Here is a 71,191-nt window from a genome sequence, read left to right on the forward strand (position 1 = left end):
GTCACACACAGGTAGCTTCTATTTGTCCGTGCTAGAAGGCGTTACACGGTAGTGTGTGAGGAGCATACACCGCTGTACGGTGTGTGTATATAAAATTGTCAAGCTCTGTGTATTTGTATACGGACTGACACACGCTGTCTCTGTCTACTTTTGACTGTAATCAAACAGCAGAAATACGAAACTGTTTGAAAATCGGACACGACTCTAAGGTGTAGGTCTGGAAAAACTGAAAAATTCCTCGGCTTTTTTTTCCAGAGTCACACACAGATAGTTTCTATTTGTCCGTGCTAGAAGGCGGTACACGGTAGTGTGTGAGGAGCGTACACCGCTGTATGGTGTGTGTATGTAAAATTGTCAAGCTCTGTGTATTTGTATACGGACAGACACACGCTGTCTCTGTCTACTTTTGACTGTAATCAAACAGCAGATATACAAAACTGTTTGAAAAACGGACACGACTCTAAGGTCTAGGTCTGGAAAAACGGACAAACTCCTTGGCTTTTTCTTCCAGAGTCACACCCAGATAACTTCTATTTGTCCGTGATACCAGCCGGTACACGGTAGTGTGTGAGGAGCGTACACCGCTAGACGGTGTATGTAAAATTGTCAAGCTGTGTATTTGTATACGGACTGACACACGCTGTCTGTCTACTTTTGACTGTAATCAAACAGCAGATATACAAAACTGTTTGAAAAACGGACACGACTCTAAGGTCTAGGTCTGGAAAAACGGACAAACTCCTCGGCTTTTTCTTCCAGAGTCACACCCAGATAGCTTCTATTTGTCCATGATACCAGCCGGTATACGGTAGTGTGTGAGGAGTGTACACCGCTAGACGGTGTGTGAAAAAATGAACGCTCAGTAACTCACCAGGACAAAATAATAAAATTTGGAGTGCTTTGAAAAAGCAGTTTGCACAGTGTGCAGTGCACACAGCAATGCAGCTAGCCTTACAATGCAGCCTAATCACCACCACTGCTGCACAAAAGCAAAAATCCTCCCCTTTCACTGCACACTAACTGTACACTGAAAAGTGCTATCAGCAGAAGCATTTTTTTTTAATTCTTCCCTGCCTAACGCTCTCCCTGTTCAGAATCAGCAGCAGCACCTCTCCCTAGTGTAAAATCTGCAGAAGATGGCAGTCGGCGTTCACAGCCTTTTATACCCACTGTGACGCCACACAAAGCCAGCCAATCACTTCAATGCCCTTCTCTAAGATGGAGCTGGCCGCTGCCTATGTCATCGCGTTGCCCACAGTGTGCATCCTCCATCATTGGCTGAAAAAGGGAGCTGGAAGTATCATTTGAAACGCGACTTTGGCGCTCTGGTCGCCGACATCGTGGCCAACCTCACACTATGGTCGGGTTTTGTTTCATGAAACCCGACTTCAGAGAAAGTCGGCGACTTATGAATTTGACCGACCCGTTTCGCTCAACTCTATTTTTAGCTCTTAGCTTCTTGGAGAAGGCAAAGTGCGCATCCGAATAAATTTTATTTTCTGTGTTTAAAAACGTGAATTTTTTCCTCCACTTTCTGTCGTCAGTATTACATTGTTTTTCTTACTTTATGTTTTGTATTACGGAGCTATAAGGTCATTTTTCTGACTCGTGTATGTTTCTTAGTTCGATCTTATTTATACTGAAGGTGATTTTCAGATACTTTATGAAGCGCTGCATGTTTTTTCTCGCATCCCCATTATGTCATTTATAAACTTATGATTGAGGTTTAAAATTTTTCGTGCTTTCTTTCAGTAAATTTACACATGTGCTGATTTTTGCCTATTTTCTATCTTTTGCGCTCAGTTATTTTTCTCTCATCGCCTCCTTTGCTTTTGAAGGATCTCTGTATGTTAGGGCTGGCAGAACAAACCAAATAATAAGGTAGTAATAAGGTGCGTTCGCAGCCCGGGGTCCACCGTGCAGAGATGTTACCTGCTGCCCGTTAATGGCGGACGCTATATGGCGGTATAATAGAACATACGCGGGTTAACATCACCCAGTGGATACAGAGGCGGACTCTGTTGCTTCACGGAACCACAATAACGCAGAATATAAATGCCGTAGCCTGTTAAGCTCACAGAGCTCGGCAGTGAGCGCTAGTGAACAGTCACAGAACTCTGCCCCAAAGACACAGGGTTAGAACAGGGTTGGAGTCCCTCTAGACCCATTAAAGGGAACCTGTCACCCCCACCAGGCGTTTTTAAGTAAAAGAGCCACCTTGTGCAGCCCTAATGCTGCATTCTGTCAAGGTGGCTTTTATTTGGTGTACGTTCCACCGCAGAAATAAGCGTTTTTAAAATTTGTCCGACATACCTGTAATTTGTCTGGGGGGGCGGTTCTTTCCCCCTCGGACACAGACGCCTCACATCAGTCATTTCCTTCTTCACTCTTGGCGCCGCCTCCTCAAAGTTCATTTCTTTTCCTGGTGCCTGCACTATATCTTTTCTTGGGCATGCGCAGTTAGCGCTGCCCGTTGTCTGTCATCACATCTTGCTTATCGCGCCTGCATGGTCTGCGGGGCAGGATCTCGGGCTGTGCGTCCACGCAGGCGCGATAAGCAAGACATGATGTGAGGTCAGACAACGGGCAGCGCTAACTGCACATGCCGAAGAAAAAATATTACAGCGCAGGCGCCAGGAAAAGAAATGAACGCTGAGGAGGCGACGCCAACAGTGAAGGAGGAAATGACTGATGGATGTGAGGCGTCTGTGTCCGAGGGGGAAAGACCTGCCCACCGGACAAACTTCAGGTATGATGGACAAATTTTAAAGGGGCTTATTTCTGCAGTGAAAGGGACACCAAATAAGAGCCACCTGGACAGAATGCAGCATTAGTGCTGTACAAGGTGGCTCTTTCACTTAAAAACGCCGGGGGGGGTGACAGGTTCCCTGTAAGCGCGGCATCGCACCTGCAAACACCACTAATAGCCGCTGACTACTGTGGAGTGCAGACCAAGTGCACAGTGGCGTACAGGCAAAGCCACTGTTGGCGCTGATGCTAGGCCCTGACTCTGCCTCATACCTGCACTAACAGCCTAGGCACTAACTGGCAAGGCCGATCACCACATGTGTACCAAGGGTAGGGGTTTCATAATGAGTCATTCACCAGAGACAGTCATACGTGCACGCACCACACAGACCGCAGGGGACAAGGCTTGAGATTCCCCATGCAGTGATTGGAACTCGCTAAACCATATTCCCAGCAAGGAATGCTGTCTGCAGTATTTCCTGGCTGTGCTGTGTAATGGCGTCACAGGTTTCCCGCCCTCACACAGCTCAGCCCTCACTGTGGAACGTGTGGTCAAAATGGCGCCGTCGCCTTCTCATCGCTCCTTTTATACCCACTGTGGACAGAGCGTCACCGCATAGATCTTCAGCGGCACCTCGTGGTGGGAGGATGAAAGGGAAGATAATATGTCACCGTGTACTACAGGACCTTCCATGACGTCAGGCCCATGTGACCAGACTAATAGGTGGCTGCCATAGCGCGTCCCGGATATGGCGGGAGAGTCCCGGTTTGGACTGCCTGTCCCGCTGCCCTGAGCGGGACTCTTTTTTCCCGCACTGCACTGAGCCACCGACCCCCCTGCAGCACCCCCCACAGCCTGTGATGACTAGGTAGGTTGTTGCTTCTGTCTGCACAGGACCTGTGATGAGGTCACAGGAGGGGAGGAGTCAGGAGTCACATGATCAGCGGCTCGGGGCTGCAGGACTCTGCTCAGCTGTGCTGGTTGTCATGATACTGGTGAGGGGGAGTTTATGTGTGGGGTCAGGAGGGGTTTACAGGGCAGATGTAGCAGACAAGTGTGTGTACGGGGGTGTACGGAGCGGAGTCGCGTGTGTGCGAGGTGTACGGAGCGGAGCCGTGTATACGAGGTGTACGGAGCGGAGCCGCGTGTGTACGGGGTGTACGGAGCGGAGTCGCGTGTGTGCGAGGTGTACGGAGCGGAGTCGCGTGTGTACGGGGTGTACGGAGCGGAGCCATGTGTGTACGGGGTGTACGGAGCGGAGTCGCGTGTGTACGGGGTGTACGGAGCGGAGTCGCGTGTGTGCGAGGTGTACGGAGCGGAGTCGCGTGTGTACGGGGTGTACGGAGCGGAGCCATGTGTGTACGGGGTGTACGGAGCGGAGTCGCGTGTGTACGGGGTGTACGGAGCGGAGTCGCGTGTGTGCGAGGTGTACGGAGCGGAGCCATGTGTGTACGGGGTGTACGGAGCGGAGCCGCGTGTGTACGAGGTGTACGGAGCGGAGCCGCGTGTGTGCGGGGTGTACGGAGCGGAGCCATGTGTGTACGAGGTGTACGGAGCGGAGCCGCGTGTGTACGGGGTGTACGGAGCGGAGTCGCGCGTGTGCGAGGTGTACGGAGCGGAGCCGCGCGTGTATGAGGTGTACGGAGCGGAGCCATGTGTGTACGGGGTGTACGGAGCGGAGCCGCGTGTGTGCGAGGTGTACGGAGCGGAGCCGTGTGTGTGCGAGGTGTGCGGAGCCGTGTGTGTGCGAGGTGTACGGAGCGGAGCCGCGCGTGTATGAGGTGTACGGAGCGGAGCCATGTGTGTACGGGGTGTACGGAGCGGAGCCGCGTGTGTACGAGGTGTACGGAGCGGAGCCGCGTGTGTGCGAGGTGTACGGAGCGGAGCCGCGTGTGTGCGAGGTGTACGGAGCGGAGCCGCGTGTGTGCGAGGTGTACGGAGCGGAGCCGTGTGTGTGCGAGGTGTACGGAGCGGAGCCGTGTGTGTGCGAGGTGTACGGAGCGGAGCCGTGTATACGAGGTGTACGGAGCGGAGCCGTGTGTGTATGAGGTGTACGGAGCGGAGCCGTGTGTGTACGAGGTGTACGGAGCGGAGCCGTGTGTGTACGAGGTGTACGGAGCGGAGCCGTGTGTGTACGAGGTGTACGGAGCGGAGCCGCGTGTGTGCGAGGTGTACGGAGCGGAGTCGCGTGTGTGCGAGGTGTACGGAGCGGAGCCGCGTGTGTGCGAGGTGTACGGAGCGGAGCCGCGTGTGTGCGAGGTGTACGGAGCGGTGCCGCGTGTGTGCGAGGTGTACGGAGCGGTGCCGCGTGTGTGCGAGGTGTACGGAGCGGAGTCGCGTGTGTGCGAGGTGTACGGAGCGGAGCCGCGTGTGTGCGAGGTGTACGGAGCGGAGCCGCGTGTGTGCGAGGTGTACGGAGCGGAGCCGCGTGTGTGCGAGGTGTACGGAGCGGAGCCGCGTGTGTGCGAGGTGTACGGAGCGGAGCCGCGTGTGTGCGAGGTGTACGGAGCGGAGCCGCGTGTGTACGAGGTGTACGGAGCGGAGCCGCGTGTGTACGAGGTGTACGGAGCGGAGTCGCGTGTGTGCGAGGTGTACGGAGCGGAGCCGCGTGTGTCCGAGGTGTACGGAGCGGAGCCGCGTGTGTGCGTGGTGTACGGAGCGGAGTCGCGTGTGTGCGAGGTGTACGGAGCGGAGTCGCGTGTGTGCGAGGTGTACGGAGCGGAGTCGCGTGTGTGCGAGGTGTACGGAGCGGAGTCGCGTGTGTGCGAAGCGGAGCCGTGTGTGTACGAGGTGTACGGAGCGGAGCCGTGTGTGTACGAGGTGTACGGAGCGGAGCCGCGTGTGTGCGAGGTGTACGGAGCGGAGCCGCGTGTGTACGAGGTGTACGGAGCGGAGCCGCGTGTGTACGAGGTGTGCGGAGCGGAGCCGCGTGTGTACGAGGTGTGCGGAGCGGAGCCGCGTGTGTACGGGGTGTACGGAGCGGAGCCGCGTGTGTACGGGGTGTACGGAGCGGAGCCGCGTGTGTGTACAGGGTGTACGGAGCGGAGCCGCGTGTGTGTACAGGGTGTACGGAGCGGAGCCGCGTGTGTGTGCGAGGTGTACGGAGCGGAGCCGCGTATGTGCGAGGTGAGCGGAGCCGCGTGTGTGTGAGGTGTACGGAGCGGAGCCTCGTGTGTGCGAGGTGTACGGAGCGGAGCCGCGTGTGTCCGAGGTGTACGGAGCGGAGCCGCGTGTGTACGGAGCGGAGTCGCTGTGTATGGAGCGGAGCCGCGTGTGTACGGAGCGGAGCCATGTGTGTGTACGGGGTGTACGGAGCGAAGTCGTGTGTGTACGAGGTGTATGGAGCGGAGCCATGTGTGTGTACGGGGTGTACGGAGCGGAGCCGCGTGTACGAGGTGTATGGAGCATAATGGTGTGTGTGTACGAGGTGTATGGAGCATAATGGTGTGTGTGTACGAGGTGTATGGAGCGGAGCCGCGTGTACGAGGTGTATGGAGCATAGTGGTGTGTGTGTACGAGGTGTACGGAGCATAGTGGTGTGTGTGTACGAGGTGTATGAAGCATAGTGGTGTATGTGTACGAGGTGTACGGAGCGGAGCCGCGTGTGTACGAGGTGTACGGAGCGGAGCCGCGTGTGTACGGGGTGTACGGAGCGGAGCCGCGTGTGTACGAGGTGTACGGAGCGGAGCTGCGTGTGTACGAGGTGTACGGAGCGGAGCCGCGTGTGTACAGGGTGTACGGAGCGGAGCCGCGTTGTGTGTACAGGGTGTACGGAACGGAGCCGCGTGTGTGTACGAGGCGTACGGAGCGGAGCCGCGTGTGTGCGAGGTGTACGGAGCGGAGCCGCGTGTGTGCGAGGTGAGCGGAGCCGCGTGTGTCCGAGGTGTACGGAGCGGAGCCGCGTGTGTCCGAGGTGTACGGAGCGGAGCCGCGTGTGTACGGAGCGGAGTCGCTGTGTACGGAGCGGAGCCGCGTGTGTACGGAGCGGAGCCATGTGTGTGTACGGGGTGTACGGAGCGGAGCCATGTGTGTGTACAGAGCGGAGCCGTGTGTGTACGGGGTGTACGGAGCGAAGTCGTGTGTGTACGAGGTGTATGGAGCGGAACCATGTGTGTGTACGGGGTGTACGGAGCGGAGCCGCGTGTACGAGGTGTATGGAGCATAATGGTGTGTGTGTACGAGGTGTACGGAGCGGAGCCGCGTGTACGAGGTGTATGGAGCATAATGGTGTGTGTGTATGAGGTGTACGGAGCGGAGCCGCGTGTACGAGGTGTATGGAGCATAGTGGTGTGTGTGTACGAGGTGTATGAAGCATAGTGGTGTGTGTGTACGAGGTGTACGGAGCGGAGCCGTGTGTGTACGAGGTGTGCGGAGCCGCGGGTGTACGGAGCGGAGCCGCGTGTGTACGAGGTGTACGGAGCGGAGCCGCGTGTGTACGAGGTGTACGGAGCGGAGCCGCGTGTGTACAGGGTGTACGGAGCGGAGCCGCGTTGTGTGTACAGGGTGTACGGAACGGAGCCGCGTGTGTGTACGAGGCGTACGGAGCGGAGCCGCGTGTGTACAAGGTGTATAGAGCGGAGCCGCGTGTGTACAGGGTGTACGGAGCGGAGCCGCGTGTGTACAGGGTGTACGGAGCGGAGCCGCGTGTGTACGAGGTGTACGGAGCGGAGCCGCGTGTGTACGAGGTGTACGGAGCGGAGCCGCGTGTGTACGGAGCGGAGTCGCTGTGTACGGAGCGGAGCCGCGTGTGTACGGAGCGGAGCCATGTGTGTGTACAGAGCGGAGCCGTGTGTGTACGGGGTGTACGGAGCGAAGTCGTGTGTGTACGAGGTGTATGGAGCGGAACCATGTGTGTGTACGGGGTGTACGGAGCGGAGCCGCGTGTACGAGGTGTATGGAGCATAATGGTGTGTGTGTACGAGGTGTACGGAGCGGAGCCGCGTGTACGAGGTGTATGGAGCATAATGGTGTGTGTGTATGAGGTGTACGGAGCGGAGCCGCGTGTACGAGGTGTATGGAGCATAGTGGTGTGTGTGTACGAGGTGTATGAAGCATAGTGGTGTGTGTGTACGAGGTGTACGGAGCGGAGCCGTGTGTGTACGAGGTGTGCGGAGCCGCGGGTGTACGGAGCGGAGCCGCGTGTGTACGAGGTGTACGGAGCGGAGCCGCGTGTGTACGAGGTGTACGGAGCGGAGCCGCGTGTGTACAGGGTGTACGGAGCGGAGCCGCGTTGTGTGTACAGGGTGTACGGAACGGAGCCGCGTGTGTGTACGAGGCGTACGGAGCGGAGCCGCGTGTGTACAAGGTGTATAGAGCGGAGCCGCGTGTGTACAGGGTGTACGGAGCGGAGCCGCGTGTGTACGAGGTGTACGGAGCGGAGCCGCGTGTGTACAGGGTGTACGGAGCGGAGCCGCGTGTGTGTACGGAACGGAGCCGCGTGTGTGTACGAGGCGTACGGAGCGGAGCCGCATGTGTACGAGGTGTATAGAGCATAATAGTGTGTGTGTACGAGGTGTACGGAGCAGAGCCGCGTGTACAAGGTGTATGGAGCATAGTGGTGTGTGTGTACGAGGTGTACGGAGCAGAGCCGCGTGTACGAGGTGTATGGAGCATAGTGGTGTGTGTGTACGAGGTTTACGGAGCGGAGCCGCGTGTACGAGGTGTATGAAGCATAATGGTGTGTGTGTACGAGGTGTATGGAGCAGAGCCATGTGTACGAGGTGTATGGAGCATAGTGGTGTGTGTGTAAGAGGTGTACGGAGCGGAGCCGCGTGTACGAGGTGTATGGAGCATAGTGGTGTGTGTACGAGGTGTACGGAGCGGAGCCGTGTGTACGAGGTGTATGAAGCATAGTGGTGTGTGTGTACGAGGTGTACGGAGCGGAGCCGCATGTACGAGGTGTATGGAGCATAGTGGTGTGTGTGTACGAGGTGTACGGAGCGGAGCCATGTGTACGAGGTGTATGGAGCATAGTGGTGTGTGTGTACGAGGTGTATGGAGCGGAGCCATGTGTGTGTGCGAGGTTTACAGAGCGGAGCCATGTGTGTACGGAGCGGAGCCGTGTGTACGAGGTGTATGGAGCATAGTGGTGTGTGTGTACGAGGTGTATGGAGCGGAGCCATGTGTGTGTACGAGGTATACAGAGCGGAGTCATGTGTGTACGAGGTGTATGGAGCATAGTGGTGTGTGTGTACGAGGTGTACGGAGCGGAGCCACGTGTGTACGAGGTGTATGGAGCATAGTGGTGTGTGTGTACGAGGTGTACGGAGCGGAGCCACGTGTGTACGAGGTGTGTGGAGCATAGTGGTGTGTGTACGGGGTGTACAGAGCGTAGCCGTGTGTACGAGGTGTATGGAGCATAGTGGTGTGTGTGTACGAGGTGTACGGAGCGGAGCCGTGTGTGTACGAGGTGTACGGAGCGGAGCTGTGTGTTTTACGGAGCGGAGCCCCGTATACGAGGTGTATGGAGCACAGTGGTGTTTGTGTACGAGGTGTACGGAGCGGAGCCGCGTGTACGAGGTGTATGGAGCATAGTGGTGTGTGTGTACGAGGTGTATGGAGCGGAGCCATGTGTGTGTACGAGGTATACAGAGCGGAGCCATGTGTGTACGAGGTGTATGGAGCATAGTGGTGGGTGTGTACGAGGTGTACGGAGCGGAGCCACGTGTGTACGAGGTGTATGGAGCATAGTGGTGTGTGTGTACGAGGTGTACGGAGCAGAGCCACGTGTGTACGGGGTGTACGGAGCGGAGCCGTGTGTACGAGGTGTATGAAGCATAGTGGTGTGTGTGTACGAGGTGTATGGAGCGGAGCCATGTGTGTGTACGAGGTATACAGAGCGGAGCCATGTGTGTATGGAGCGGAACCATGTGTACGAGGTGTATGGAGCATAGTGGTGTGTGTGTACGAGGTGTATGGAGCGGAGCCATGTGTGTGTACGAGGTATACAGAGCGGAGCCATGTGTGTACGGAGCGGAGCCGTGTGTATGAGGTGTATGGAGCATAGTGGTGTGTGTGTACGAGGTGTATGGAGCGGAGCCATGTGTGTACGACGTATACAGAGCAGAGCCATGTGTGTACGGAGCGGAGCCGTGTGTACGAGGTGTATGGAGCATAGTGGTGTGTGTACGAGGTGTATGGAGCATAGTGGTGTGTGTGTACGAGGTGTATGGAGCGGAGCCATGTGTGTACGAGGTATACAGAGCGGAGCCATGTGTGTACGGAGCGGAGCCGTGTGTACGAGGTGTATGGAGCATAGTGATGTGTGTGTGTACGAGGTGTATGGAGCGGAGCCATGTGTGTACGAGGTATACAGAGCGGAGCCGTGTGTGTACGAGGTGTACGGAGCGGAGCCACGTGTGTTCGAGGTGTACAGAGCGGAGCTACGTGTGTATGGAGCGCAACCATGTGTGTGTACGAGGTGTATGGAGCGGAGCCACGTGTGTATGAGGTGTACAGAGCGGAGCTACGTGTGTATGGAGCGCAACCATGTGTGTGTACGGAGCGGAGCCGCGTGTGTATGGAGCGCAACCATGTGTGTGTACGGTGCGGAGCCACGTGTGTGTACGAGGTATATGGAGCGGAGACGCGTGTGTACGAGGTGTATTGAGCGGAACCACGTGTGTATGAGGTGTACAGAGCGGTGTATGTGTGTGAGGTGTATGGTAGTGACGGACCCTCCTCTGGACCCTCAGAGCAAACCTTAGGAATCTCTGGTAAGAAACATGGACTGGAATGTGATAGTACACGTTATTTAAATCTAGGGTACACATCACCATATGTTTATCTAAGGAATCATAGATTTGATGGATTCCATCTTGAATTTCTTGTACCTTATCCATTGGTTTAAGGGCTTAAGATTTATTATTGTCCTGCTCTCTCCTGAGGGTTTCTTTGCTGAGAAGAGGTTGGAATAATGGCCCTTACACTTTTCCTGTTCGGGTACCAGGACTATCGCTCCGATTTTTAGCAAGTCCTGGATATCTGTCCACATGGGGGAAGTTGCTGGCTGAAGGCAGGAGTTCGTTATTATGAATCTTTCGGGGGGGGAGATGGGTGAACTCTTATCTTGTAGCCACGGGAGACTATCTCTAAGATTCAAAGATTTTTTTAAGTTCTCCTGTCAGCCCCCCAGAAAACGCCCTAGTCATCCCCCAACTCTCATGGCGTCACTTTCTATCTGAGCCTGATCCAAAAATGGAGTTCTTACCCCTGCCTCCCTTGGGGTAACGCCATCTGCCATTTTTCCCTTTCCCCTTATAGCCTGACTTCTGGCTTGGTTGGGGCCTACAAAAGGGCTGATGTTTGTTTTCTCTTCAGGGAACCCCTTCTTTTCGTCCGATGCCTTTTTTAGAATATAATCCAGAGCAGGCCCAAACACTTTAATACCCGAGAAGGGAATGGAACAAAGTTTATTTTTGGACTGAGTGTCCCCCGACCAAGCCCTTCGAGTAGCATTGGACAAAGACCCATTCCTGGCTGCGAATCATACGGATTCTGCAGACACGTCAGCCATGAAGTCAGTCGCCAGTTTCAGGGGGAAAGGGATTTTAGGATGGTGTCCATGGAAGTCTTAGGGCCCCGTTACATATAGCGATGCACCAGCGATCCCGACCACGATATGACCCGGTCAGTATCGCTGGTGCATCGCTAAATGGTCAGTAGTGAGCTGCCACACAGGCAGATCTCAGCAGCGACGCAGCAACGCAACAGTGGTCGTTACCTGTCAGAAGCAGCGATGATGACCTCCGCCCGCGTCGCTCGGGGCCAGCAGGAAGCCCAGCAGGACGCGGCTAACGAGAAACGGCCCAGGACGTTCTCGCGCGATCAGCGATAACCAGCGGAGGAGCCAGCGGAGGTAAGTATCACATGTAGCGGTATCGCTAGCAATATCGCTGCTGCGTCACAAAATCAGTGATGCTTTAGCGATATCGCTAGCGATATCGCTATGTGTAAAGCCCCCTTTAGATCTCAAATGTTCCTCTAGGTCATCGACCCTTAAGTGCATGGACCGAGGTTGCTGCGATGATAGCTCAGATTACGGCTGCCAAGGTTTCTCAGATTCTTTTAAGGAGACCATCCGCCTTCCAGTCAATGGGTTCTTTCAAGCTGGAGGAAACTTCAAATGGGATCGAAATTCTCTTCACCACATCTTGGGGATATCTTCCCAGGCTTTGACGTCTTCTGGCTCAAAGGGAAGGCGGAGCTTAAAGTCTCTCGGAATGACCAATTTTTTCTCTGCATCTTCCCACTCCTCCATGATCATAGAACAAATGTGACTGTTGACAGAGAACACTCTACTTCTCTGGGATCGTAACCCTCCAAACATCTCATCCTATACTAAGAGGGGTTTTAGGGCTTCTACCACCTGCATGGTATCTTGTACCTCACAAAGGAGTTTGTCCGTGTCCTCGGAGGAAAGGAGGTACGCCTTTCCTCCCTCTGGTGGGTCAGTAAAGACTTCCCTTTCCTCCTGGTCAGATTCCTCCGACATCTCATCAGAGGACACTTCCGATTCCTGTGGTCTCTTACGGGACCCTCCCTGGGATTTGGATTGTGAGGTATGAGAGTATACAATCCCAGAAATTGATGCCTGGACCTCCTCTCTTAGGCTATGTGCACACGACTGGAATTCCTGCGGATTTTATGCGTTTTTGCCACTTTTACTCGTGGCGAAAACGCTGCAAGAACACATAAAATAAGTAACCTATTGAATTCACAATTTTTTATTTTTTACTTTATATCTTATAAAAATTGTGATATTCTCACCTTCCGGCGTTACCAGAGGCAGAAATACAGGCAATATATACTGTACGGCAACAACCATCGACTTAGTTATAGTTTTACTGTAACAACCAAATATTGCAACGAGTCAAGTGTCACTGAGCAAAGTGCATCTTCAGTATTCAGTGTTGCTAATCAGGTTTTGTTGATTTTTTTCCTTCTCAATTTTGGCAGCAGAGTCCTTGCCATTGACCAGCGTCTGTTGAGAACTTGGGGGGTAATTATTGCATGCTGCTTATTATACACGGATCTAAGCATTACAGATACTCTAAGAATATTGCATGGCTGACTGATTAAGACGTTACACTTTAAAAACCTGATTTTTTTGTTGTAGGTAGAAGGATCCTTAGTCGACATGCCTCTCTCCATCAGATATTGCAACGAAAAAATAAAATAAAGCGTTACAGCGGAATGGTGCTTTCGCAGTGGTAAGGTAAAAAAAACGTAGTTTACATCGTAGCAACAGAATGTGGTGAGTTCTCCTTCAATAGAAGTCTTCCAACAGAGGCTGGACAGACATCTGTCTGGGATGATTTAGCGAATCCTGCTTTGAGCAGGGGGTTGGACCAGATGGCCCAGGAGGTCCCTTCCAACTCTACCATTCTATGATGTCTGCACAACATTTAAGGCTTTGGCTGGTTCTTTAGTCGGCCTCTTCCTCCGATTCTTCTTCTTTCGCCGTCTCCAGCCATGTCAGCCACTGGTTCACCTGCAAAAAAAAATAAATAAAAATATATATCAATCAAGTAGGACTTGAGCCTCACATGTGTCCAAGAGGTAAAAGAAAATCATAAGGCCCGGAAGAGCTTTTCGGTGACGCTGCAGAAATGGGTTTCGAGTGGCCCTGGCAGTACAACGTTCCTCCGTTCTACACGTCACAGAAGCAGCTGTCGGCTTGGAGTTCACTAGTTTTGACTTCCTGCCGACATAATAAGTTATACACTGTGAATGTAATGGAAATACAGGAGAGCCCCTTGTTCAACAACAAGAAAACACAAAGAAAGCTGTGCTTGGAGTCAGTGCAGGTCGTCTTAGAGGAACTCAGGAAGAAGGTCACTTAGAATGGTTGGATAAAAACAAAACCAGATCAGATGAATGGGGAAAACTAATCTACCAATGGGTTTCGAAGAACTGGATGACCAATTCTGTGTTCACACTTTATGAGTTAATTAGTGGAGATGATACAGAAGGAGGAGACTTCCACAGGTTGGATGAAGCCATGCTCCTCAGATCATTGGAAGCCCTACAGCTGGAACACAAAGCGGAGATCATAACACTAAAGGACAGCAAGGGTGTGAAATTCTTTTAATGATTATGATCCCAGTCCTGTTTGACTGTTGAACAGACCTAGAACTATTTTATACAGGAGCATATTGAGATCTCCTGCCATCTGCTGGACTTTTATGTATATTACAAGGTGCCAGTCACTGCCTTGTAACAGTGGTGTTCCCTGGATATTTCTGCTGACAGATGACGTCCTATTTTTTACTCCGCATTCAGCGTCTGTATATATAGCGTGATCAAGTAGCACTCCTTTGGGAATGCAATTTACGGCTGATGTTTGATGAGATGCCAGAAGCTTCAAGGTGCTGTTGATTATAAATATTTGCCAAAATATCAGCCCCTACTTATTTTGCTCACAGATTTACCTTTGCCCTTGAACCATGTTGGAGATAGGTTTCACGGTTGATCTCTTGCGTTCGTCGACCTTTTTGCAAGATTACTCGCTTAATAAATCTGTATGTACATAATAAACAGGGTCCACCCCAAAAAAACAAAAAATCATACATTTTCACAAAACTGCCATTCCAGATCCCAACTAGCTATGGGGAAAGCCATCGCACTATTAGTCACAGTCGACGACTACTGGAAAAAGTTGTAAGCAGATAGATCTATAAAAACTATGTAGAAAAAAAATTGTAATATCCAGCTGCATGTAATTTTGCAGAAGTTACTAGATGAACTTGCAGCTGCAAGTGAACAATCATGGTATATACACACTAGGAGGCGCCAACCTAATTAATGTTGCAGCCCCCCCATGATCATTTTCACACCATGTAGTTGTATAGATTTAGTTGCAAGTCTGATTGTTGAGGATTTCCCCTGTAACAATGACACTTACCCCAGTTACAGGGGAAATCCTCAACAATCCCAGCTGTGTAAGGCTACTGTCACACTAGCGTTTCCTGGAGCTGTGGAGGGATGCGCACGGCCGCCGTGAAGCTCCGCCCACGGCTGCACCTCCTCCTGTCAGCTCGGCCTGGATTTAACAGTTTATCCTTTCATGCCTCACAAAAAATGCAGACTGCCTGTAGACTGTCATGGCAGCCAGGGGAGTAAAATTAAGAGCTGTGACTTTAATGTTAATATCACTAAGGGTCTGAGCACACATTGTGGTTTTATTGTTTTTTTTTTCTACGCAGAGGTCAAAAAACCATGAAGAGTCTTAGTACCAGCAAAGTGAATGAGATTCTTGATCTCTCATGCACATTTCTTATGTTTTCCTTGCATGTCACTTTGTTCTGCGTTTTTTTGGCCGCAGACATCACCCATGGGGAAAAGCATCAAAAATTTTATGCTCCATTTTTCCTGCCAAAACATCAATTTACAGATTATTCTACTGCAAACACTGAACGAGTACATACTCCAAGGTTCCCCTCCATAGTTATAGAGGAGCGCTAATTTGCACGTCCCCCACATGGAGCATCACTAATAGGTCTCTACACACGACCAGAGTCCTTAGACTAAGGACTCAAGAGTGTATTTTCAGTCCATGTGCGCAATGGACCTTACATGGATTATTGTTCACCCAAGTGCAAGTGAAAAAACAGCCCCAGTTCATGAACCAAACAAGCTAGTGTGCAAGCACCAGTTGTCTATGCAGATACGTGTGAGGAGACCTTCACGTTCACGACAAGTACAGTGTTTGTCCAAACATAGACCTTTTTAGTGGCCAAAAAAACTTTTGCTACCTTCTTACCTGGAATAAAGCTTTTCCTTTCCAAGGAAATTCCTGTGTGATGTCTTCCTTCCATGCCAAAAAGGCTTCCTCTTCTAGAATCTCCATGTCGTAGAAATGGACACAAAAGCGCAGTAACATGCCTGAAAACACATGACAATAGGCAGGAGATGCACGACAGTAGCCACCATGCAGATATGACGAGGCGAGTGGTGACCGTACCTTTGGGGAAGTTTTTACCGTAGCAGTGCACCTGAAGGGCGTAGAGGGCACTGACTTGCAATTCCACATGGTCATGGAGGAACTTCTGCATCACCGGCTTAAAAGACAGCAGCAGCTGCTTCTCCTGCTCCAGCAGCTCCTTTGATGGCGCTGCCATCTGATCATCGTCATCCATTGGGCAAACATCATTAGAAATACTGTATACTGTAAAAACTGAAGGGGAGGAAAGAGGGAAAATAAGTCAAAAGTGATCATCTCACATCAGCGCATGTACGGCCACCGCCAAGTGTGAACACGCCTCTTCAGGAGACTCACCTGGTCATCAAAATATTCACAAATCCTTTATCGACATGAAGTTGAGGAGAAATGTTATCCTTAATCCACTTGTAGATGGTTTGTGGAGACGGATCCATCTTGATTTGTTTCAACAACTCTTTCTCCAGTTTCATCAAAGGAAATAGGAAGCTCAAACCCTTTCCTTCAAGGATCTCCAGCATGCGGTCCTTGTTCTGGTCGATTTCTAGGGGTAAGGAGGAACAAGGCACAGTCGTGCGCCATTGTGGCACATCATGTATTCGTACTAAAAGGGGGTGACCATTTTATAAAGTGATGGCACCCTGACACAAAGCTGCGATATACGCTACTGCGGTTCCTAAATTTACAACGAGAGGAACAATTGGAAAACCCCTGTACGTGTCCCCTTCACATGATGCAGCTCGCGGCACAGCCAGGTGACCCAGGCAGTGTACAGAGGAAAGTGAACGTTAGCCAAAAGTTGCAGCCCCTTCATTCTCAAGATCAGTGAAGGACCCCCATGTTTTAGACAGTGATGGCATGTCCGGTAAGGTTCTGTTTAGACCGTGCATTTTTCAGGGCATGTCACGTGCAGATTTTGCAATCATAAAGGAACCGTGGTAGGTCCGTACCTCAAATTCACAGCCACAATACACTCACCTGGTAACATCTTCTGCATATTCACTTTGCTCTGCTGGAACAGCTCCGTCAGCCAATCCCGATCTTTGAGCTCGGCCAGTTGTTGAAGGCAGAGTAGGAACAAAGGAAAATGGGTGCCATTCTCCAAGGGCTGAGCCAGTTCAGAAATGCTCACCAGGTCAGCAATTATGGCACGAGCTGCAAATTGTGCCAGGTAAGATTTCACCAGGGGTATGTCCACCTCCAGTTTTGGGCACTGGTCCAGCACATTTAGAAAAGCCTGTACAAGACGATGTGGTCAGTGACAGGAGCACACAAAGTCTCGGCAGACCTAAGAGGACAGCCCGCTTTACCTGCATGAAGTTGTCACTGGTGGCCACACCTTCTTGCCGCAGGACCCCGATCAGAGAGCTGGCGCGCTCCTTGTCTTCATCGGACCGGTCTAATGATTGAAGGATGATCCTACTTATCATTTCTGGGATGAAGTGTTTGGGAGCTCTCATTTCTTTCACGCTGTTTATGGCATCGGCAGCATTCCCATTGTTCAAGTACTCCGTCACAAATGCTTCCTGAAATGAGAAAACAATCATCTATAAAAATAACAAAATGCAAAGTATTAAAAGATCATAGATTCCTTTGGATGGCAAAAAAGATGGTGACTCAACATGGGCATGGCAATCGGACAAGTAACCTCATCTGTAAGGGGTTCATGAGGTCCAAGAGAACTATTGCATCTGGATATTTCCACTCCTGAAATTACATTTTAACTCTTAAAAGGGAAATCGGTCAAAATTTTTGCCATGTGATCAGAGCAGCATGATGTAGGGGCAAAAATCCTGATTCCAACTTTGCATAGTGTCAATCTCCTATTGGCAGCAGTATACACTCAAGGTTTCCTGTGTCCACCAATGAAGAGATAGAGAAACCATGACTCCAGCGATGTGTCACTTACTAGGCCGAGTTTTATTAGGAGCAGATCATCACTAATGGACTAGGCGTCTCATGTCTCCTGGTCAAGTGGCACCCCCAACACGGATTGGCAGCGTCCTGTGTACAGTGTGCATAGGCAGAAAGCTGCTAATTAGTGGTGTGGGCGGAGTTATACAGAACTCAGCATTCCGAGCTCCGCAGCACAGAATACTCATTCCAGCGATGTGTCACTTAGTTTATTGGGTATAAGTAGTCGTGATGGAATCAGCATTCTCTGCCCCTACATCATATTTCTCTTAGGCTAGTTTCACACTAGCGTTTGGAAGCGCAGCGGACCCCCGCCGTGAAGCTCCGCCTATGGGCGCATGCCGCTGCTTGCGGCCTGCGTACCCTATCTTTAGCATTGGGTACGCAGGCCGTGCGCAGGTATGCTTTTGCCGCCGCATGCGTCCTTTTTACGGTGCGGCGACCTGCGCCAAACGCAACGTGTTGCATTTTGGTGCGCTCGTCGCACCGTCCAAAGGACGCATGCGGCTGCAAAAGCATACCTGTGCACGGCCTGCGTACCCAATGCTAAAGATAGGGTACGCAGGCTGCATGCAGCTGCATTTGCCCATAGGCGGAGCTGACTAGAGGAGGCGCAGCAGGGGGCGCAGCTTCACAGCGAGCGTCCGCTGCGCCTACAAACGCTAGTGTGAAACTCCTTACATAACATAGCAAAAAAAAAAAATTGCTGACATATTTCCTTTTAAGTGAGGAGTAAAAACCTTAAGTGTCCTCTTAGGTTGGCAAAATGAAAGGATCTTAGGGTCCCATTTCACTTAGGGACGCTCCAGCGATCCCGACAACGATACGACCTGGTAAGGATCGCTGGTGCGTCGCTACATGGTTGCTAGTAAGCTGTCAAACAGGCAGATCTCTTCAGCAACGATCCAGCGATCCGTATAACGACCTCGGCGGTCGTTGGTACCTTGTCACACAGCAGCTATTCTGACGATTCCCGCCTGCGTCCCCGAGTTCTGCGTCGCCAACGAGGTCGCTCGTCGGCGTCAAACACAGCGATGCATGCTGGCCAGCGGGACACCAGCGATCAAAAAATGGCCCAGGACATTCGAGCACGATCAGCGATATCCGGGGGGGGGGGGGGTCGCTGCTATGTGTCACATGTAGTGAGATCGCAGGCGAGGTCACTGTTAAGTCACAAAATCTGTGGAAAAAAAAGCTATTTGTCTTGATTCCTGACTTGTTCCCCTTCTCAGACCGTGCAGGCTCGTCACGTGGCCCCTAATGACACCGTCCTCGTGTTTAATGTGGCTCTGGTGCTGCAGGGGTTGGCAACATCCGTGCTGAAAGATGAGAAAAGCAACCTGAAGGAAGTACTGAATGCTGTGAAAGAGCTGGAACTCGCCCACCGGTGAGAGGAGCATGGGATCTGCGTCTGAGGGCCACGTCCATATTGGCCAGGTAGCGTCTCCGAAATCTGACCTTCTGATGTTTCTTCTGCAGATATTTCAAGTTGGTGACAAGATGTGGTTTGATTTGGCGCTCGCAGCGTCTGAGGCCAGGTATGTGCTGCAGGGATGGAGAACACATCTCATGGATGTGGACCGTTGCCTCACTATAACACGTCCACATTGTAGGCAGTGCTCTGATCTTCTGAGTCAGGCTCAGTATCACGTGGCTCGAGCTCGCAAGCAGAATGAGAAGGAGCTGCGAGCCAAGCAAAAGCAGGAGAAGGAGGTTCTGCGGCAGAAGCTGCTGAAGGAACAGGTGGGTGTCCTTGGCCTCACACAGGATAACAACTAAGAGGGGAGCTGGGGAGGCAGAGGGATGCGGGTGATGGTGAATGATGGGCTTTTAGTGTTGATAAATTACCGCCTGTTCCTATGCGGGTGACGGTGAATGATGGGCTTGTTGTGTTGGTAAGTTACCGCCCGTTCCCTGATCCATAGCTTTTTTTTTTTAATAAACTTTCAGGAAGAGAAACGTCTCAAAGAAATCGAGGAGCAAAATAAACTCTTGGAGCAAAGGGCACAATATGTGGAAAGGATCGAGAACATCCTGCAGTTCACTGGAGAGATGGAGACTCCAAAAGAGAAGAAGTGAGGAGGCGGTGGTGGCGGCCGGGTGAGTCTTGTATGGTGACATCATGCAGGTCCAGATGGCACTTGATGCCGGGCCCGTAGTACATGATTTATGTGCAGCATTGGGGTCTGCTAAACACGTGCTGTAGATTCTGGGCTGTGTCGGCCTCTGCTGTACATGTGCTGCAGATTCTGGGATGTGTCGGTCTCTGTTGTACATGAACTGTAGACTCTGGGCAGTGTCGGCCTCTGCTGCACATGTACTGTAGACTCTGGGCAGTGTCGGCCTCTGCTGCACATGTGCTGTAGACTCTGGGCAGTGTCGGCCTCTGCTGCAAATGTGCTGTAGGCTCTGGGCTGTGTCGGCCTCTGCTGCACATGTACTGTAGACTCTGGGCTGTGTCAGCATCTGCTGTACATGTACTGTAGAAAATATAGAGTCACTGCACACGCTGGTTATGCTCAATGTGAAGTAAATTTGTTGATTGACGATGAAGAAGCGACATCACCGTCAATCAATAAATTTACTTCACATTGAGCATAACCAGCGTGTGCAGTGACTCTATATTTTCTACATATTTTGGGGACTATCCGTTCCTTTTCACTGGCACCGTGAACTCAAACCTTGAGGTCGAGTGCTAACCATTTATATTATCTAGTACATGTACTGTAGACTCTGGGCTGTGTCAGTCTCTGCTGCACATGTACTGTAGACTCTGGGCTGTGTCGGTCTCTGCTGCACATGCACTGTTGTCTCTGGGCTGTGTCGGTCTCTGCTGCACATGTACTGTAGTCTCTGGGCTGTGTCGGCCTCTGCTGCACATGTACAGTCATGGCCAAAAGTTTAGAGAATGACACAAATATTATATTTTCACATGATCTGCTGGCCTCTGGTTTTTATGTGTGTGTTTGTCAGATGTTTTTATCACATACAGAAATATAATTGCAATCATATTATGAGTAGCAAAAGGTTATATTGACAGTTAGAATGAGTTAATGCAGCAAGTCAGTATTTGCAGTGTTGACCCTTCTTCTTCAGGACCTCAGCAATTCTCCCTGGCATGCTGTCAATCAACTTCTGGATCAAATCCTGACTGATAGCAGTCCATTCTTGCAAAATCAATGCTTTTATTTTGTCTGAATTTGAAGGTTTTTGTTTGTCCACCCGTCTCTTGATGATTGACCACAAGTTCTCAATTGGATAAAGATCTGGGGAGTTTCCTGGCCATGGTCCCAAAATCTCTGTTTTGTTCCCTGAGCCATTTAGTTATCACCTTTGCTTTATGGCAAGGTGCTCCATCATGTTGAAAAAGGCATTGTTGATTGCCAAACTGCTCTTGGACGGTTGGGAGAAGTTGCTCTTGGAGGACATTCTGGTACCATTCTTTATTCATGGCTGTGTTTTTAGGCAAGACTGAGAGAGAGAGCCCATTCCCTTGGCTGAGAAGCCACCCCACACATGAATGGTTTCAGGATGCTTGACAGTTGGCATGGGACAAGACTGGTGGTAGCGCTCACCTGGTCTTCTCCGAATAAGCCGTTTTCCAGATGTCCCAAACAATCGAAAAGGGGATTCATCAGAGAAAATGACTTTACCCCAGTCCTTAGCAGTCCACTCCCTGTACCTCTTGCAGAATATCAGTCTGTCCATGATGTTTTTCCTGGAGAGAAGTGGCTTCTTTGCTGCCCTCCTTGAGACCAGGCCTTGCTCCAAGAGTCTCCGCCTCACAGTGCATGCAGATGCACTAACACCTGCCTGCTGCCATTCCTGAGCAAGCTCTGCACTGCTGGTAGCCCGATCCCGCAGCTGAAACACTTTTAAGAGACAGTCCTGGCACTTGCTGGTCTTTCTTGGGCACCCTGGAGCCTTTTTGGCAACAAGGGAACCTCTCTCCCTGTTCTTGATGATGCGATAGATTGTTGACTGAGGTGCAATCTTTCTAGCTGCGATACTCTTCCCTGTTAGGCCATTTTTGTGCAGTGCAATGATGACTGCACGTGTTTCTTTAGAGATAACCATGGTTAACAGAACAGAAACAATGATGCCAAGCACCAGCCTCCTTTTAAAGTGTCCAGTGGTGTCATTCTTACTTAATCATGACAGATTGATATCCAGCCCTGTCCTCATCAACACCCACACCTGTGTTAATGGAGCAATCACTGAAACGATGTTAGCTGGTCCTTTTAAGGCAGGGCTGCAATGATGTTGAAATGTGTTTTGGGGGATAAAGTTCATTTTCAAGGCAAATATTGACTTTGCAAGTAATTGCTGTTAAGCTGATCCCTCGTTATAACATTCTGGAGTATATGCAAATTGTCATTAGAAAAAATGAAGCAGTAGACTTTGTAAAAATTAATATTTGTGTCATTCTCTAAACTTTTGGCCATGACTGTACTGTAGGCTCTACGCAATGTCGGCCTCTGCTGCACATGTACTGTAGGCTCTGGGCAGTGTCGGCCTCTGCTGCACATGTACTGTAGGCTCTGGGCTGTGTCGGCCTCTGCTGCACATATACTGTAGGCTCTGGGCAGTGTCTGCCTCGGCTGCACATGTGCTGTAGGCTCTGGGCTGTGTCGGCCTCTGCTGCACATGTGCTGTAGACTCTGGGCTGTGTCTGCCTCTGCTGCACATGTGCTGTAGACTCTGGGCTGTGTCTGCCTCTGCTGCACATGTGCTGTAGACTCTGGGCAGTGTCGGCCTCTGCTGCACATGTGCTGTAGGCTCTAGGCAGTGTCGGCCTCTGCTGCACATGTACTGTAGACTCGGGGCAGTGTCGGCCTCTGCTGCACATGTACTGTAGACTCTTGGCAGTGTCGGCCTCTACTGCACATGTACTGTAGTCTCTTTGCAGTGTCGGCCTCTACTGCACATGTACTGTAGTCTCTTTGCAGTGTTGGCCTCTGCTGCACATGTACTGTAGGCTCTGGGCTGTGTCGGTCTCTGTTGCACATGTACTGTAGGCTCTGGGCAGTGTCGGCCTCTGCTGCACATGTACTGTAGACTCTTGGCAGTGTCGGCCTCTACTGCACATGTACTGTAGTCTCTTTGCAGTGTCGGCCTCTGCTGCACATGTACTGTAGGCTCTGGGATGTGTCGGTCTCTGTTGCACATGTACTGTACACTCTGGGCAGTGTCGGCCTCTGCTGCACATGTGCTGTAGACTCTGGGATGTGTCGGTTTCTGCTGCACATGTACTGTAGGCGCTGGGCTGTGTCAGTCTCTGCTGTACATGTACTGTAGGCTCTGGGCAGTGTCGGTCTCTGCTGTACATGTACTGTAGACTCTGGGCTGTGTCGGTTTCTGCTGCACATGTACTTTAGGCTTTGGGCTGTGTCAGTCTCTGCTGTACATGTACTGTAGACTCTGGGATGTGTCTGTCTCTGCTGTACATGTACTGTAGGCTTTGGGCTGTGTCGGTCTCTGCTGTACATGTACTGTAGACTCTGGGCTGTGTCGGTCTCTGCTGCACATGTACTGTATACTCAGGGCAGTGTCGGCCTGTGCTGCACATGTACTGTAGAATCGGGGCAGTGTCGGCCTCTGCTGCATATGAGAAACAGAAGAATGGGGGCACCACCGAAAAATTTATTAAGGGGATCCAACCAGACCTATATAATACATATGATCGACAAAAGAGAGAAAAAGAAATAGGCCAAAGACAGGGGATCACCCTGGATAGGAAGTAGCATACATAATACAAATTTTATTGAACACAGCAAACAACAGCAGAAAAATCTTTAAAAACATTAAAAATGGTCACACATGTGACACATACACAAATAATGCAATGCTCATAATGGAGCAACCCACCTTCTACCAGCTAACACCCTCACCGAGAATGATGCCTATAACCCCAGGTCCATGTAAACACAATTCTCAATAAGAAAATTAGTAAGCCCACACATAGATACTATGGATCATATATGAGTCAGAAACATCACTAGTATAAGAATACAATGAGAAAATGATGCATTTCCATCCCAAAAAATGACAAAAAAAACAGTACAGTCATGGCCAAAAGTTTTGAGAATGACACAAATATTAATTTTTACAAAGTCTATTGCTTCATTTTTTCTAATGGCAATTTGCATATACTCCAGAGTGTTATAAAGAGTGAACAGCTTAACAGCAATTACTTGCAAAGTCAATATTTGCCTAGAAAATGAACTTTATCCCCCAAAACACATTTCAACATCATTGCAGCCCTGCCTTAAAAGGACCAGCTAACATCGTTTCAGTGATTGCTCCATTAACACAGATGTGGGTGTTGATGAGGACAGGGCTGGAGATCAATCTGTCATGATTAAGTAAGAATGACACCACTGGACACTTTAAAAGGAGGCTGGTGCTTGGCATCATTGTTTCTCTTCTGTTAACCATGGTTATCTCTAAAGAAACACGTGCAGTCATCATTGCACTGCACAAAAATGGCCTAACAGGGAAGAGTATCGCAGCTAGAAAGATTGCACCTCAGTCAACAATCTATCGCATCATCAAGAACTTCAGGGAGAGAGGTTCCCTTGTTGCCAAAAAGGCTCCAGGGCGCCCAAGAAAGACCAGCATGGGCCAGGACCGTCTCTTAAGTGTTTCAGCTGCAGGATCGGGCTACCAGCAGTGCAGAGCTTGCTCAGGAATGGCAGCAGGCAGGTGTGAGTGCATCTGCACGCACTGTGAGGCGGAGACTCTTGGAGCAAGGCCTGGTCTCAAGGAGGGCAGCAAAGAAGCCACTTCTCTCCAGAAAAAACATCATGGACAGACTGATATTCTGCAAGAGGTACAGGGAGTGGACTGCTGAAGACTGGGGTGAAGTCATTTTCTCTGATGAATCCCCTTTTCGATTGTTTGGGACATCTGGAAAACGGCTTATTCGGAGAAGACCAGGTGAGCGCTACCACCAGTCTTGTCTCATGCCAACTGTCAAGCATCCTGAAACCATTCATGTGTAGGGTTGCTTCTCAGCCAAGGGAATGGGCTCTTTCTCAGTCTTGCCTAAAAACACAGCCATGAATAAAGAATGGTACCAGAATGTCCTCCAAGAGCAACTTCTCCCAACCGTCCAAGAGCAGTTTGGCGATCAACAATGCCTTTTTCAACATGATGGAGCACCTTGCCATAAAGCAAAATTGATAACTAAATGGCTCAGGGAGCAAAACATAGAGATTTTGGGACCATGGCCAGGAAACTCCCCAGATCTTAATCCCATTGAGAACTTGTGGTCAATCATCAAGAGACGGGTGGACAAACAAAAACCTTCAAACTCAGATAAAATAAAAGCATTGATTTTGCAAGAATGGACTGCTATCAGTCAGGATTTGATCCAGAAGTTGATTGAGAGCATGCCAGGGGGAATTGCTGAGGTCCTGAAGAAGAAGGGTCAACACTGCAAATATTGACTTGCTGCATTAACTCATTCTAACTGTCAATATAACCTTTTGTTACTCATAATATGATTGCAATTATATTTCTGTATGTGATAAAAACATCTGACAAGCACACATAAAAACCAGAGGCCAGCAGATCATGTGAAAATATAATATTTGTGTCATTCTCAAAACTTTTGGCCATGACTGTACATAGGATAATCTAGACCCAAAGAGATCCTGATCAGTATGAGGTGTACAAAAGAGAAAAAAATGCACACTAAATAAACCTCATGTAGAAATATAAGCACCCCAGCCCAAGATCAGGCATAGAGAACATTAAAGACCAGATCAGCCAGACCATTGGGGGCTAGAGGTGGTCTAAGTGGACAGAGAAAATCTCCATAGCCACCCTCAATGGTAACTACACATCCAAATCAGCACAATACAGAACCCATGTGGGGTGAAGTGGAGCAGGTAGAGCCAGAGACCCGACGCGTGTCGCCACTCTAGGTGGCTTCGTCAGGGGTCTGTGTCGGTCTCTGCTGTACATGTGCTGTAGGCTCTGGGCTGTGTCGGCCTGTGCTGCACATGTACTGTAGGCTCTGGGCAGTGTCGGTCTCTGCTGCACATGTACTGTAGGCTCTGGGATGTGTCGGCCTCTGCTGCACATGTGCTGTAGGCTCTGGGATGTGTCGGTCTCTGCTGTACATGTACTGTACGCTCTGGGCAGTGTCGCCCTCAATCAATGAATATCACAGGGACACACTGGATCTATCAATAGGTCTTTTACAGGTAAATAAGTGGGAATGTGGCATAAGGTTATTGACCTCACTCAGGGTGACCGGATCACTAGGTCCCCAGCACCAACATGCCTCCGGAGCTCCAGCGGAAGTAGATTTGAATTTCCTCCTAGAGGAGGATGCATATTTTCCCCATCCTATGGATATTTTGCTTCAACCAATCAATTCACTCATGTCTCCCTTACCGTTAACTTGGGGATTATAGGTAAGACGTGGCTAATTAAAAGAGAACAAAAACAAGAGGAACCCAAAAATAAGAATAAAATGTGGAATAATAGGGCAAGGGGACGTGTTTCTTTGATTCCCTCAACCAGAATCTACGGCTCTGTATTCAAACATAAATGATTGAACTTCAAGAAACGAGAAAGAATTAGAACTTCCAAAGTTTACACCGCTCCCATAATTGATGGTGATGTATATAAAACTCTCAAAATAGTTTTTTTGATGCTATTGTTTTACGTTCTGTAACCAGTTTGCAAAAAACAACTTATGTCTGCGGACTTTTAGAATAAATACAATTGTACATATACGAAAGTGGTTTCATCTTTACTCTGAACAGCACTCAGAGGCATGCTTTAAACCTGACGTCTATTCGGGATCTATCCTCGAGAGGGAAGCGCCTCGAAAATGTTTTCCTTCCACTCTTCTATACAATGGTAAGTCATAAAAAAAAATGTCAGTCCTCAGGATCTGAGCAATTATGAGGTTAGACAATTGGGTCAGAACAGTCAACGGTTGGAGAGCTGGGTCAGAGTAGTCAATGGTTGGATATAGAGAAAAGCAGGGGTCTATTTTACCAACAACAATCAAAAGTATAAGTAGCAAATTGGTATAGATATATATATAATTAAAACTTAGCTAAGTTTTAATTATATGTATATCTATACCAATATCAATGGTTGGATAATTGGGTCAGAGCAGTTAATGGTTGGACAATTCGGTCGGAGCAGTCAATGGTTGGATAATTGAGTCAGAGCAGTTAATGGTTGCACAATTTGGTCAGAGAAGTCAGTGGTTGGACAATTGGGTCAGAGCAGTCAATGGATGGACAACTGGTTCAGAGCAGTCAATGGTTGAACAATTGGGTCAGAGCAGTCAGTGGTTGGACAATTGGGTCAGAGCAGTCAGTAGATGGACAATTGGGTCAGAGCAGTCAGTGGTTGGATAATTGGGTCAGAGCAGTCAGTAGATGGACAATTGGGTCAGAGCAGTCAGTAGATGGACAATTGGGTCAGAGCAGTCAGTAGATGGACAATTGGGTCGGAGCAGTCAGTGGTTGGACAATTGGGTCAGAGCAGTAATGGTTGGACAATTGGGTCAGAGCAGTCAGTGGTTGGACAATTGGGTCAGAGCAGTCAATGGTTGGACCACTGGGTCCAAGCAGTCAATGGTTGGACAATTGGGTTGGAGCAGTCAGTGGATGGACAACTGGTTCAGAGCAGTCAATGGTTGGACAGTTGGGTCAGAGCAGTCAATTGTTGGACAGTTGGACCAGAGCAGTCAATGACTGGACAAGTGGGTAAGAGCATTCAAGTTGGACAACTGGTTTGAAGCAGTCAATGGTTGGACAATTCAGTCAGAGCAATTAATGGTTGGACAATTGGATAAGAACAGTCAATGGATGGACAACTGGTTCAGAGCAGTCAATGGTTGGACAGTTGGATCAGAGCAGTCAATGACTGGACAAGTGGGTAAGAACATTCAAGTTGGACAACTGGTTTGAAGCAGTCAATGGTTGGACAATTGGGTCAGAGCAGTCAATGGTTGGACAATTGGGTCATAGCAGTCAATGGTAGGATAATTGGGTCAGAACAGTGAATGGTTAGACAATTGGGTCAGACAGCAAGTGCATAATTGATCACGCTCATCGGCACGCCCGTCACATGATCATGGGGGGCCGAAGGGTTGTCATGACATGTGTTGGTCTCCTGAAGACCCCCGTGCCTGTCATCACGATACTCCTGTGAACGCCGGCCCATGGCTGAAGCTCTGCTATGCGTAGCATAGGTGATCAGATAATCTCAGCCTCAAGTCTCCTAAGATGACTAATAAAATACAGTAAAAATTACCAAAAAAAAAAAACTTATAAAACTTAAAATATAAAAAAAATAAAAGTTCAAGTGTTAGACGTCAAGACTCCTCTCTCTCTGAGATGTGAAGTTACTTTTCAATACCATTAATTTCATATCCATGGTGATGTGATCAGGCATACAAAAATGTTTGGCCACAGGTAGGTAGATCCATTCTTTTTTCTCTTATTGTGTGACAATGAGAATTCATCATTGTTCTAAGCTTTTGCCCTGTCTCCCCCACATACAGACCCCCAGTTGGACATTTAGTACAAATAATTAAGTACACCACATTAGATGTGATGCAGCTGAAAGTACCTGGGATCTTGTATTCCTGATGTGAGTTGGGGATCTTTATCTTGTCTGTGGTCATTATAAATGGACAGGTTTTACATTTTTTTCTGGTTGCAAGGAAAGGTTCCTGCAGCTGTTGGAGAGGACAGGGAGCTTCTGACAATGATGCTTCTTAGATTTGAGGACTTACTAAAGCACAGTATTGGGGGGTCTGGAAAAATGGATTGTAATCGGCCATCTTTTTGTAGTAAAGGTTGTAATTTCCGTGCAGCTCCCCTTAGCACTTCCAGATTTGGGTTGTAGGGGACTACATGCTTGAGTCAGCAGCAAGCAGACGCCTCTGGGACTAAGTCCTGTCTTTTGCTTACTGAGCATGCCCGTGGGGGATGACCTCTCATTGGAGGTCGGAGGTCGATGTTCTCCCTCACAGTTCATTCCCCTTTGACTACTGGGCCCCTAAACTGGACACCTGGCCTGAATTGGCACATTATGCCTTACAGGAGCTCGCTTGCCCTGCTGGTAGTGTGCTTTCAGAAAGAGTCTTCAGTGCTGCTGGATCAATCCTGACAGAAGGAGCCGGCTGTCGACCCAAAATGTTGGTGATCTCACGTTCATTAAAATGAACTATGCCTGGGTTTCAAAGGATTTTGTACCACCTTCCCCTGATTTTCCCCTGATGACACATATGTTGCCAGCAAAATGTCTCGCTTTGTCCTCCTCTTTCTCCGACTTCTGCAATTCCTCCATTTGCAGCTGCTGAACGTCCAGCCTACACTTCAACATATGCCAGTTTTTCCATCTCCCTAACTGGGCTGTACCCCCCCAGGGCCGGCGTCAGCACCAGGCGCACCCGGGCAAGTGCCGGAGCCCTGAGCAGGTGGGGGGTCCACTCATGGGTGACGGCACTGGCACAGGGCCCCTCACAGTACGCAAAAGTCTCTGACGGTGGAGGGCCTGCTCGCTGTCACAGACACCGTCGTACTATGAGGGGCCTTGTGCCACTGCCGTTGCGCGCGAGTGGGCCCCCGCTTGCTCAGGGCACCAGCACTTGCAATACTTACCTCTCCCTGCTCCACCACTGTGACCTCTTCCACGTTTCCTGACAGTGACATTCATATCAGAGAGCGCGATGACGTCACGTCTGTACGCCCTCTGCCTGAACAGTCCAAGTGCAGAGAGCTGGAAGATAGCGACGCTGAGGACTCTAGAGTAGAGCAGTGCCCAGCAAGAAGAGGTATTTCATTTTTTTAATGTTTGGAGCAATATATGGGGAGCATTATACACTTGAGCATCATAGATAGGGCCCATTATACACTGGAGCATCATATGGGGCACATTATATATAGAGCATTATATGGGCCCATCATACACTACAGCATTATAAATGGGGCCTATTATACACTGGAGCATTATAAATGGGGCCCATTAAATATGGAGCATTATACACTGTTAGCATAATTATTATTAGGCAAGTTGTATTTGAGAGGATTCTTTTTATTATTGAACAACAACTATGTTCTCAATCAACCGAAAAGCTTCATATTTTTGGAAGTTGGAGTGGGTTTTTTTTAGATTTGGCTATCTTAGGAGGATATCTGTTTGTGCAGGTAACTATTACTGTGCAGAATTATTAGGCAACTTAATAAAAACCAAATATATACCCATCTCACTTGCTTATTTTCACCAGGTAAACCAATATAACACAAACTGTAGAAATAAACATTTCTGACATTCAAAAGCGAAAAAAAAAAGAGGTACCAGCATAGCCACCTTTCTTTATGATGACACTCAAAAGCCTTCCATCCATACATTCTGTCAGTTGCTTGATCTGTTTACTTTCAACATTGCGTTCCGCAGCCACCACAGCCTCCCTGACACTGTTCCCAGAGGTGTAATGTTTTGACTCCCTGTAGATCTCACATTTTATGAGGGACCACAGGTTCTCTATGGGGTTCAGATCAGGTGAACAAGGGGGCCATGTCGTTATTTTTTCTTCTTTTAGACCTTTAATGGCCAGCCATGCTGTGGAGTATTTGGATGCATATGATGGAGCATTGTCCTGCATGAAAATCATGTTTTTCTTGAAAGATACCGACTTCTTCCTGTACCACTGGTTGAAGGTGTCTTCCAGAAACTGGCAGTAGGTCTGGGAGTTGAGCTTCACTCCATCCTCAACCCGAAAAGGTCCCACAAGTTCATCTTTGATGATACCAGCCCATACCAGTACCCCACCTCCACCTTGCTGGCGTCTGAGTCAGAGTGGAACTCTCTGGCCTTTACTGATCCAGCCTCGGCCCCATCCATCTGTCCCATCAAGAGTCACTCTCATTTCATCAGTCCATAAAACCTTACAAAAATCTGTCTTAACATTTCTTGGCCCAGGCTTGACGTTTTATCTTATGTTTCTTGTTCAAAGGTGGTCGTTTTCCAGCCTTCCTTACCTTGGCCATGTCCCTGAGTATGGCACACCTTGTGCTTTTTGATACTCTGAAATATGGCAAAACTTGTGTCAAAGGGCATCTTGGCAGCTTCAAGCTTGATTTTCTTCAATTCACGGGCAGTTATTTTGAGCCTTTTTTATCAACACGCTTCTTGCGACCCTGTTGGCTACTTGCCATGAAAAGCTTCATTGTTCAGTGATCACGCTTCAAAAGTTTGGCAATTTCAAGACTGCTGCATCTCTCTGCAAGACATCTCACAATTTTTGACATTTCAGAGTCAGTCAAATCTCTCTTCTGACCCATTTTGACAAAGGAAAGGACGTTGCCTAATAATTAAGCACACCTTATATAGGGTGTTGATGTCATTAGACCACACCCCTCATTATTACAGAGATGCAAATCACCTGATTTACATAATTGGCAGTTGGCTTTCAAGCCTATACAGCTTGGAGTCGGACGACACGTATAAAAAGGATGATGTGATAAAAATTCTCATTTGCCTTATAATTCTGCACACAGTGTATAGGTCCATCATACGCTGGAGCATTATCCATGGGACCCATCATATACTGCAGCATCATATGGGGCCCATTATATATGGAGCATTATATAGGCCCATCATACAATGGAGCATCATCCATGGGGCCCATCAAATACTAGAGCATCATATGGAGCCCATTATATATGGAGTATTATATATGCCCATCATACAATGGAACATCATCCATGGGGCCCATCATATACTGGAGCATCATATGGGGTTCATTATTTATGGGGCATCATATAGGGCATGTAGCACATATGGGGCCTATTCTGTATGGAGCATTATATGGAGCCCATTATGTATGGAGCAATATATGGGGCCCGTCATATACTGTATGGAGCTTTATATGCGACTCATACAGTATGGAGCAATATGTGGAGCTCATTCTACTCTCTGGGGACCGTCCTATACTGTATGGCACATTATATGGACCATCATACTGTAGCATTATGTGGAGCTCATCATACTACTGAATGGAACTTTATATGGGACCAATTCTGTATGGAGCAATATATGGGGCTCATTATTCTGTATGGCGCACTATGTGGTGGCCATAATACTGTATGGAGGAATATACTGTCCTGTTTTTGAGCTATTGTAGAATTTAAGATAGATATCAGTCATGTAATGTAAGAAGTGAAGTAATTGTCATTGCACTATACCAATATTTCTCTGCCGTATCGGAGCATCATGAATTGTGGTATGTGTTATAGGGGCCCACTGACACTCTTTCGCCCGGGGCAAGCGAAAACCTGGAGCCATCCCTACCCCCTCCCACAACTTTAGCCAAATAACCCCCAGTTTTCAATGCATAACTATTCTAAAGTAATTTAAGGTTGACAAGCTTAAGTAATAAGAATTGATGTCGTTGGCATTGAAATGGGCACTGTAGGTGTGTTTACTGTCCTCCACTCCCTGATGACTTTGCTTCCCAATTGACTTGCATTGGGTTTCGTGTTTCAGTCGGACCTCAAACTTTTCATGATAGTCGGCCAATTGCGTTCAACTCGACTTTTGAGAAAGTCGGGTTTCATGAAACCCGACTCGACCCTAAAAAAGCAAAGTTGCTCATCTCCAGTCGGTCCCAATAAAACATTTTTCTTTTTTTTTAATAAATGTCAATTTCTGGTTTCCCCTAATACTGTTTGATTAATGTGTCTTTTGCCGCCAACACATACTGCGCCGTACATACACTGCGCGGTACACTTTGCATTTTTGCCACCACATAGCTCCATTACTAACACATGTTTCTTGTGTCAGTCCTGGAGATATGTGTAGGCAAAAACAAATATATGACTTGTATTTTCACCACCAGTCTCTTCAGTCTGCTAATATTGCACAGACTGAATATAGGAAGGTGTTGAGTGCAAGGCATATCTATTGTTACGTTGCCAGGTATCATAAAGAGTGAACTGAGGATGGTGTGTTTTTACCATCATCATTTCACTCTGTGACACAAGGCCAGGAGATTCTAGATATACTTTGTAAGTAGCCACATCCCCTACTCAGTGTGTAGTGAATAAACTGAAGAGATGATGGTGAAAATACACGTCATATGTACAATACCCTGGCCCCGTATCATAACTATTCATCACACCTGGGCAGGTGAATGCACATATTATTTAACCTGCAGTGTCGCTTCTGTCTGCATTATCTATTGCACGTAGACTGGAGCGATGCTGGAGTCTAACTCATATGTGTATTCACCTGCCCAGGTGTGATAACTTCACCATGACACCAGGCCTGGGGATTATAGAAGTTGTATAAACTTTATCATATCTCCAGTCTGCATTCATACTGAAGACACAGTGGAGATCCAACAAATAATATTTATACTCACATGGTCAGGTGTCATAAAGAGTGAAGGATGATATTGCATTCCCAAAATCACTATTTGTAACATCAGGCCATGTGATACAAATATTAGTTGTATTATCTCCACTGTCGCTGCACATTGAACACAAACTGTAGAAATGATAAAGGTCATACAACTTGTGTGTATGTAGTCACGTGGCCAGGAGTCCTAGTAAATTCATGATGCACAAAACACAGCATCCTGATATCACTGGTACACCTGGGCAGGTGATTATTGTATTGGAGTTTATAAAAACATAGTGCACTCTGTACAGGTATCAAAACAGGTTTTTTTATTAACATACACACAAGAAAACAATTTTACAGAATTTGCTTTTGACATTCCACACGTCCAATATCAGAGATAAAGTAGGCTGCAAATTGGTCCCTCATTTGGCCAACTTCAACTGATGACCTGAGAGGGTGCTGAGTGAATTCAGGCAATGGGTTTGCAGCTGGTGCATCAAGTTCAAAGTTTGGGTGCTCTTTAGCCATAGCAAAATTATGAAGAACCATACACGCCTTCACCTCATCCACTATTTCCAGTTTAAGATTAATGACTGTGCCGAGAATGCGCCATCTGGAGACAAGAATCCCAAAAGCACACTCTACAGTTCTTCTGGCCCTGGTCAGTCTGTAATTAAAGATTTTTTTGGTGTGGTCCAAGTCCCGGCTGGAGTAGGGTTTCATCAGGTTTTGGCACATTTGAAATGCCTCATCCCCAACCATTATAAATGGCTGTGGTGGACCTTCGGTGTGGGGAAGAGGCCGTGGCATAGGGAAATTAAAATGGTTGCCATACAACCTCCTGCCCATGTCAGAGTTCTTAAAAGCCTGGGAGTCATTTCCACGGCCAAATGCCCCAATGTCCACTGCAACAAACAGTCTGCATCTGCAATGCCCATGAATACTGTAGAAAAGTACTTTTTGTAGTTATAGTACTCCGATCCAGTTCTTTTGGGTTTTATACTCCGGATGTGTTTCCCAGCCGTGGCATGGGGAAATTAAAATGGTTGCCATACAACCTCCTGCCCATGTCAGAGTTCTTAAAAGCCTGGGAGTCATTCCCATGGCCAAATGCCCCAATGTCCACTGCAACAGACAGTCTGCATCTGCAACGCCCATGAGTACTGTAGAAAAGTACTTTTTGTAGTTATAGTACTCCGATCCAGTTCTTTTGGGTTTTATTATCCGGATGTGTTTCCCATCCACCGCTCCCAAACAGTTGGGGAAATTGCAGACTGTCCAGAGTTTTTCAGCAATATCTATCCACTTTTCCACGGTGGGCAGGGGCATAAATTCTGGACAGGGAATGTCCCACAAAGCCTGGCATGTGTCCGCAACTATTCCCGACAAGGTGGAGATTCCAAGCCGGTACTGGAAGTGGAGTGAAGAGAGGGTCTCTCCAGTAGCCAAGAATCTACCAAACAGAGAAAACAAAAATTAATATTTATGTCTAGGGTTTTTAACCCCTTTCCTACATTGGACGTAATATTCCGTCCATGTGACCTGGGCCCTAAGTCCCATGGACGGAATATTACGTCATAGCAATCAGCGGCGCCCACGTGGTGAGCGCCGCTGATCACGGCCGGGTGTCAGCTGATTATCACAGCTGACACCCGGCACAATGTGTCAGGGGCGGTCATCGTGTTTGATTGCGGTGTGCAAGGGGATAACGTGTCGGGGGCGGTCACGGACCGCCCCCGACACGTTAACCCCTTGCACACCGCAATCAAACACGATCACGGTGTACCGGGGGTTAAAGAGAAGCATCGGCAGAGAGGGGGCTCCCTCCGTGCTTCAATGAGCCCCCCCACAGCAGCGCAATGCGCATCGCTGCTGCGGGGGTCTCTGTTGTGAGTTCATTCTCTGGTTCACCAGTTGTGAGTTCTCCTTCCAGACTCCCTCTGGTGGTAACAGGAGGTAGTGAGGCTGATTTGATCGGTGGAGATCTGCCACCTGAGAATGAGGATGACGATTGGACCTCAGGAATCTCAGATTGGATTTAAGACAGCCGACGCCCTATTCAGTTGCTGGTGATTCCTTCTGGCTTGTCAGCTCTTGGTTTTCAGGTCTGTTCCAGTCATCTAAAGCTAAGTTTTTCTGCTAATGTTCACACTAGATTTTGTTGGTATATTCAGTTTTTTGTGTGTTCAGCCAGCCCCGGCTGGGGGCTGTGCTGAATTTCCACTCTTATTTATCAGTATTTTGCCAATTTGCTTTTTGTCCCTTAATAGATTGGCCTCTTTACTGCTCTGTCTCAGAAAATTTCAGAGTGCTGATATAGTGGGAGAAGTCTAGTGACTTCAGGGTTAATTTTGCTATCAGAAGTGTTGGACATTATTTTTGTAGGGTTTTTTTGCAGGTTGCAGACAGTGTCCTTCCTTTCCTTTCTAGTTAGTTTGGGCCCCATCGTTTGCTCAGCCTATTTTCTTGCCTGTGTTTGTGCCTTCATCTTGTTTCACCGTCAATACTTGTGTGGGGGCTATCTATTCCTTTGGGGTCTGCTCTGGGGCAGTTAGTTTTCCCCTTTTCATGCTTCAGGCTTATTTAGTCCTCCGGCTGTGACAAAGCATCTAGGAACATCGTAGGTACGCTCCTCGGCTGCTGCTAGATGTGTGGTAGGATCAGGGATCTGCAATCTGCATAGTTACCAACCTCTCTGGTTTTCTGTGACTTAGCTTGTTTTGCTTTTTTCTCCTCGGTGACCCATTCATAACAGGTCTCTTTCCCTGCAGGTCCACGGATCCAAGATGGCGACGGGGACCTTCGGGGGCCTGCATGGAGCTGACTTCCTCAGTGCCTGCAAAGCGCAGGCATGAGGCAGTCTGCGTCTATGCCTGTGACAGATCGCTGATCTGTAATGTGACAGATCAGCGATCTGTCACAGGACAGTTATGTCCCCCTGGGACAATGTAATAAAGTTAAAAAAAAAAAGTGTAAAAATAATTTTTTAAAAATCGCTAAATAAATTAAAAAAAAAATATTCCCTAATAAATTCATTTTTTGGAAATAAAAAAATAAAAGTACACATATTTGGTATCACCGCGTCTGTAACGACCCGCCCTAGAAAACTGTCCCATTAGTTAACCCCTTTAGCGAACCCCTTAAAAAATAAAAATAAAAAACGAAGCAAACAATAATGATTTATTATCATACCGCCAAACAAAAAGTGAAATAACGCGCAATCAAAAAGATGCATATAAATATCCTTGGTACCGCTGAAAACGTCATCTTGTCCCGCAAAAAATGAGCCGCCATACAGCATCATCAGCAAAAAAATAAAAAAGTTATAGCTCGCAGAATAAAGCAATGCAAAAATAATTATTTTTTATATAAAGTTGTTTTCATTGCATAAAAGCGCCAAAACATAAAAAAAGACCTAAATGAGGTATCGCTGTAACCGTACTGACCCGAAGAATAAAACCGCTTTATCAATTTTACCGCACGCAGAACGGTGTAAACGCACCCCCAAAAGAAATTCATGAAACGCTGGTTTTTGTTCATTCTGCGTCCCAAAAATCGTAATAAAAAGCGATCAAAAGATGTCATGTGCCTGAAAATGACACCAATAAAAACGTCAACTCGTCCCGCAAAAAATAAGACCTCACATGACTCGGTGGGTCAAAATATGGAAAAATTATAGCTCAATATGTGGTGATGTAAAAAGTATTTTTACAATAAAAAGTGTCTTTTAGTGTGCGACAGCTGCCAAACATAAAAACCCGCTATAAATAGTAAATCAAACCCCCCGTTATCACCCCCTTAGTTAGGGAAAAATAATAAAATTAAAAGAAAATGTATTTATTTCCATTTTCCCATTAGGGCTAGGGTTAGGGCTGAGATTAGGCTTAGGGCTGAGATTGGGGTTAGGGTTGGAGTTATAATCGGGGGGTTTCCACTGTTTGGGTACATCAGGTGCTCTCCAAATGCAACATGGCGTCTGATCTCAATTACAGCCAATTCTGCGTTGAAAAAGTCAAATGGTGCTCCTTCCCTTCCAAGCTCTGCCATGCACCCAAACAGTGTTTTACCCCCACATATGGGGTATCAGCCTACTCAGGACAAATTGCCAAACAACTTTTGGGGTCCTATTTCTCCTGTTGCCCTTAGGAAAATAAAAATTTGGGGGCAAAAATATCATTTTTGTGGAAAAAATTATTTTTTTATTTTCACGCCCGGGCGTTATAAACTTTTGTGAAGCACTTGGGGGTTCAAAGTGCTCACCACACATCTAGATAAGTTCCGTGGGGGTTCTAGTTTCCAAAATGGGGTCACTTGTGGGGAGTTTGAATAGTTTAGGCACATCAGAGGCTCTCCAAACGCACATGACACCTGCAGACCATTCCATCAAAGTATGCATTCCAAAACGTCACTACTTCCCTTCCGAGCCCTGACGTGTGCCCATACAGTAGTTTTCTCCCACATATGTGGTATCAGCGTACTCAGGACAAATTGGACAACAACTTTTGGGGTCCAATTTCTCCTGGTACCCTTGGGAAAATAAAAAAATTGGTGACTAAAAGATCATGTTTGTGGAAAAAATACGATTTTTTTATTTTCACACCCAGGCGTTATAAACTTCTGTGAAGCACTGGGGGGTTCAAAGTGCTCACCACACATCTAGATAGGTTCCTTGGGGGGTCTAGTTTCCAAAATGGTGTCATTTGTGGGGGGTTTCCACTGTTTTGGTACATCAGGGGTTTTCCAATTGTGACATGGTGTCCTATCTCAATTCCAGCCAAAAAAGTCAAATGGCGCTGCTTCCCTTCTGAGCTCTGCCATGCGCCCAAATAGTCGTTTACACCCACATATGGGGTATCAGCGTACTCAGGACAAATTGCACAATAACTTTTAGGGTCCTGTTACCCTTGAAAAATAAAAATTGGGGGTGAAGAGATCATATTTGTGGAAAAAATATGATTTTTTAATTGTACCGCTGTACGTTATAAACTTCTGTGAAGACCTTGTGGGTTCAAAGTTCTCACCACATATCTAGATAAGTTCCTTGGGGGGTCTAGTTTCCAAAATGAGGTCACTTGGGGGGGTTTCCACTGTTTAGGTACATCAGGGGCTCTCCAAACGTGACATGGCGTCCGATCTGAATTCCAACCAATTTTCCATTGAAAAAGTCAAACGGTGCTCCTTCCATTCTGAGCTCTGCCATGCGCCGAAACAGTGGTTCCCCCCCACATATCAGGTATCAGTGTACTCAGGACAAATTGCACAATAACTTTTCCAGTCCAATTTAATCCTGTTACCCTTGGTAAAATAAAAAAAATTGAACCTGAAGTATTTTTTTTGTGAAAAAAAGTTACATGTTCATTTTTTTTAAATATTCAAAAAAAATCCTGTGACGCACCTGAAGGGTTAATAAACTTCTTGAATGTGGTTTTGAGCACCTTAAGGGGTTCAGTTTTTAGAACGGTGTCAATTTTGGGTATTTTCTGTCATATAGACCCCTCAAAGTGGCTTCAAATGTGATGTGGTCTGTAAAAAATAAAATGGTGTTGCAAAAATGAGAAATCGCTGGTCAACTTTTAACCCTTATAACTTCCTTACGAAAAAAAAATTTTGGTTCCAAAATTGTGCTGATGTAAAGTAAACATGTAGGAAATGTTATTTATTAAGTTTTTTGTGTGCTGTATCTCTGTGATTTAAGGGCATAAAAATTCAAAGTTGGAAAATTGCGAAATTTAAAAAATTTTCGCCAAATTTCCATTTTTTTCACAAATAAACGCAAGTTATTTGAATGAAATTTTACCACTAACATGAAGTACAATATGTCACGAGAAAACAATGTCAGAATCACCGGGATCCATGGAAGCATTTCAGAGTTATTACCTCATAAAGGGACAGTGGTCAGAATTGTAAAAATTGGCCCGGGAGTTAACGTGCAAACCACCCTTGGTAGTGAAAAGGGGTTAAAAACACTAACATAAAAAAATATTGGTAGATGGCATAACAAAAATTCTGCAGGCATTTGTTTACTACATGGCAGAACAATAATTCTGCAGGCTTTGGAATAGTACATGGCAGAACAAAGAAAATTATGTAGGCATTGGTTTGTAAATATTACGTACCGTAATGTGACCAGGAGCCGTTCCTCAGGAGGAATTGCACGACGGAGTTGTGAGTCCTGTCTCCGGATGGCTTCTTGAACACGAGCAAGCAAATCCATGAAGCTTTCTTGGGACATCCGGGTATAGTCAGTAAATTTCTCCAGGTTTGGCTGGGTTCAAATTGCGTTATGGGCAATCCGCTAACGGGATCCGTTATATAGCGGCGTTAACGCTGCCATTGCCCGCAATGTATGTAACGCATCCTAACGCATGCCAAAATGGGCATGCGTTAGCAAGTAAGCGTTAATTCATGACGCACCCTAAAACACTGCAGTGTTTTTGGGTGCGCTGGCATTAACGCACAGCGAACGGACCCGTTCGCTGTGCATAGAAATGTATGGGTTAACGCATTGTAGCGCTTGGTACCGGAGTGCTACCATGCGCTAACGCATACCATTAGCGCTAGGTCGCTAAAGATGTCAAAAATGACAACCGCGTTAGCGCATCCGTTTAACGGATGCCCTAGCGCAATATGAACCTAGCTTTTGCCTGGAGCTCGCTGTAGAGGGTGTGGTACGCTCCACGGCTCTCCCGGAGTTCAATAATCGGATGTATCCACAAACGCCGCCGTCTTCGCTGTCTCTCCCTTTGTTGCTGGCAAGCAAATGCAAAAGCCTGAGCCAGTGCAATGTCCAGATCCAAGTTGAAGTGAAAACTCTTCCAACACAGATCCATGTTCACAAATGAAAAAGCAACCAAATATGAAGAATTCGGCTGTAAGCAGGTCTATATAAAGAATTCCCATAACGCCCACTGATGTCCCATTGGTGGAGTCTGTTTCAAGATTTTTTCAAGGATTGTCCTCCTGTGAAATGTTACACCTAGACAACACATGCGCATAAAAAACGCTAACGCATGAAAATGCATACAAACGCGCTTTTTTGTCATGCGCACGCTGATGCGTCAAAAAATCGCGTTTACTTGAGTTTGCAAGCGTTTTTTCCATGCGTTTTTTTCTATGCGCGCATGAAACGCTGCGCAAAACGGCGCAAATGTGAAAGTAGCCTAACTCTGTGTCAGAGGCAGAGTCCTGTGTCTCATCCGGCCGAGCCCTGTGAGCTTAACAGGCTTTGGCATTTACATTGTGCAGCTACGCGGTTCTGTTAATCAACAGAACTCGCTCCTGTACACACTGGGTGACGCGAACCCGCGTGTGTTCATTTATTATTTGCCGTATAACCTCTGCCATTACCAAGCAGCAGTTCTACATCTCTGCACAGTGGACCCCAGGCTGCGAACCTTATCATCTTTATTATTTGGTGTGTTCCGCCAGCCTAACATCAAGTCACCCCCCTTCTGGCCCATTAAAAATAAAACAATAAAAAACACATATTTGGCATCGCTGAGTTCAGAAATGTCCAATCTATCAAAATCTAAAATAACTTAATCTGATCGGTAAACGATGCAATAAGTAAAAAAAAAAAAAAAAAAAAAAAAAAAATTTTTTGGTTGCTGCAATATTGCAATAAAATGCATTAAAAGGCGATCAAAACTTCGTATCTGCCTCAAAGTGGTATCAGTAAAAACGTCAGCTCAGGGAGCAAAAAATAAGTCCTCACCCAGCCCCAGATTCCGAAAAATGAGAATGCTATGTGTCTTGGGATATGGCGACAAAAGCTAAATTTTTTTTGCCACTTAAATAAAAAAAAACTATTCATGTTTGGTATCTGTGTAATTGTTCTGACCTGGGGAATCATATTGCCAAGTCATTTATACAATACATTGATCATGGGAAATAAAAAACCCAAAAACAATTGTAGAATTGCACTTTTTTTGTAATTTTAACACACTTGGATTTTTTTTCCCTGTTTTCCAGGACAATATGTGACAGAATGAATGGTGTCATCAAGCCTTATCCCATTAATTCAAATGGCATTAATATCTCTTCAGAGGGGATTTAGGATCTACAACCGAAGGACTTCATTAACTATTAAATAATAACTTTACCATAATTATTTTTAACTAATTGATTAATAGAGCTAAAGCTCGGAACAAACAAATATTCACACAACGCACAAGAATGAATGGTGTCATTCAAAAGTACAACTCATCCGGCAAAATGCAAGCTTATATGACTGGAAAAATAAAAAAAAGTTATGGCTCTGGTAAGAAAGGGAGGAAAAAAAACAAAAAATGGGGATGAAGGGTTTAATCACTGCAACTGGAGAGCTGTGAGTGTGCGCAGCATAGAAAGAGTAGGGACACATAATAATCACCTTGCTTGCAGAGACAAAGGTGTAAACAGCAGCAGTATTTTCAGAGATGAGTTAATTATCAGATACCTTGTTGCAGCAAAGTTGAGAATGCTACAGCACCAGGACTCTCAGGGCTGAGCTAGAAATAAGTTACAGATTGCTGGGGAGACGGTAAGAAATCTGGATGAGCCTGATTGAGGTGGATAAGAAGGCAAATTGTTGTAAAACGTGGTAGTAACGTGCTATATTTTGCTGTATACTCAGGCAGCACTTCAACACAGTAACCCGGCACGGACTAGTACAGAGAAGAAGACGGCCATAGAAGGAGAGAGCAGGGCCAATGGAGTAACATTTGGATTGTCTATACTAATAAAATAAATGAGCATCATCGATTTGGGAGTGTCAAGTCCATTTTTCCATAGGTCTACAGAGTCCAAATGTTAACGACGCTCGTAGTCCGAGAGCCCATTTATAGCACAGAAATGTTCTGCTTATTTGTCCAGATTCAGTAGATCGACCCCCGATTCATAAGTTCCTGCTGTTTTCACGGCCCATTAGGGTCGCCGCCTACCTGTGTTCCAAAACTAGGACTCGCGGGGAGAACCCTTGACTTATCCTTATCTTTCAGACTGCAGCCAAAGTGCCTGCTGCCACTACTGAGCGTTGCGTACAGAAGATCTTACATGCTTGCTCATCTCTTTCCCCTTTTCTTATTATGGGAGGAGATATTTATTTTTATTTTTCACCATTTAGTTTTTCAGTTGTTTTGAGCAAGGTTCCAATATGTTTATTAGGCCGGGGTCAGACTTGCGAGTGTGATGTGAGAAACTTGCGCCAGTCTTTCGCATCAATACCCGTCACTGCCGCCGGCACTCGGACCGGAGTGTTTGGCTGCACGTATTTCTATGTATCCGTACACTCCGATCATGGATGGCGGCGGCAGTACCAGGTATTGATGCGAGAGACTGGCATCACACTCGCAAGTCTCACCCCAGCCTTAAACTGATACAAGTCCCTGATGATCTGAGGTTGTTAATTGCATCAAGATTCCAAGACTGTGACATTCGTCTCGTCCCCATAGCATCTCATATTGCTTCTTGGAAATATATGCAGTCATAAGTGGAAATGCAAGACGTGGCAGCACGTCACTTCTTATTTGCAGTTTTTTCACCCATAGGAAGCAATGGGTAAGCGCAAAAACGCAGCAAAAATTCAGTTATTAAATTTTGCTGTGTTTGTGGTGCAAAAAACCTTAAGAAAATTAAATCAGGATATTTTTTGGGGGGCACTAAACTTTATCAACATGTGCAAGAGGCAACAGACACGCAGCAAAAATGCAGCTAAACCTGCTTTTTTTGCAGGTTTTGACTGCAGAAAAGGAAAAATCTCAGCAAAAAAAAGGCTACGTGTTTTATATGGAAGTCTATGGAAAACGGATCAGTTTTTCTTCCCTTTGAAACGGATCTGTTTTTTATTTACCGGAGGTGTAAAAATAAATATTTCACATATACTACCGGACATGTGAAGTTTCAGGTAATCGTTTATTTGACACTGATCCAGTAAGCAAGAAAAAATGGATCTTTTTCAAATGGGAGAAAACTCCGTTTTCCATAGACTTCAATGTAATAAAAAACAGAACCAGTTAAATCAGTTTTTTAGAAAAACAACTTTTTTTTTCCAAAGGATTGCTGCTCGATCAGTTCTAACAGATGTTTACTGATCGTATGCACGGCCCCGTAGAATAGCATCGAGACGAGCGCGTTGTTCAATGTTTTGACGGAACAAAACTACGGCCGTCTGCGCGAGCCCTTAAGAGGAGTATCAGATAAAACAGTGATTCGTCATAACTACTGCAAGCAGCCCAGTAAGTGATACATTGCTGGAATCAAAATCATTGAAAAACCTCAGAACCAATATGTATGGGGACCAAAAACAAACAAATCGAAACCAAGAGAGCACACAATTGGAAAAACCCCTAAAAATGAACCTTTAATTCAGTATTCTTAAAAAGATTTACAGTGTAAAAATACTACAATACTGGGTGATTTCGGGTTTCCATCAGTGCCCAAAAAATTGACACCAAAAAATTTTTTTTTAGCACAGGAAGTGGGGACCTCGCCCTAATGAACCCTAATGTGTCCCTTCCTAGCCACGGAGGTTGGCACCCTAGTTGTTGACGATGTGGCGCCCCCACTAAAAGTCGGTAGCCCTAGATACCCTTAATCACCCTAGCAAAACAAAAAAAGGGATACACAAAAAACCACACACATACAACTATACCCGAAAACAACCCATAATGGGGTAGACATAAATATATCTTAATAGGAGGAAAGTGCTGTAAAGTTATCTCGTAGTCAAAAAGGCTCAAAAATAGAAGAAATAAAGCAGCTAAATAGCTTATCTCGTAGTAAAAAATACAGATGCTGCAAAAAAGATTACAATCCATGCAGTTCATAAATCTTATCTCTTAGTAAAAAACGCATGCACTTCAAAAGAACAAATATCAATAATGATGCCTAAAAAGCGTCTACAATAATAGGTTAAATAAACCCCAGCATTAGCAGCAACATTTCCACCAAGTAATTGCAAACCAACAGTGCACAAGAAAATCAATCCATATGTAGAGGACCTAATAGTCCATCAGAGGCTCATTGCAATCAGTGTCAATAATATTCCATGGCAAATCACAACATTGATGTGGGTATTCTTGGCACATCAATGGCTGATAAGTATTTATTTTTCTAAATTCTGATTGACATGTAGGGTACAGCAGGTTCGCAGGATGCAGTGACGAGACACGAGACTAAGTGTGTTTTGTGGAATAAACTTTTATAAAATGTAGCCGCTGGGGCTATATTGAGCAAACCAAAAGTGTTAGCAACTAGTCCACGCAGGGACTCAACAATCCTAACAACACTTTCTTATTGTAAATACGACTAACCCAGTTTGTCCGGGTGCTATAGGCCACGTATGACCAAACTAGGGGTCCTTATCTCCTATATTAAACTTATCCTTCCAGGGGGTCTGTTAGGATCACAAGCGTGGTCGCGTAGAGGTCGCTGATGCGGCTGCCTTGACGCCTCGATATTCCGGGAAGGAACTGGGCTTGACAGGCCCTGAAGAGACGATGCCAGTGGGGCGCAACAGGCCCTGAAGAAACGATGCCGGTGGGGCACAACAGGCCCTGAAGAAACGATGCCGGTGGGGCGCAACAAGCTCTGAAGAAACTATTCTGGTGGGGCGCAACAGGCCCTGAAGAAACGATGCCGGTGGGGCGCAACAGGCCCTGAAGAAACGATGCCGGTGGGGTGCAACAGGCCCTGAAGAAACGATGCCGGTGGGGCACAACAGGCCCTGAAGAAATGATGCTGGTGGGGCGCCACAGGCGTCTCCTTGCGGCTCTCGTCCCACCGCAGAGTTATGACGCAGTCTCTCAATATGTGAAAATGAGGATGAATGAACTCATGGAGATCAACATCCAACACTGCGGAGACACCATCACGTCATCCTCATTTTCACATTTTCACAGTCTTTTACTAGGCATTGCTCCTACCAGCCAGTTTCTTACTCCACACTGATGAGGGGCAATACCCCGAAACAGCTGTCTGTGGATGGATACCATGTTTTGGCATAGGTGGTTTCCTTCATTGGAGACTGCCCTTCCCGTGGTTGTTCCTTCCCGGGGAAAGACCTGGCTGGTCATTGCTTGCGTTGAGAAACATGTGATGGTGTTTACGCGGCTTCTGTTTTGCATGTTTTGCATATTTCCCATAAGGGATGGGGGCTGTGCTCTAGAATCACTGCGTTGAGAAACACGTGATGGTGTCTCCGCAGTGTTGGATGTTGATCTCCATGAGTTCATTCATCCTCATTTTCACAGTCTTTTACTAGGCATTGCTCCTACCAGCCAGTTTCCTACTCCACACTTATGAGGGGCAATACCCCGAAACAGCTGTCTGTGGATGGATACCATGTTTTGGCATAGGTGGTTTCCTTCATTGGAGACTGCCCTTCCCGTGGTTGTTCCTTCCTGGGGAAAGACCTGGCTGGTCATTGCTTGCGTTGAGAAACATGTGATGGTGTCTCCGCGGCTTCTGTTTTGCAGTCTCTAAATATAACCGTTCACCAACCTCTGCTTGGGGCCCCTTAGCAAACCGGACGGGGGGCCTCTCTTGCCGCCTGTAGCGAGGTGGCGCCCCCTGGGGCCGGTGATGACAGGGCCACAGATGTGGGAGAAGGCAGGGGGGCAGTGTCCTGACCGCTGTAAAGGAATGGTCTGTTGTCGCAGCGGTCAGTGGAGGTCGTGGACTTGTCACAACAGGGCAGGAAACAGCGGGGGCGGCTGTATGCGACCGTATGAGGGGAGCAGCCGCCGGTGAAAGGCCCTCACTTGTCGGTGAGTCCGCAGCTTTCCTTTCTCAGGCCCCTGTCGGTCTCTCCACAACACACCGTCCACTCCCTCGGTCCTCTCTGTCTCACACGGCTCCCTGTCTGTTGTCCGGCTCTCTGTCAACTGCCTGTCACAGGGGCTTAGTTCAACTAAGGCTGAAATACCCGGGGCCCCTGTGGTGTCCCTTTACTAGGGGAAACCCTGTCTGACCCTCAACCCAGGGTTTTTGCTGAAGGTGCAAATGCCTGAGCCTCCGACCTTTCCTTATCTCCTGCTCAGCCCTGCACTTAACCCTCCACCCTCCACCCAGTGAGAAGTCACCACCAAAGCTCCCACACAAATAATGACAGACAGGGAGAACTTAAACTGCACTGCGCCGCACACACACAGGAATAAACAGTAATGTGAACAGGGCACAACTAAACACAAATATGGGAAGGAGAAAGGATAACGACGGATCATACGACACCAGATATGAATCTCTCTCTCTTGAACACCTCCACTCCAGACCGGAACCACTTGGTATGAAACACAAGCTATAATCGGCGACGCCCATAGGCCAGCATGACTATTTAAAGACCGTGGGCGTGACTAACCATCCAACCTGGTCTCCAGCAGGATTAACCCCCGAGAGCCTGAAGATCAGGCCGGCGCCACTGAGGCTATAGTGGCTGGAGGTGGAACTACCTCTGCCTGCCGGATGCTGTGGTGTGAACAGCGTCCGACATGACAGTACCCCGTCTTCTACGAGGGACCCCAGGGCCCTCAAGACTCATAGGACCCGGCTTGTCCGGATGACGACGGTGAAAAGAACTGACCAGCCGATCCGCATGTATGTCTGAGGCTGGAACCCAAGACCTCTCCTCTGGACCATACCCCCGCCAGTGCACCAAATACTGAAGAGTACGGCGTACTACTCGAGAGTCCACTACCTTGGCGACCTCGAACTCTAACTCGCCATCCACCATGACTGGAGGTGGCATAGGCGTTGTGTCCACAGAGCCTACCACCTTTTTCAATAAAGCCCTGTGAAACACGTTGTGTATCTTGTACACTGCGGGAAGTTCCAACCGATAAGCCACTGGGTTAATAATGGCAGAAATCCTAAAAGGCCCAATAAACCTTGGACCCAGTTTTAAAGAAGGGATTTTGAGTTTTATGTTCTTCGTAGCTAACCACACCCATTCACCCACACACAGGTCCGGACCTGGCACGCGTCTACTGTCAGCCACCCGTTTGTACCTGGCACTCATGCTCAACAAACGCTGTTTCACCCGCCTCCAGACTGATGACAATTGGGCTCCTAGCTGATCCTCCTCCGGGACACCCCCGGAGTCACCCTGACGTAAGGTACAAAACTGAGGATGTTGACCGTACACACAAAAGAATGGAGACTCTCCTGATGACTCTTGGCGGTGATTATTTAATGCGAATTCGGCCAGAGGAAGGAAAGTAGACCACTCCTCCTGGTTGTCGGACACAAAGCATCGTAAATACTGTTCTAGATTTTGGTTCATGCGCTCAGTTTGTCCATTAGACTGTGGATGAAACGCCGATGAATGTGACAACTTGATCCCCAACCTTGAGCAAAAAGCTTTTCAAAACCTCGCCACAAATTGCGTACCCCTATCAGATACTATGTCAGATGGTACTCCGTGGAGTCTGACCACCTCCTTCACAAATACCTGAGCCAACGTCTTAGCATTGGGCAAAGAGGACAACGCCACAAAATGCGCCATCTTTGAAAAACGGTCAACCACCACCAGGATGACCGTGTTCCCTGCCGAGGCTGGCAAGTCAGTGATAAAATCCATGGAGATTTCTGTCCATGGCCTATTGGGTACCCCCAGAGGCTGTAGCGTGCGAGCAGGACGGGTTTGGGGTGACTTAGCCCTAGCACATGTGATGCAAGCTGCCACGTACGAGACCACGTCCTGCCGGATTTTGGGCCACCAGAAACGACGCGATACCAGCTCTAAGGTGCCCTTCACCCCTGGGTGACCAGCCAGTACCGAATCGTGGTGTTCCTTCAACACCTTAGGCCGAAGATGCAGGGGTACAAATGATTTGTTGGCGGGAAGTCCTGGTGGTACCTCCTCTTGGGCCTCGGCAATCTCCGCCTCTACCTCAGTCGTGAGAGCCGAGACCACTACCCCTTTCTGGAGGATGGGCACCGGCTCTTCCCGAGGTTCTCCCCCCGGAAAACACCTAGACAAAGCATCCGCCTTGGTGTTTTTAGCCCCGGGACGGTACGTCACAAGAAAATTGAAACGAGTAAAAAACAATGCCCAGCGAGCCTGCCTAGGAGACAGACGCTTGGCCGACTCCAGGTAGAGCAGATTCTTATGGTCGGTGATAACTGTGACCTGGTGAGCCGCCCCCTCCAAGAAGTGTCGCCATTCCTCAAAAGCCAGTTTGATGGCCAACAACTCCCTGTTGCCGATATCATAATTCCGTTCGGCCGACGACAACTTCTTGGAGAAGTAGGCGCATGGATGCATCTCGCTCAAGGATGAGCCTTGAGACAGTACTGCCCCCACTCCCACCTCCGACGCATCAACCTCTACCACAAAAGGTTTAGACACGTCTGGTTGCACCAGAATGGGGGCTGAAGCAAAACTATTCTTCAGACGCTCAAATGCACGTATAGCCACCTCAGGCCAGTTCGCCAGATCGGCACCCTTTTTTGTCATGTCCGTGAGCGGTTTGGCGACAGTCGAAAAGTGTTTTATAAATTTCCTATAATAATTCGCAAACCCAAGGAACCGCTGGAGTGCTTTCAGACTCTCCGGCCTCTCCCATTGCAACACCGCTTGCACCTTAGCGGTGTCCATTTTAAAACCAGCTGCGGACACAATATATCCCAAAAAGGGCAACTCCTGGACAAAAAATAAACATTTTTCCAGCTTAGCATAGAGCTGGTTCTCCCGGAGCAACTGTAACACCTGCCTAACATGCTGCAAATGAGTGTCCCGATCGCTAGAATAAATGAGGATATCATCCAGGTATACAATCACAAATCTCCCCAGGACATGAGCAAAGACATCATTAATAAAATGTTGGAAAACGGCAGGCGCGGTGGTCAACCCAAACGGCATAACCAGACTCTCAAAATGACCCTCAGGAGTGTTAAACGCCGTCTTCCACTCATCCCCCTGACGGACCCTTATGAGGTTATACGCCCCCCTGAGGTCCAGCTTGGAAAACCATTTTGCCCCCGCTACCTGGTTGAACAAATCCGGGATCAACGGCATTGGGTAGGGATCACGGATAGTAATCTGGTTTAACTCTCGGAAATCCAGACACGGGCGTAACCCCCCATCTTTCTTCTTAATGAAGAAAAACCCCGCGGCTACAGGCGAGGACGAAGGCCGGATGTGACCTTTACTCAGACTCTCCGCGATGTAGTCTTTCAGAGCTTGTCTCTCAGGACCAGAAATATTAAACATCCTGGCCTTAGGTAATTTGGCCCCGGGTTTTAACCTAATAGCACAGTCATAGGCTCTATGTGGAGGCAGTTCTGAGCAACCCTTCTCAGAGAAAACATCCGCGAAATCCTGCAAAGCCTCCGGCAGGCTGGGAGTCACGGCGGACACACATGTGGCCAAGCAATTGTCTTGGCAGAAACCACTCCATTGTACTATGTCCTGAGTTTTCCAATCAATTACCGGGTTGTGCCTGGACAGCCATGGAAAACCCAGGACCATTTGAGCTGGGAGATTACGGAGGACCCTACATGTAACCGACTCAGAATGTAGGACCCCAATGTGGAGTTTCACCTCTGCCACAAACTCAGTAATCTCCCCTTGAGGGAGGGGAACAGCATTAATGGTCACCACCTGTATGGGGTGAGGAAGTTTTTCAATCTTAAACCCGGCGGTGTGTGCAAACTCCTCATCTATGAGATTGGTGGCGGAACCGCTATCCACGAACACTGATATAGGTAGCTCTCTGCCGGCGACAATAACCTTGGCAGGGAGCATACATTGAGATACCATCATGGAGGATATGCATACGCTCAGTTGGGTCTCCTCCATACCCTCTGAGCTTAACAGTTTTCCGCCGGTGTGACCCTCTTAGGTAGTACCGGGCAAACGTTAACATAATGACCACCTTTACCACAGTAGAAACATGCTCCGGACTTCCGGACTCCCGGAGCGCGAGGCTGAACCTGTGCCACGCCAGCAATCTGCATAGGTTCAGGGGACTCATCTACTTCAACCACACCTGCACCTCTGTTTTCCCCCAGAGGTAGCGTCTCCTGTGCCCCCTGACGAAAACGGCGATCAATACGTATCACCAAACTCATGGCAGACTCCAATGATGCCGGAGTCTCATACATCAGGAGGGCTTGTTTCACCCTCCCTGATACCCCATGAATAAACTGGCTCCGCAGTGCTGGGTCATTCCACTGTGTGTCTACAGCCCAGCGGCGAAATTCCGAACAATAGTCTTCTGCCAAGCGCTCCCCCTGGCGGAGGGCGCGGATTTTAGATTCCGCTAGAGCCAGTCGGTCAGGGTCATCGTAAATGAGCCCGAGGGCAGAAAAAACATTATCGACCGAATGAAATGTAGCAGAGTCAGGTGGTAAGGAAAATGCCCATGCTTGGGGGTCACCACTCAGTAATGACAACACCAGCCCTACTCGCTGGGCCTCATTACCTGAGGATATTGGCCGCATGCGGAAGTATAATTTGCAGGCCTCCCGAAATACGACAAATTTGCTGCGATCGCCTGAAAATCGTTCTGGCAGCGGAAACTTCGGCTCTGCACCGATACCTGCAGATGCCGTTTGCACCTTTGCTACTACCAGGCCCTGCTGCTGAACTGCCCCATTCAACTCGGAGACCTGTATGGATAGCGCCGCCAACTGGCGGGTTATGGAATCTAATGGATCCATGGACTCCTGAAAAAATGTGGGCCGATTATAATGTCACAGGGGCTTAGTTCAACTAAGGCTGAAATACCCGGGGCCCCTGTGGTGTCCCTTTACTAGGGGAAACCCTGTCTGACCCTCAACCCAGGGTTTTTGCTGAAGGTGCAAATGCCTGAGCCTCCGACCTTTCCTTATCTCCTGCTCAGCCCTGCACTTAACCCTCCACCCTCCACCCAGTGAGAAGTCACCACCAAAGCTCCCACACAAATAATGACAGACAGGGAGAACTTAAACTGCACTGCGCCGCACACACACAGGAATAAACAGTAATGTGAACAGGGCACAACTAAACACAAATATGGGAAGGAGAAAGGATAACGACGGATCATACGACACCAGATATGAATCTCTCTCTCTTGAACACCTCCACTCCAGACCGGAACCACTTGGTATGAAACACAAGCTATAATCGGCGACGCCCATAGGCCAGCATGACTATTTAAAGACCGTGGGCGTGACTAACCATCCAACCTGGTCTCCAGCAGGATTAACCCCCGAGAGCCTGAAGATCAGGCCGGCGCCACTGAGGCTATAGTGGCTGGAGGTGGAACTACCTCTGCCTGCCGGATGCTGTGGTGTGAACAGCGTCCGACATGACACTGCCACTTCAGCGCGCCCCCTGCTCCTTTTAAGCTTGCCCCGCCCCCTGTTTCCCTGACAACTTCAGTCAAGTCTTTCCTTTTACTCTCCTCCCAGTATCGTTCCCTCAGGAACCCTGATGGTGGTCCCCTGGGTACCTGCCCATTCACTGCCTGGGAGTCCTCCTCCCCACACTCCTCCACCCTGTAAGCTCACCAGTCCTCGGGCGAGGGTCTTAGTCTATTGAGATCGGTCTGTAGGGGTTTCAATGTTCGTTGCCATATGAATTGATCTTGCTCATATCGTTCGGGGGGTTTGCCGGCTGTTGACCGCCAGGAACGTCTAAGTTCAACTGGGGTAGAGTCGTCTGGGGTGGTGGACATCGGTGGGCTGGCTGGTGTGGGCGGGCTAATTGTGTCAGATGATTCATTACTGCGTGGAGGGTCTCCGGGTCCTGGGAGACAATCTTCGTCATCGTCCGGGTCCCAACATACGGAAGACGGTTCGGCTGTCGACGGGGTAGGCTCCGGGTCGAAGGAAGTACATGGGCGTAACATGTTACGATGCCCAACACGAGTGGGCAGTGTTTCATCCTCCTCAGGTCGTATTTCGTACACCGGTCCGTCTGGATGGATACGGCGTAAGACCCGATAAGGACTTTCTTCCCAACGCGGCTCCAGTTTGTTTTGAGGGCACTGATCTAGTACAAGCACCCGGTCCCCGCTTTGGAGGTGAGGAGGCGGGGTTGTATTCTTCCCTGGGTGCTCCCAGTCTCGGAGCTTGGTGTCTACAATTCGGTGAAGGGTTTGCAGCCGATGGCGATGATTTCGGACCCAAGACGACACTCCAGTCCAGGGCTGAGGTTCTTCGGGGTCTAACTCTACCTCTGTGATCCCTTTACCTTCTCGCCCAAACAACAGGGAATAGGGGGTGTAGCCAGTCACTCGATGTACCCTATTGTTATAGACCCAAACTAATTCGGAAACATATTCGGGCCAACGGGCCTTCTTGTCACTCTCCAGAGTGCGCAACATCTGAATCAATGTCTGATTAAATCGTTCACAAGCCCCATTCCCTTGCGGGTGTTACAGTGTGGTCCAGGATTTGTCAATTCCATAGAGGTGATGTAGTTATTCCATGACCTTTCCCAAAAAACATGCTCCCTGAACAGAATGTATTCGTTGAGGACAGCCGTATACTTGTATAAAGTTTCTACAAATTGCGGAGGCAGCTGACTCTGCGGTCTGATCTCGAGTGGGGGTGACCGCAGCGAACTTAGTGAAATGATCTACCATAACGAGACAGTGTTCGTATCCCTGAAATGCGGGCCCAATGGTCAAATAATCCACCGTCAGGAGCTCAAGGGGCACTGAGGTCACAGTAGTCTGTGTTTCGGCTCGCTGAGCGGGTGGTTTGGCTAATTCACACAACCGGCAGGTCCGGCAAATTTCGTCCACAACAGCCGGCAAGCGCGGGTGGTAAGCTTTCTGTTGCAGCCATTGCAAAGTTTTTTTGTTCCGAAATGGGCCCCTTTTTCGTTAGCCTCCCGAGCCAGTATGTGAAGTTGGGCTCCTGGCGTAACCACCTGCCAAACCGTCATCGAGGTTGTTTTCTGATGTTATTTTATGATACAATAATCCCTTTTGGATAACCAACCTCTCCCATTGTCGCAGCATAAGCAACAGGTCTTGAGACAAATTTTGCCGTTGAGAGTCAGTGGGTAATTGCCCAGCGGCGACCCATGTCCTGAGAAGGCCAACCTCTTCGTCTTCTTGTTGCTGTTGTATCCACTTATCCCGGGATTGTTCCAGTATGCCCCTTGGGGTCTAAGATATCTTCTTATTGTCAGTTGTGAGCACGGTAGTAGTGAGTGCGAACGGTATTTCCTCCCCTTCCAATTCTTCATCTCGATTCTGCCCTGGAGTTGTATGTCGAATCCTGGAGAGGGCGTCTGCATGGACATTCTCGGCCCCTCTTTTGTAGATAATCTTATAATTGTACTTCGCCATCCGGGCCACCCATCGTTGTTCCAGAGCCCCCAATTTGGCGTTTTCCAAATGAGCCAGCGGGTTGTTGTCAGTTCGCACTACCACCTCGGAGCCCGCTAGGTACTCTGCGAATCTCTCCGTCATAGCCCACACCACTGCGAGGAGTTCGAGCTTAAAAGAGCTGTAATTGTCAGGGTTACGCTCGGAGTCATGGAGTGAGCGACTTCCATATGAGATCACCCTCTCCCGGCCATCCTGAACCTGTGACAACACAGCCCCCAGCCCGTGAAGACTCCCGTCAGTGTGCAAGATGAACGGTTGAGAGAAATCTGCATAAGCCAACACTGGGGCATCCGAGAGTGCAGCCTTGAGGTCTTAGAAGGCCTCTTCCTGAGGGTGTTGCCACTGGATTTTTCGCCCATTGGCCCCAGCAGGAGCCCCCTTCAGTAGGTCGTGCAGGGCTTGAGCTCAACATGCAAAATTCTTTACGAAGTGACGGTAATATCTGGCTAACCCCAGAAAAACCCTCACATCTTTCACCGTCTCGGGGGTAGGCCATTCCTGGATAGCAGCAACCTTCTCCCGGGATGGCCTCACACCCTCTGCCGAAACGACATGACCCAGATACTCAATCTGAAAGCGAAATAGTTGGCATTTCTGAGGATTCACCTTCAACCCGTACTTTTGCAACCAACTGAGTACCTGTCCCAACCGCTTCAGGTGGTCCTCGAAGGTGGCGGCATAGACAATGATGTCGTCCAGGTAGACCAACGTGGCCTCAAAATTGAGATCTCCCAGACATCGCTCCATCAATCGCTGAAAGGTCCCGGGGGCATTAGCAGCTCAAACGGCATCCGATTAAACTCAAACAGTCCCGTGGGCAATATGAACGCCGTCTTAGCCCTATCTTCTTCTGACATGGGCACCTGCCAGTACCCACTGGCCAAGTCCAGGGTCGAAAAATATGTTGCCTTCCCCAAGGCGGACAGAGATTCTTCTATGCGGGGCAGCGGGTATGAGTCCTTAATAGTGCAAGCATTCAGTTTACGAAAATCCACACAGAATCGTAGTGTACCATCTTTCTTCCGGACCAACATGATTGAGGCCGCCCAGGGGCTTTGACTTTTCCGTATCACCCCTTTTCGCAGCATTTGGGCCAGCAAAGTTTTCACCTCTTGATAGAGTTGTGGCGGAATCTGTCGATATCGTTCCCGGATAGGGGCCGCTCCTGCTGTGGGGATTTCATGAGTGATGGCGGTGGTACACCCAAAATCGTCCTCAAGACTAGCAAATACTTCATGGTACTGTCCCAGCAATATTTTTATCTGTGAGAGTTGGGCTGCAGTTAATCCAGAAAGCTCGGCCCGCATCTGCTCCAAAATATTTCAGCTCTTCTCTTGTGTCGAGGCTTCGTGGGCCTGTAAGTTTCGTATTTTTACTTCCCAAAGATCCTCGGGGTATACTCGTCATTGAACTGCAGGAGCTGGCAACACTTCTAAAGGCCTTACTAATTTGGCCAATATAGTCCGTGCTTTCAGAACTGTGTCTCGGTCTTCGAGGTTAACGCAGCGTACCAGGACGGCTCCTTTTTGCACGGTAGCCAGGGAACGGGCCACCAGTATGCCAGGAGGTAAGCGCTCCGAGTGACACGACTCCACCTGCACCTCCACGCCTTCCAAGGGTATCGGGGCTCGAATGGGCAGGGCCACCTCAGTCTGTCCAGGAGGTAACACAAGCAGGGGAGTCGCTGGCGTGATGACCTAACCCAGAGCCTCGCCTTCCTGACGGTCCTGATGTACCCGTGCTCCCTGCACCAGCTGCTGGAATACCTATCCCTGGCAGTGCGAGAACCCCACTGCTTCTGTATCCTCTGTGTAGGGTCATTGAGCAGTAGGTTGCCGAACTCTCGTAGAACATTCATGCCTAGGGTGACGGGGTGTTGCTTATCAGCTTCTCTTTGAGTCAGTACCACCCCTCTGCGACCAAGGGATTTACCGCACAGCGTCACTTGCACCCACACCACCTCGGCAACTGGGACCGGCAGTTGGTTGGCAGCTTCTAGTCTGATCACGGGCCCCCACTGAGGCCTTGCTGCTTCCGGGAAGTTCTGTTGAAAGTACGTTGCGGGCATAGTGGTTACTTGTGACCCCGTGTCCACCAGGCACCGTATGGCCCAGCCCTCCACTTCTGCCCAAACCACCGGACATTTTGCTACCAAATCTTTGGGATTTACTCCACCCCTAGTTGTGGTTTTCAGCTCCGAGCGGCGTCCCTCCAGCCTGGAGCCCTTTAGTTTAAGGGCCGCCGGGGTGGGCATCTCCCACGCCGCGGACACTCTCGGGCAAAGTGGCCTGGTTCTCCACACTCAAAACACCGGGCCTGTGTTGACTGACCACCCCGCGGGGAGCGTGATCCCCAAGAGACGGGGTTAAAGCCAGGTCGTCCAGTCCCGGTCTCAGTTCTTCTCTTTACTTCGGCCAACTCGACCTTAATACTTTTCAGCTGTTGCTTCATCTCTTCCACCCACTGAGGCTCCTCGACTACATTCGCAGAGGTCTCCACACCTCGGACTTTTCCCACGGGGACCGCCATCCCCTGCTCCTGCTCTCGAGCACGTGCCTGACTCCCCACCTCTGAAAAATCTATTCGGGGATTCATTCTGATCTGTTCCCGCAGTGCCTCTTTGACTAATGGATCTCGCAAACCAGTCACCAGTAGGTCACGTAGCGTAATGTCAACAGGTCCTGCCCCTACCCCGACCTTTCTTTCTATAGCTGTATGCAATTCTTGGAGGACATTCATATACTCTGTGATCGTCTCCCCCTCTACTTGCATCCGACTAAACAAACGGGTTCTTAACTCTCCCACATTAGTAGGGTCCCCATGGGTCTGTTCTACTATCTGTAACACTTTTTCAAAAGTGTTGCGGTGCCCCAGAGGTTTCAACATCACTGACCTCCGCGCCTCCTCATCCAGTGCCATGAGTGCCACCTCGGCCTCCAGATCAGGGGTCATTGGGTGCATCCGAAAGAGCCCCCGCATCCACTCTATCCAGCTCCATAACATAGTATTGGAGCCAGAAAATCTAGGCAGGTTGTTCAGCATGGCCCCCAATGATATGCTGGTACAGGGACCCTCATCATTTGTAGAGTTTACAGGTCTACCCTGATCTGGGGCACCACTGTCTGTGCTCGGAGACTGCATCCTGCCGACTACGCCAAGTGTAGGGTACAGCAGGTTCACAGGATGCAGTGACGAGACACGAGACTGAGTGTGGTTTGTGGAATAAACTTTTATAAACTGTAGCCGCTGCAGCTATATTGAGCAACCAAAAGTGTTAACAACAAACTAGTCCACGCAGGGACTCAACAATCCTAACAACACTTTCTTATTGTAAATACGACTAACCCGGTTTGCCGGGTGCTATAGGCCACGTATGACCAAACTAGGGGTCCTTATCTCCTATATTAAACTTATCCTTCCAGGGGGTCTGTTAGGATCACAAGCGTGGCCGGGTAGAGGTCGCTGATGGGGCTGCCTTGACGCCTCGATATTCCAGGAAGGAACTGGGCTCGACAGGCCCTGAAGAGACAATGCCGGTGGGGCACAACAGGCCCTGAAGGAATGGTGCCGTGGGGCGCAACAGGCCCTGAAGGAATGGTGCCGGTGGGGCGCAACAGGCCCTGAAGGAATGGTGCCGTGCGGCGCAACAGGCCCTGAAGGAATGGTGCCGTGGGGCGCAACAGGCCCTGAAGGAATGGTGCCGGTGGGGCGCGACAGGCCCTGAAGAAGTTATGCCGGTGGGGCGCAACAGGCCCTGAAGAAACGATGCTGGTGGGGCACAACAGGCCCTGAAGAAACGATGCCGGTGGGGCACAACAGGCCCTGAAGAAACTATGCCGGTGGGGCGCAACAGGCCCTGAAGAAACCATGCCAGTGGGGCGCAACAGGCCCTGAAGAAACGATGCCGGTGGGGCGCAACAGGCCCTGAAGAAACGATGCCAGTGGGGCGCAACAGGCGTCTCCTTGCGACTCTCGTCCCACCGCGGAGTTATGACGCAGTCTCTAAATATAACCGTTCACCAACCTCTGCTTGGGGCCCCTTAGCAAACTGGACGGGGGCCTCTCCTGCTGCCTGTAGCGAGGTGGCTCCCCCTGGGGCCGGTGATGACAGGGTCGCAGCTGTGGGAGAAGGCAGGGGGGCAGTGTCCTGACCGCTGTAAAGGAATGGTCTGTCGTCGCAGCGGTCAGTGGAGGTCGTGGACTGGTCACAACAGGGCGGGAAACAGCGGGGGCGGCTGTATGCGACCGTATGAGGCGAGCTGCTGCCGGTGAAAGGCCCTCACGTGTCGGTGAGTCCGCAGCTTTCCTTTCACAAGCCCCTGTTGGTCTCTCCACAACACACCGTCCGCTCCCACAGTTCTCTCTGTCTCACACGGCTCCCTGTCTGTTGTCCGGCTCTCTGTCAACTGCCACTTCAGCGCGCCCCCTGCTCCTTTTAAGCTTGCCCCGCCCCCTGTTTCCCTGACAACTTCAGTCAAGTCTTTCCTTTTACTGTCCTCCCAGTATCGTTCCCTCAGGAACCCTGATGGCGGTCCCCTGGGCCCATTCACTGTCTGGGAGTCCTCCTCCCCACAGACAGACCAACTTTGCATTGCAAATGTGCCTTATACTGTTCTTTATGGCCATTGTTCTTGCGGTACATCCTATTGGTGTTGTGATTTGCCATGGAATATTATTGACACTGATTGCAATGAGCCTCTGATGGACTATTAGGTCCTCTACATATGGATTGATTTTCTTGTGCACTGTTGGTTTGCAATTACTTGGTGGAAATGTTGCTGCTAATGCTGGGGTTTATTTAACCTATTATTGTAGACGCTTTTTAGGCATCATTATTGATATTTGTTCTTTTGCAGTGCATGCGTTTTTTACTACGAGATGAGATTTATGAACTGCATGGATTGTAATCTTTTTTGCAGCATCTGTATTTTTTACTACGAGATAAGCTATTTAGCTGCTTTATTTCTTCTATTTTTGAGCCTTTTTGACTACGAGATAAGTTTACAGCACTTTCCTCCTATTAAGATATATTTATGTCTACCCATTAGGGGTTGTTTTCGGGTATAGTTGTATGTATGTGGTTTTTTGTGTATCCCTTTTTTTGTTTTGCTAGGGTGATTAAGGGTATCTAGGGCTACCGACGTTGAGCGGGGCGCCACATCGTCAACAACTAGGGTGCCAACCTCCGCGGCTAGGAAGGGACACATTAGGGTTCATCAGGGCGAGGTCCCCCCTTCCTTTGATAAAAAAAAAATTTTTGTGTCAATTTTTTGGGCACTGATGGAAACCCGAAATCACCCAGTATTGTAGTATTTTTACACTGTAAATCTTTTTGGAATCAAAATCATTCCCTAATTTAATCTACTTTCAGATTGGAAACCATAAACCTGGCGACAAATTTCTCATAAATTTATCCTTGTGTTGTACTTTGGTTTGGCCAGCAGATGTCGCCAGTGTTCACCTGTTGGAACTCAACCACCGCTGTATTAATCTGAGTGTGAATGACGACTCTGCACATTATTCACCTTTATTTATTTATTTATTTTTTTATTTTGACAGACAGACATTTCTCCGGTTGGAAAGTTATACAGTATCTAGTGCGGCCCTTTCTTGTACTATTAGTCCTCTATGTATGTTCTTCTAATTTTTTTTTGCGTAAATGTTTATGCTGTTGGTGCTTCCATTAGATGAGTTGTCCGACAGTTTAATACTTCTTTATTTTCATGTACAGATAGTTTTAAAATGACATTATTATTAATTATTGGTTAATAAAAAAGTATTTTTAATAATAATAATAATAATAATAATAATAATATATATATTTTTTATTTTTGAAGATTCAAAAAGGCATTTAAATTTTAATTATAACCACAGTAAAGAATATCCGGCATAGTCAAAACAACATGGATAAACTTTAGATATGAAAAGAATAAGGGACGAATAAGATGGAGGGGGAGGAATTGGACATGGGGAGGAGAGGAAGAATTTTTATTATTTTCATTCTTTTTATGATGACTGTAACCCGTACACGCAGGTAACTGGAGATTAGCTTTTACTGCAAACAGTGAATGTTGGGGCGCATAGTGATCGGGATGTCCCTGGACCCGGGCAGAGAGCGGTGACACCGACGCTTTCACTGCAGAATAACTGTAAAGCATTGGTTATAGTGCCATCTGGTGGCAGAATACAGATATTACATTTTAAATATTGGTTATTTAATGTATGTTTGTTTTTTTTCATATGTTGTCAGGTACCTGATGAAGGCTGTCATGTTAAAGCTTGCTACATTTCTACCTTGTAAAACAAATGATAATAATCAGTGCCAGTCGTCCTCTTGTCTTGTGTTGGCTTGTTATAAATATAATGTAGCCATGTTATGTGTTTCACTCTGTTTTCACCTTCCGGACCGATGTAACAGGCCAGATTAACCCCCCGCCCAGAATATACCCGGGGTTAAAGTGGCCTAGGCCAGATTATACCATTCCAGTTCAGAATATACCCTAGCTGCTGTAGATCAGGCAGTACACGGAGCCCCAGGCAGCACATGGGGGGCAGAGACAGCGAATGGGTTCCCAGGCAGCACACGGGGGCCCTAGGAAGCGCACAGGGCCCCTGGCAACACACCGGGCCTAAGGCAGCACACGAGGGCCCCAGGAAGCACACAGGACCCCAGGCAGAGCACAGGGGCCACAGGCAGCACACGGGGGGCTCCAGGAAGCGCACAGGGCCCCGGCAGCACAAGCGGGCCCCAGGCAGCACACGGAGGCCCCAGGAAGTGCACGGAGCCCCAGGAAGTGCACGGAGCCCCAGGTAGAGCACAAGGCCCCAGGCAGCGCACAGGGGGGCAGGGACCCTGCGTGGTTGTCTCTTCCCCAGTTGCGTGCTCTCTCCTTCCAACTTGCATGCTTTCTCTACCCCCCTGTGCGCTGCCTGTGGCCTTGTGCACTTCCTGGGGCCTCCGTGTGCTGCCTGGGGCCCTGTGCGCTTGTGCTGCCGGGGCCCTGTGCGCTTCCTGGGGGCCCGGTGTGCTGCCTGTGGCCCCTGTGCTCTGCCTGGGGCCCGGTGTGCTGCCTGTGGCCCTGTGTGCTTCCTGGGGCCCCCATGTGTTGTCTGGGGCCACCGTGTGCTGCCTGGGGCCCCTGTGCACTGCCTAGGGCCTTGTGCACTTCCTGGGGCCCATGTGTGTTGTCTGGGGCCACTGTGTGCTGCCAGGGGCCCCTGTGCTCTGTCCGGGGGCCCTGTGTGCTGTTTGGGGCCCCAGTGTGTTGCCAGGTGCCCCTGTGCTCTGCCTGGGGCCCCGTGTGCTGCCTGGGGCCCCCTGTGCTGCCAGGGGCCCCCTGCGCTGCCAGGGGCCCCTATGCACTGTCTGGGGCCCTGTGCGCTGCCTGGGGACTGTGTGCTGCCTGGGGCCCCTGTGCACTTCCTGGGGCCCCCGTGTGTTGTCTGGGGCCACTGTACGCTGCATGGGGCCTTGTGCACTTCCTGGGGCCCCATATGCTGTCTGGGGCCCCAGGCAGCGCACAGGGCCCCAGACAGTGCACGGGGGCCCCTAGCAGCACAGGGGGCCCCAGGCAGCACACGGGGCCCCAGGCAGAGCACAGGGGCTACCGGAAGCACAGGGGGCCCCAGGCAGCACACAGGGGCACCTGGCAGCACACTGGGGCCCCAGACAGAGCACAGGGGCCACAGGCAGCACACGGGGCCCCAGACAGCGTACAGGGCCCCCGACAGCACATGGGGCCCCAGGCAGCACACAGTGGCCCCAGACAACACACGTGGGCCCCAGGAAGTGCACAAGGCCCTAGGCAGTGCACAGGGGCCCCAGGAAGCACACAGGGCCCTAGGCAGCGCACAGGGCCCCAGACAGTGCACAGGGGCTACCGGCAGCACAGGGGGCCCCAGGCAGTGCACAGGGGCTACCGGCAGCACAGGGGGCCCCAGGCAGCACACGGGGCCCCAGGCAGAGCACAGGGGCTACCGGCAGCACAGGAGGCCCCAGGCAGAGCACAGGGGCTACCGGCAGCACATGAGGCCCCAGGCAGCACACAGGGGCACCTGGCAGTACATGGGGGCCCCAGACAGCACACAGGGCCCCCGGACAGAGCATCAGGGCCCCAGGCAGCACACGGGGGCCCCAGGCAGCGCACAGGGCCCCCGGCAGCACATGGGGCCCCAGGAACAGCACAGGGGCCACAGGCAGCACACAGGGCGCCAGGAAGCGCACAGGGGCCCCAGGCAGTGCACAGAGGCCCCAGGCAGCACACAGGTCCCCAGGCAGCGCATGGGGGCCCCAGGAAGCACCCAGGGCCCCCGGCAACACACAGGGGGGCAGAGACGGCACACAGGGACCCTGCGGGTTGTCTCTTCCCCGTTGCGTGCTATCTCCTTCCAACTTGCGTGCTTTCTCTACCCCCCTGTGCGCGGCCTGGAGCCTTGTGCTCTTCCTGGGGCACCGTGTGCTGCCAGAGGCCCTTTGCACTTCCTAGGGCCTCCGTGTGCTGCCTGGGGCCCCCATGTGCTGCCTGTGGCCCCTGTGCTCTGCCTGGGGCCCTGTGTGCTTCCTGGGGCCCTCGTGTGTTGTCTGGGGCCACGGTGTGCTGCCTGGGACCCCTTGTGCTGCCTGGGGCCCCTGTGCTCTGTCCAAGGGCCCTGTGTGCTGCCTGGGTCCCCCGTGTGCTGCCTAGGGCCCCTGTGCACTGCCTGGGACCTTATGCGCTTCCTGGGGCCCCCGTATGCTGTCTGGGGCCCCGTGCACTGCCTGGGGCCCCTGTATGCTGTCTGGGGCCCCTGTGCACTGCCAGGGGCCCCCGTGCACTGCCTGGGGCCTTGTGCACTTTCTGGGGCTCCCGTGTGTTGTCTGGGGCCACCGTATGTTGCCTGGTGCCCCGTGTGCTGCCAGGGGCCCTGTGCGCTGTCAGGGTCTCCTGTGTGCTGCCAGGGGCCCTGTGCATTGCCTGGGGCCCTGTGCGCTTCCCGGGGCCCCCGTGTGCTGCCTGGGTTTCCTTGTGCTGCCTGTGGCCCCTGTGCTCTGTCTGGGGGCCCTGTGTGCTGCCTGGGGCCCTGTGTGCTGCCTGGGGTCCCGCGTGCTGCCTGGGGCCCCTGTGCTCTGCCTGGGGCGCTGTGTGCTGCCTGGGGCCCCTGTGCACTGCCTAGGGCCTTGTGCACTTTCTGTTGCCCTGTGTGCTGTCTGGGGCCCCTGTGCTGCTTGGGGCCTCGTGTGCTGCCAAGGGCCCCTATGCACTGCCTAGGGCCCTGTGTGCTGCCTGGGGCCCCTGTGCGCTGCCTGGGGACTTGTGCTCTTCCTGGGGCCCCCGTATGCTGTCTGGGGCCCCCGTGTGCTACCTTTGGCCCCTGTGCTCTGCCTGGGGGCACATGTGCTGCCTGGGGCCCCTGTGCGCTGCTTGGGGCTTTGTGCACTTCCTGGGGCCCCGTGTGCTGCCTGGGAACCCGTTCGCTATCTCTGCTCCTGTGTGCTGTCTGGGGCCCTGTGTGCTGTCTGGGACCCCATTCGCTGTCTCTGCCCCCCATGTGCTGCCTGGGGCCCGTGTACTGCCTGACCTTCAGCAGCTAGGGTATATTCTGAACCGGAGGTGTATAATCTAGCCTAGGCCACTTTAACCCTGGCTATATTCTGGGCGGGGGGGGGTTAATCTGGACTGTTACACCGGCCAAATTTTACAATTCTGACCACTGTCCCTTTATGAGGTCCTAACTCTGGAACGCTTCCATGGATCCCGGTGATTCTGACATTGTTTTCTCGTGACATATTGTACTTCATGTTAGTGGTAACATTCATTCGATATGACTTGCGTCTATTTGTGAAAAGAATGAAAATTGCTCAATTTTCAAACTTTAATTTTTTGTGCCCTTAAATTAGAGCGCGATATCGCCCAAAATAGTTAATAAGTAACATTTCTCACGTGTCTACTTCACATCAGTGCAATTTTGTAAACAGAATTTTTTTTTGTTAGGAAGTTATAAGGGTTAAAAGTTGACCAGTGATTTCTTATTTTTACAACATCATTTTATTTGTAGGGACCACATCACATTTGAAGCCACTTTGAGGGGTCTATATGATAGAAAATACTCAAAAGTGACACCATTCTAAAAACTGCACCCCTCAAGGTGCTCAAAACCACATTCAGGAAGATTATTAACCCTTCAGGTTTGGAGAGCCCCTGATGTGCCTAAACAGTGGAAACCCCCACAAGTGACACCATTTTGGAAACTAGACCCCTTAGGGACCTTATCTAGATGTGTATTGAGCACCTTGCACCCCAAGTGCTTCACAGGAGTTTAGAACGTTAAACCGTGAAAATAAAAAAAAATCACATATTTCTCACAAAAAACTTTTTTAGCTCCAAATTTTGTATTTTCACAAGGGCAAAAGGATAAAATGGACCCCAAAATTTGTTGGTCAATTTTTCCTGAGTTTACCGACTCCCTATATGTCATTGAAAAGTACTTTGAGGCACAAGTGCAAATCTCAGAAGGGTGCCATGCTACATTGGCAGAGCCCCTGAGGTGCCAGAACAGCAGAACCCCCATAAGTGACCCCATTTTACCAATTAAACCTCTCAATGAATTCATCCAGGGGTGCAGTGATTATATTGACACCACAGGTGTCATAAACTTTTATACCATTGGGCAGTGAAGAAAAAATAATTTATATTTTTACAACCAAGATTGTGTTAGCCCCAAGTTTTACATTTTTATACTGGGAAATGGGTAAAAATGGCACCAGAATATGTCCCACAATTTGTAAAAATACCCCATATGTGGCTGTACAGTACTACTTTGCCATACGGAGAGACTCGGGAGGGACAGAGCGCTATTTCCTAGACTAGTTTGCAGATTCCATATGCAGAGCCCCTAAGTGCAAGAAAAGCAGAATCCACCATTAAGTGATCATATTTTATAAATTATACCCCTTTGGGAATTTATCTGCAAGTGTAGTGACGATTTTGACTCCATGGGTATATTCCAGAAAGGCCGGGGTCACACTAAGGCCGGTTTCACATTAGCGCTTTTTAAGCGCACGCACGGCCGGGGGTAGCTCCGCCCCCGAGCCGGCTCTCTGCCCGGCGTGCCCGCCCCTTGCTTGTAGCGCCGCCTACTAGCGGACAGCGGCGCCTGCGATCGGCGCACCCTATCTTTAGCATAGGGTGCGCAGATCGTGCACAGGCCGTGCGCTAGTTGCGCTTTGACCTGCGCTGCGCACTTTTGATGGTGCGCCGTGCGCGCCAAAATCAAACTTTTCGGATTTTGGCGCGCACGGCGCACCGTCAAAAGTGCGCAGCGCAGGTCAAAGCGCAACTAGCGCACGGCCTGCGCACGATCTGCGCACCCTATGCTAAAGATAGGGTGCGCCGATCGCAGGCGCCGCTGTCCGCTAGTAGGCGGCGCTACAAGCAAGGGGCGGGCACGCCGGGCAGAGAGCCGGCTCGGGGGCGGAGCTACCCCCGGCCGTGCGTGCGCTTAAAAAGCGCTAATGTGAAACCGGCCTAACAGACGCAAAATACGGTCCGTAGTTTACAGGCGTAATACGGATGAATGACCCCTAAATAGTGCTCCGTATGTCATCCGTAAGCAAGGTGTGGTCGCGACTTTTGCGCATGTCAGCATCCGTATGTAATCTGTATGGCATCCGTATGGACTCCGTATGGCGAGATTTTCTCGCAGCCTTGCAAAATGGACATTTAACGGTTTTGAGGCCTGCCAACTATTTAAATCATTAGCCTGCACCCTATTTATTGGCTCAGGAACAGGTGGCTGCCTCCATTCTGTCCATTTGTGACGTTGCTTTCACTAGGTGTGTTGCTGTTGTATGTGCAACATGGCAAACAGTCTGACTTTCAACACAACTGAGCAGGTTCTCTTCAACTGGCTTTTGTCACGCCGCTTTGGCCAACCATACCCAGTCATAGTGGATCCGCGGAGGAGGAGACGCATGTGGGTACATCCACTTTTGAGGCAACGACTCACAAGAGGTCATTTTCACCGCCTCTATTCTTCTCTGCGGGAGCATCCGGCTAAATTCTACCAATACTGTCGCATGAGCCTTGCAACATTTGATCGACTCTTGGAGACAGTGCGCCCTGGGATAACCTTTCAGGACACAAGGATGCGCAAAGCTATATCTGCAGAGGAGCGACTTCTACTCACATTACGGTATGTACTACACAACCATATTCTCTATGTTCATGATGTGTTGGCCAAAGTATGTATTTTTTGCTTCTTGGCGCAACTTTTAGGCCCTCATCTTAGTCCACATATGTGTCAACTTACAGACCAGAATGTTATGTGTAATATGTACTGAATATCACTAACTCATTGTGCAAACAAAGATGTGTGTGTTATTTGCTCTGAAATCCTACCAAGTTTGTTATGTATGGACCTGTTTGTTTTGTAAATGTGTACATTCTAAAATATTCCTTTTCTGTTGTTTTTCAGCTTCCTGGCCACTGGCCTGTCTTATGCTGCCCTACACCATGAGTTTCTGATGGGAAGATCTACCATTTCTGGCATAGTCAGGTCATAGAATCATAAAATCGTAGAATCGTAGAGTTGGAAGGGACCTCCTGGGCCATCTGGTCCAACCCCCTGTTCAAAGCAGGATTCGCTAAATCATCCCAGTCAGATGTCTGTCCAGCCTCTGTTTGCCCTCTGTCTTGCCCTATGTAAAACTTGGGCAATGGGCCAAATTGGCCATTTTGCAGATTTGAACATTGTTGCAAAATAAACTTTACAAACATATCCAACAAAAGATATAATGCAATAACAACATTGCAACATTAGACAATTGGATTCCAAACTCAAAAAGAGGTGGTCTCCATCATCAAAATGATATAAAAAATATAATACAAACATTTATTATGAATGTTTTCAAATCATATTAATAAGCCACCATGACAGGCAAGGCTACCTTACGCATTTCTGTAACATATTACATGTCTGTAAAAAAGACAATATTTCCGCGCACTATACAGGGAAACTCAAAGGATCACATTACAATACTCACTTGATAATACATAGAGAGAGCGTGATGTTCTTGAGGCTGTTTGCCTTGATTTGGAAAGAAAGTTAGCTGCCCACAAATTTACGAATTTTATATGGACAGCACGGCTTTTCTATGTATTATCAATTGAGTAGTCTATTTTGATCCTTTGACTTTACCAGTATAGCGCTGTGAAATATTGTATTTCTTACAGACATGTAATATGTCTCAGAAACGCGTACGGTAGCCTTGCCTGTCATGGTGGTTTATTAATATGCTTTGAAAACCTACATAATAAATGTTCGTTTTATAGTTTTTACATTATTTTGATGATGTAAAGCACCTCTTTTTTACTTAGGATTGTGATTTTGAGCACCAGTTGTAACACACTGGACATCTCCTGCCATCAGTCTGCTTATGGACACTGATGTACAGTATGCATCAACAATTTGCATGTTTGTAGCCACTTATAAATTGTGGAATGTTGGGGAAGGAGAAGGCGGAAGAGCAGCCTGTGGTTGCTGCTGACTATTTTGAGCAACATCGCCCTGTGTGGGGGCATACTGTTGCCCATGATGTTGGTACTGACCTTCCTCCTGTGATTGTTGGGGGTAGTGGCCAGAGTAATACTGCTGAGGGGCTTGTTGGGGTGGGCAGACCCGTGTCTCATACCCACCAATATAGCCATGTCGTCCCCAACCAGGTTGGGACCAGCCTCCAACACTGGGTGGGAAAAAGTGGCCATATTGGTGGGGTTGGCTAGAGGCAGACATATGTTGCTGCTGTAGGGAAGGTTGGGTAGGGGGAGGAAGGGGGTGAGGTGTAGGGCCACGTATTTGAGGATGTTCAGACCCTGCTTGAGCAAGCATCTGTGTGGGTGGTCTCATGCGCATAAGATTTCTGGGGGAAAGCTGCGACCTCTCCAGATATTCAAAAAGCTCATATGGGGTATTGGGGGGTGTGCTTGCATCAAGCAGGATCTGAAAACATCCTCGAATACGGAGCCTCACCTCACGGGAAAGGGCACGGAGATAAAGGGCAAGGCTACGTGAGTAGGCCTCCTCCCCAAAATCTGCATTGACTCTAGATAGGTAATTTAGGACCCCAGTGTCCACATTGGTCCTGGTATCTTGAACAGCGACCTGCCGCCTTCTTCGTCCTCGCCGGGATGTTACAGCAGCCTGTGGGGAGCCCCGGATCTGGGCAGTTGGGCTGCTGCTCATGTTGCCTTGCTCCTCCAGTATGGGTGATGGGCCAGCAGCAGACGGTCCTGGTGGTGGTGTTTGTTGGGCAGGCAATGGGTTCTCGTGTGATGACTCTTCACCCATGCTTCTTGTTGGGGGAGAAGATGGGCCAGCCACCTCATCCCCTACAGGATCAATTATGGCCTCTGTCTCTGAGCCCGTTCCTCGATCCGTAAGGTTGGATTGAGTTCTGTTATGAAATAGAACAGAGCCAAAAATACATCAATATTTTTGGCCCTGTAAAGTATGGGTGCAATGTGGTGTGAGGTATCTACTTACGGTCTCAGATCCAGAATTGGGGCGAGGAAGGAGAGGCGGTCATAATATACGTATTTTCTTTTTACGTAGCCCACATCCCCACTCCTGAACCGCTGCTGACATTCCCGCCGGTACTGATCCCGGATGCTGCGCCAGCGTTTCATAACATCTTCCACTGCAATGTGACAGGAAATTGTCATGATCCAGGATGGGGTTTCGCTTTGGCCCGTCCTGGTCTGATTGGGGGTTAATTGTTCCGCCTCTCCCTGACAGAGGGTGGCTATTTAATGCTCACTGGACCTAGGTCCAGTGTCAGTTATACTCCTGCCCTCAGCTGAGTTAGTTGACCTTGTGCGTACGTGTGCCTTGTGCCTGATATCTTGCTTGCTTGTTTGGTTTTGATTCGGTTCTGTCCCTGTTACGAGTTCTGCCTGTCCCTCTTGTACTGCACTACCTCTCGTGTATGACTCTCTGCTTGTGACCCAACTTCTCTCTGCTCGTCCCCTTGGTACCGCGTCGCCCTCTTGTGTATGACATTTGGCTTTGTCTGACCTCCCGTCTGTTTACCCCTTCTGTACCTTGCTGTCCGTACTGGGAACGACCTCCGTTTCGCCTGACTCTGAGTTTGCTGTCTTCTGTGAAAGGACGCTAAGCCCCGCCCCTTGCAGTCACATGACCTTAGGTCCCGTGTCGGCTTGCTAAACTTCATCACTAAAGTCCTGTACACCTATACTTTCTGGCTATTCTGGTCCCCAGGGGTCCCTACAGTGCGGGTGAGTCCCTGCTCAGCGGAGGCTGTACGCCGGCGCTGTCAGGATACTGATATTATAACTGACCGATACCATTTTTTTTCTCTGCTTCCATTCACATATGTGTGTGAAGGATCCTATGCACGCTCTTTCTGAGCAGGTTAAACACCTAACCCAGATGTCTCAGAAACTCCTTGGAGAACAACGAGTCCTGGCTCAGTCTCAGCAGCTTATCGCTGACACTGTGCAGGGGGCTTTTTCATCGGGGGCTCGGGATATTACATTAGTTTCCCCTAAGTCTCCAGTGAAGTTACCAGATACCTTTTCTGGAAATAAAAAAGAGTTCAGAGTTTTCAAGGAGGGCTGTAAGCTTTTTTTTCCTTAAGACCACACTCTTCTGGGGATGAAAGTCAGAGAGTGGGGGTCATTATGTCTCTGTTAAGGGGAGCCCCCCAAGCTTGGGCTTTCTCCCTTCCGACCATGGCCCCTGAGCGTATGACGGTAGATGCATTTATTAAGGCCCTGGGGCATATTTATGATGAGCCTGATCGTATGTGTATGGCTGAGGACATGGTGATTTGTGTGTGCCAGGGAAAGCACTCAGCCGAGTGGTTTTGTACAGATTTCAGACGCTGGGCAGTGGAGGTCTGTTGGAATGATGCCGCCCTTCGGGGTTTGTTCCGTAGAGGCCTGTCTGAATACCTGAAAGATGCCTTGGCTCTCCACCCTCCGCCTGATTCCCTGGAGGAGGCTATGACACAGGCCGTCCAAATGGATCGCCGGCTACGGGCGAGGGGAGTGATGCAAAGTGAAAGACCGTTATTCTCCCAAGGAAGGGGACCCAGTCCTATTTTGGAGATCGCGGAGATGGGAACCATCGACCTCAAGGAAAATGAAAGGAGGCCACGGTGCGTGGGAAAAGACTGTTTTCACTGTGGCGATTCTGGACATTGGAGAAAGGTGTGCCCCTCCCGTCCACTAACCAAGCGACTGAGCCCGGGTGATTGTCGTGGAGGTCACACAGGCTACCTTTTTCTGCCTTCTCTAAAATGTTGCAGGTGGAACTTTGTTGTGGGAGTGTCTCCACATCCACTTCTGCCTTTCTGGATGGCGGATCAACATTTAACTTTATTGACTCTGATTTGGTATCCAGGTGTAAGTTAGGGACAGTTAGGTTGGAGACTCCAATTCACCTTGTGGCCATTGACAAAACACCACTGGTAAAAAATGACATTATGTTTCGTACTGAAGAGTTTCTCCTTAAAGTGAGTTCCTTGTACCAGGAACGTATTTCATGTTTTGTGATGGACAACCTGCCAGCGGGACTGGTGTTGGGGTTCCCCTGGTTACAATTGCATAATCCTGTAATTAATTGGGAATGTCGGGACATTGTTAAATGGGGTCCTTATTGTTCTGAGAAATGTCTTGATACTGTGTCTGTGTTGTCCGTGGGTCTGGAAGGTATTCCGGAGTGCCTGATAGACTATAAGGACGTTTTCTCCGAAAAAGCGGCTGAGGTTTTACCACCACACCGCCCATTTGATTGTGCCATTGACCTGGTTCCAGGTGCTAAATTGCCCAAGGCCCGCTTGTATAACCTTTCGGGTCCAAAACGGGCTGCGATGAAGGAGTATATTTCCGAGAGCCTCCGTAAGGGACACATTCGTCCTTCTGTTTCTCCTGTGGCGGCGGGGTTCTTTTTTGTAAAGAAAAAAGACGGTGGTTTACGCCCATGCCTCGATTTTCGTGAGTTAAATAAGATAACTGTGAGGAATACGTATCCCCTTCCACTTATTCCTGATTTATACAACCAATTGTCCAGAGCTAAGTGGTTTTCAAAATTAGATCTACGGGGAGCGTATAACCTTATCCGAGTCCGAGACGGAGATGAATGGAAAACCGCTTTTCTCACTACTGAAGGGTTGTTTGAAAATCTGGTCATGCCTTTCGGCTTGACGAATGCTCCAGCGGTCTTCCAAAACTTCATAAATCACGTGTTCTCTGATTTTATTGGACTTTTTTTGGTGGTATATTTGGATGACATTGATCTATTCTCCTGATAAACAGACTCACATTGGTCATGTTCGGGCAGTTCTCCAAAGGCTCCGGGAGAACTGTCTCTTTGCTAAACTGGAAAAATGTTTGTTTTTTGTTCAGGAACTGTCGTTTCTGGGGTTCATCGTGTCTGCTGAAGGGTATCGCATGGATCCTAATAAGGTGCAGGCCATTGTCGAGTGGGTTCAACCTTGTGATTTGAAGGCTCTGCAGCGTTTCCTAGGATTTGCCAATTACTATCGCAAATTCATAAAGGGGTTCTCACAGGTGGTTAAACCCCTCACAGACATGACTCAAAAGGGGGCCAATATCAAGAATTGGTCAACCGCAGCGGTAGCGGCATTTCAGTTTTTGAAAACATGTTTCATGTCGGCCCCGGTTCTTGTTCAACCGGACCCGTCTGAACCATTTATTGTTGAGGTAGATGCCTCAGAGGTGGGGGTGTGGGCGGTATTGTCCCAAGGACCCGCCACTTTGACCAATTTAAGACCTTGCGCCTTTTTCTCAAAAAAATTCTCTCATGCGGAGAGAAACTATGATGTGGGAAATCGAGAACTTCTGGCCGTTAAGTTGGCCTTTGAAGAATGGA

The 71,191-nt window shown here is 49.0% G+C and overlaps 2 protein-coding genes and 1 pseudogene across 3 annotated transcripts; 2 read left to right on the plus strand and 1 right to left on the minus strand.

The window, feature by feature from the left end:
• Nucleotides 1-3,439: 3,439 nt before the first annotated feature.
• On the plus strand, nt 3,440-41,735 carry LOC141092356 (RNA polymerase-associated protein CTR9 homolog). 2 transcript variants are annotated; one of them, XR_012232774.1, is made up of 7 exons: nt 3,440-3,744; nt 18,836-18,990; nt 19,083-19,141; nt 19,217-19,346; nt 19,554-19,703; nt 40,965-41,253; nt 41,608-41,735. XR_012232774.1 is itself a non-coding variant. In XM_073578424.1 (6 exons), exons 3-5 carry the CDS (start codon nt 19,104-19,106, stop codon nt 19,680-19,682), a joined length of 297 nt encoding a protein of 98 aa, XP_073434525.1. In that variant the 5' UTR covers nt 3,444-3,744; nt 18,836-18,990; nt 19,083-19,103; the 3' UTR covers nt 19,683-19,703; nt 40,965-41,735. The 2 variants fall into 2 exon arrangements, 1 of the variants encoding a protein (XP_073434525.1); XM_073578424.1 differs by having other exon boundaries at nt 3,444-3,744; nt 40,965-41,735.
• On the minus strand, nt 12,565-17,251 carry LOC141092355 (eukaryotic translation initiation factor 4 gamma 2-like). The gene is made up of 6 exons (XM_073578423.1): nt 17,000-17,251; nt 16,668-16,926; nt 16,029-16,233; nt 15,714-15,910; nt 15,513-15,634; nt 12,565-13,241 (listed from the first exon to the last, which is right to left on the minus strand). The coding sequence occupies exons 1-6, from the start codon at nt 17,234-17,236 to the stop codon at nt 13,176-13,178; spliced, it is 1,086 nt and encodes a 361-aa protein (XP_073434524.1). The 5' UTR covers nt 17,237-17,251; the 3' UTR covers nt 12,565-13,175.
• Nucleotides 13,345-14,361, plus strand: LOC141092354 (vacuolar protein-sorting-associated protein 25-like; annotated as a pseudogene).
• Nucleotides 41,736-71,191: the final 29,456 nt, after the last annotated feature.

This window comes from Dendrobates tinctorius, unplaced genomic scaffold (genome assembly GCF_039654945.1).
Source record: "Dendrobates tinctorius isolate UK_male_01 unplaced genomic scaffold, ASM3965494v1 ptg000059l, whole genome shotgun sequence".
Lineage (NCBI taxonomy): Eukaryota > Metazoa > Chordata > Amphibia > Anura > Dendrobatidae > Dendrobates > Dendrobates tinctorius.

What these genes read in the sequence shown, in the direction of transcription:
- LOC141092356 (XM_073578424.1), top strand. Translation starts at nt 19,104, where the DNA reads ATGTGGTTTGATTTGGCGCTCGCAGCGTCTGAGGCCAG. An exon ending in CTCGCAGCGTCTGAGGCCAG is followed by an intron (nt 19,142 to 19,216) that starts GTATGTGCTGCA and finishes TCCACATTGTAG; the next exon opens with GCAGTGCTCTGATCTTCTGA. An exon ending in AGAAGCTGCTGAAGGAACAG is followed by an intron (nt 19,347 to 19,553) that starts GTGGGTGTCCTT and finishes ATAAACTTTCAG; the next exon opens with GAAGAGAAACGTCTCAAAGA.
- LOC141092355 (XM_073578423.1), bottom strand. Translation starts at nt 17,236, where the DNA reads ATGATTGTTTTCTCATTTCAGGAAGCATTTGTGACGGAGTACTTGAAC. An exon ending in CCAGTGACAACTTCATGCAG is followed by an intron (nt 16,927 to 16,999) that starts GTAAAGCGGGCT and finishes CGTCTTGTACAG; the next exon opens with GCTTTTCTAAATGTGCTGGA. An exon ending in GTGAATATTTTGATGACCAG is followed by an intron (nt 15,911 to 16,028) that starts GTGAGTCTCCTG and finishes TACAGTATACAG; the next exon opens with TATTTCTAATGATGTTTGCC.